Source organism: Phoca vitulina, unplaced genomic scaffold (assembly GCF_004348235.1).
Source record: "Phoca vitulina isolate PV1807 unplaced genomic scaffold, GSC_HSeal_1.0 scaffold2, whole genome shotgun sequence".
In the NCBI taxonomy this organism is placed as follows: domain Eukaryota; kingdom Metazoa; phylum Chordata; class Mammalia; order Carnivora; family Phocidae; genus Phoca; species Phoca vitulina.
The window spans coordinates 1,550,283-1,622,371 of record NW_022589705.1 but is presented as its reverse complement, the minus strand read 5'-3'; the positions used below and the strand labels follow the sequence as shown (position 1 = coordinate 1,622,371).

The 72,089-nt window shown below is 42.1% G+C and overlaps 1 protein-coding gene across 1 annotated transcript; it reads right to left on the bottom strand.

Moving 5' to 3' along the window:
• Positions 1-41,616: 41,616 nt before the first annotated feature.
• On the bottom strand, positions 41,617-63,094 carry SEC22B (SEC22 homolog B, vesicle trafficking protein). Its single transcript, XM_032420420.1, has 5 exons — positions 62,846-63,094; positions 54,174-54,283; positions 51,080-51,240; positions 49,096-49,242; positions 41,617-43,558 (listed from the first exon to the last, which is right to left on the bottom strand). The coding sequence occupies exons 1-5, from the start codon at positions 62,918-62,920 to the stop codon at positions 43,404-43,406; spliced, it is 648 nt and encodes a 215-aa protein (XP_032276311.1). The 5' UTR covers positions 62,921-63,094; the 3' UTR covers positions 41,617-43,403.
• Positions 63,095-72,089: the final 8,995 nt, after the last annotated feature.

The following is a 72,089-nucleotide window of genomic DNA, read 5'->3' as shown; positions in this document are numbered from 1 at the left end:
AATACATAAAATCTTTAAAAAAATAAACCGGGTGATGGGTAATAAGGAGGGCACGTGTTGTGATGAGCACTGGGTGTTATAAGCAACTAATGAATCGTTGAACACTACATCAAAAACTAATGATGTATCATATGATCTCACTGATATGAGGAATTCTTAATCTCAGGAAACAAACAGGGTTGCTGGAGTGGTGGGGGGTGGGAGGGATGGGGTGGCTGGGTGATGGACATTGGGAGGGTATGTGCTACGGTGAGCGCTGTGAATTGTGTAAAACTGTTGAATCACAGACCTGTACCTCTGAAACAAATAATACATTATATGTTAGAAAAAAAAAAAGAAGAAGAAGATAGCAGGAAGGGGAAAATGAAGGGGGGGAAATCGGAGGGGGAGACGAACAATGAGAGACTATGGACTCTGAGAAACAAACTGAGGGTTGTAGAAGGGACGGGGGTGGGGGGATGGGTTAGCCTGGTGATGGGTATTAAAGAGGGCACGTACTGAATGGAGCACTCGGTGTTATACGCAAACAATGAATCATGGAACACTACATTAAAAACTAATGATGTAATGTACGGTGATTAACATAACATAATAAAATTAAATTAAATTAAAAAAACTTTAAAAACTAATGATGAACTATATGTTGGCTAACTGAACATAATAATAAAATTTAAAAAATAAATTAACCTTCTCTCCTCTATTCTCAATTGTTGGCACTATTATTCATCAGTCACCCAAGCTGGAATCCTAGAAGTCATTTTTGACTACTATCTTTCCTTAAGATTTACCATCTACCTCTGATCCTCATCAAATCAGTCATTATAATCTGATATTTTGCCTCAGCTCTTTTGCTTTATATTCTTCCCCCACTTATTGAATAAAAACCTCTTGAAAAGGTAAGTGATTCAAGGCCAAGACCTTGAAGACCTCTGAAGAAGTTCATAACTTTGGTGGCAAAGACAGACTCCTGTGGTAGATGATATTATTGTTGAGAATATTCGCTGCCCCTGCCTATGGAGCCTTTGGGAGGAAAATACATTTCTGCCCCTTTGACATCTGGCTTGGCAGCTGACTTGCGCTGGCCAGTAGAATGTAAAAATATATGACATATGCCGGTTCTGAGTAGTTGTAAGCAATTGTGAGTGGAAGCTGTAAAAGTCATCATATAGTTCCACCATTACTTTTTCCCCCTGCTGTGACACCACCATGTCCCAAATAGGGCCTGCTCCTTTAGCCTAAATCATGAATGAAAAAGATGAAACAGGGCAGCAGTCAATTTATGATGTATAGGCAATATGAACAAGAAATAAATCTTTTTTGTTGTTAGGATATTGGGATCATTTGTTACTGCATCATAACCTAGCGTAAACTAACTGAAATAACCCCTTCCAGGATTATTCATTGAGTCTTTGAAGCTAATGTATGAAGATATGGAAAGGAGCGAGTCATAATGATGTGAGGCACGGTGTTCTCCAGCAAAGTAAGAGAGCTAGATGTGCTGCCAAGCATCACAGATACTTCATACATGCATAAGGTACCGAGAATCTTCTTTTGGTCAAAGTTCTGATTGGTAAAGTAAATTGTTACCATTTTGAAGATGTCAGTAGCTAAAGGAGTTTCCAAAAAAGTTTTCCAAAAGTTCCAAAGTTTTAAAAAAAAATCTTTCTGGTGCTTACATAATGGGGGCGGGGGGGACCAAGACAAGAGCTGACTGAACCAAGAGATAGCAAGAATTAATAGAGTTGCATGCCGAAAGGAAATGGTATTGTTGTGAGCTTATTCATGACCTACTTCAACATATTGGAAGAAATGTCAGCATTTGGGGGTTGGTGACATCGCTTGACAGAAAAAAAACTTCAATTTTCTAACTCTACCACAAGGCCCAAACCAGCCTATTTCTAGGGCACATCTGCTTTGCTTGGCAACAACAACAGTAACGATAACAAGCGGTAATAACACATGACTGCATATTCTGGACTCTGTTAATGTATTAATAGACGTTAAACAGAGCATTATTTTGCTATTCTATGTGACAAATGCGTGTATTAACAGGGTCCTTCAAGACTACTTTAGTCAATAATAAAGCAGTTTCTAAAGCTCAGCATATTGACATTTTGGAACAGACCATTCTTTGTTGTAGGGACCGTCCTGTGCATTGTAGGATGTTCAGCCGCATCCCTCGCCTTACCCATGAGATGCCAGCAGCAGTCCCACAGTTATGACAACCAAAAATGTCTCCCAACATCGCCAAAACGTCCCTGAGGTGTCTTCCTGCCATAAAGGGAGACTCTAGTGGTGGGACTAGACTGAAGACTGGTGGGACTTTAGTGGCAGACTAAACTGAAGATGTTTTTAAGTGGACAGGCCTTTTGATTTACCTAATTCGTTCAGGTAGTTAGCACTACGCTTTGCTTATAAATCAAGCCAATCCTGCCCTAATTCCTAGTAACAGCTATTGATTGTGTACCTACCGTAGATGGTAAATACAATTGGCATGGTCAGTGTAACATGGAGATTAAGCACTTTGCTCTGGCTCGGGACAGCCTGGGTTGGAATCCTGGCTCCGCTATTTGTTTGCTGTGTGACCCAGGGTAGGTTTCTTTACTTCTCTGCCATTGAGTCCTTATCCATAAAATGAAATAACATACCATATATGAAATAACATAGGGTCGTTTGAGAATTCAATAAGCCAATGCACATAAGGTGTTTAGAACGGAGCCTAGGGTATAGAAAACAGTCAGTTGGTGTTTACTGTTATTCTCAGCTCTACAACTTAGACGACTTCATCACCATTTTATGCGTGTGGAAGCGAGGATTCAGGGAAATCAAGTTCAAAAATCACACAGCTCCTAAGGCACGTGGCTGGCAAGGAAGAGGAATCAAGGTTCAGAACTCCCAAGACCAAAGCGTTTCTCACTGCACCCCAGCCTGAGCGGAAGACGGATTAAAGCCAGGTTAAACCTGGGAGGAAGAGCTCTCTTCCAGGGATGAAAATTGGAACTTGTCCGCCTGGCTGCTCGTGTTTGCGTGGAGTAACAAAGACGACTGAACAGGAGGTGGGAAAACGGCCTTTACCACGGACTAGCTGTGAGAACTTGGGCAAGTCTGTCGAACATCCTGAGGCTGTTTACTCATCTGCAAAATGGACACAAAAACACCTGCTCCGCGTTCTTCACGGGTGGTGGTCAGAGCGACGTGAGAAAACAGACGCAGCCGCAGAGCCCCGTAAAGCTAGGCAGCGCTCGACAAACGGCAGGGGGCCACGGCTCCGGGCAGCTCGGTGCAGTGTGGAGGCCCGTCCGAGCCCTCTGCTCTCCTCGGTCGTGTCTGGCGGGCGGGGGGCTGGGTGCTCCCCCGCAGCAGCAGGCCCCGCAGGCCCCGGGCGGGCGGCGCGCAGGGCTCTCCTCCCGCCTGGTTCCGGGGTGGGCGGCCGGGCGAGGTGACCCCAACACAGAGGCGGCAGCTGCTGCCTATCTGCAGTTCGTCAGCGACCCAGACAGATGAGGTGTCCGCAGCGACCTTCCTGCCTCCATGAGTGTGGGAACTCGGGGCTTCCCAGGGCTGCGGGGTGGGAACGTAAACAACATGGCCCTTGCTGAAGCTGGGCCCCGCGTCCTGCCTCCGGCGCTGCCCTCGCCCAGGAGGAGGCGCGGGAGCTCGTCCCAACGCGGCGGCTGAGAGCGCCCAGGCCCCTGGGCTGCCGGGCGGGCTCTACCTGCCGCCGGGATTCGGGCGCCCCCAGAGCGGGACACTTCCTGCCGAAAGTCCCGCCGCCGCCGCTTCTCGCTGTCAACACGACAGAGTCGGAAATGTATCCAGCCGGGGCGAGCCCTCCTTCCCTCCCTGTCGCCCGCGGCACGTTTATCTCCGCCCTCCCTAGCCTGCTCCCCGGGGAGGCGTCGGGGAAGAGCGGGGATTCCTGAGCTCTCTCTAGAGGCAGGATCGGAGGCGGTTTGGGAGAAGCGGCCCCTTGTCAGCCCCCTGTCCCCGGTCGCGGGAAGGCTCGGCCTAGCCATGGGCTCCACGGCATGAACACCTGCGTGGGTTACTCTTCACAGTCATCTGCGGCCTCACGCCTTGCTTGTGTGTTGGAGTCTGTCTTCTTCATTCCCTCCAGTTGGCTGCTCTACATTTCCTGGCTCCTCCCAAGAACACCCCTCGGCGTGATTCTGTGGCAAGGATGGAGAAGCATTTTAAGCTCATGTTCGTGTCTTCCCACTTTTTTCTTAGTCTTCTTCTGCATCTTCATGTTGGCCAGCATCTGGTCTGCATTTAACAAACGGGCCGGACACCATAAAGATGCTGAGGATACATCGGAACATAAAGTTGATGACTTCTCGTTGCTTACATTCTAGATATTAGACAAGTATTCCTAAAAGAAGTCGGGGGTGTTGGGGGGCTGTGGGGGCCTGTATCAGTAGGTACAAACCCAGACGAGGCTCAAGAAAGCCTCCTTGAAGAGATGTTTGGGTTGAGCTTGGACACCTGAGCATTGTTCAGGTGAAGGGTTGAGAAGAGGGGAAGGAGAACCACGCATGTGAGGGCCCTGAGAGAAGACAGCATTTGTGGAAGCAAAAATGAATCGTACAGCTGCTTGTGGTCTGTGACTTGGGCCTCCCCCTCCCCCTTAAGCAGTGTTTTGTCCCTAAACACTTCTGCCTACTCACCAACCATAAAACCTGTCATGTAAGCTCTTTGAGGCTCTGCTTTCTTCCCTCCATGATTGCAATCTCAACCGATAATTTCCTAAAATGGCCTTAGAGCTTGGAGATTTCGATTTTTAACTGAATTCTACCACTTAACTCTACACTTAACCTGAGCAAGTGACTTAGCTTTCCTGAGCTGTGGTTCCTCATCAGTAATGTGGGCCAGTAATACTTAACCGTGTCTGTAGGGATGCTAATAGTAACATTTAATAATGTTTACTCTGTGCCAGCCCCCGGTGCTAAGTGCTTTTTGCAGCCGGTTGCATTTAACCCTCACAAACATCATGAGGTAGGTAATATTTTTATCCCAAAGGATTCTTGGGAAGTCTGAGTGTGATCCAGATTGTGAATGTGCTCTGTAACCATGAAGGGTTAATGCAAAAATGAAATAGTATCACCACGGTGTTCAATAAGTGCATATGTAATAAATAAATAAATTCATTTGTACCTGTCTCCTGAGCAAACCAAACAAAAAGCAGTGGCCAGAATGAAGCCTTGTCATCATGAAATTGCTAAGTGCATGTAATGCCAAACCTCTGAAGGGAGAATTCCATAGAAGTGACCCTGAGCCTCCCAAGTTTATAGTCTGATGACCACCACTGCCTGGAGCACAATACACAGCTACCTGAGTGAAAGCTCACAATCAGTTCGTGTAAGAGACACTGACATTGTGTCAAACTTACCGCCCACCAAGAGTAAGGGTCTTCCGGGGGCCTGAATGCGCCGGGAGAAATTCATAAGCTTATTGCAGAATCCAGGGTTGGCACTGAAGCCAATGGGTCTGAGTCCCTGGAGGTTCTCCTTAGTACACGTGTCTCCACTTTCTATCACTTCATCCCGGCATTTTCTCACTCCAAACCTCAACTCCGGGAAATTATTTATTCCTGGTGTATGCACTGACATCGTAATGAAGGATTCTTAAACTGTCCGTTTCTGAAACCCAAGATAACACAAAAACATGTGGATAACACACTAACATGACTCTGTACGTGTGCGCGCCTGTGTGTTTATGTGTGTGGGTCTTTTTGTACATGCTTGTGAGTGCGTGAGGGTGGCTTCCGACACTTACACTCCCCCGCTTGGCAAGAAGGGGTGCTGGCTTCCCCCTCAGTGCAGCCAGTGTGGAAGGAGACCTGACACCAAAACAAATGAGGTGAAAGAGGATAAGTGTGGTTTGATGCTCTCAGATCAGATGAGAAGCAATGCATAAGAAAGTCAATGAGCTGAAAATGACTCGAATACAGGCACCGCCCCGGGGATTATGTCCCCTGTAATGATTGTAATAAGCATTTGTTTCAACTTCATGAAAGTGCCGTGAGCTTTTAGTATCCATTTCCTCTCCCCCATATGGGCAGTCTGTCTTGGAGGTTAATAGCACGTTCTGGGTTCAATATCCAACTCTATCGGATTCTGCCACTCACTAGCTGAATGATAACTGGGCAAATCGCAATACCTCTACGGCTCTCTTTGTTCACCTCTGATATGGAGAGAGTACTAGCTACCTCGCGGCATTCTTGTAAGGACAAAGGAAAATGAAATGTGGTCATTGTTTTGCTTTCAGTACTTGATGGCATTTTACAGGTGACAGTACGGATGCCCAGAGAAGTTAGCTTCCTCCTCTGGGTCCCCCTAGCTAGTTAGTGGTAGTGCCAGGGGACCCGGGCAACCCATCCCTGGCCCAAGGCTCTTTCTGTTCAAGCACGTGGAGCGCCAATCCCGCACTGACATAATTTGCAGGTTACAAATGATTTTTCATGCATAACTACTTTAATTTGCACTTTTTGCCAAATCCACACATTAGCAAGCTCAGAACTCTGAAGAAAAGGTTTACATAGGACCTTCTAAAAACTAGTCTAGATCTAAGGTGGCCTGAAGGAGACGCAAAGCGTTATGTGGGTGAGGGAAAAAAAGACACTCTCTCACACACACCCCTCCTTTGTGGACATGTGGATTATTTACTTTGTGGATTAATGTAACACAATCTTTAACCCCACGTGGGTTATGCTCTGCCACTTCCCTTCACCATGTGGGGTGTGTGCTCAAGCAATGTAAACTCAGCGAAGTAAATCTGCTTTTTACACCTCTCACCCTGCCTTCTTTTAAAAAATTTCATCCCCCTCCAGCTTTAGAAAACCAGAGATAAATGTGTTTTCAATTATCTTTGCTAAACTCCCACTATGAAAACAATCGAAAGACAGCTACACGAGAAGTCAGGAAGCCAGGGGCTTTCGTCCAGGTATGACACTTGTCAATCGTGGGCCCTCAGGCAACTTAGGTCAGCGCTTCAGCCTTTGGTTTTTAATCTGTAAAATGAAAAGAAGAAAGGAGCATTTACAGAGTGCCCACTCTGTGCCAAGGGCCTTCGATTATTCGATTATGTCACTTTGTTTAGTCCTTTAAAAAAAAAAACTCTACTCGATAGGAATTTTTATCTGTGTTATGAAAATGAGAAAATAAAGTGACAGGGAAGCTAAAAGCTATATAAATTGCCCTAGGCTCAGGTGGCAAAGAGGAACCTGAGCTGAAATTTGAACACCTAGGACCATCTGATTCCAAACTTTACACTTGTAATCCAATACAGTCTATCATGCTCCTTTTTATTCTAATATTATACTCTTCTGTAAGCACAGTTAATCAATAGTTGGCTGAGTTTGTTACAGTGAGTCATTTCTTGGGGTCTCATTCTGAGGAGTCAGAGGCCCTGAGGAGATTCACTACATCCCTTATTTGGTCACCATTACATTAGCTAGCCCTCCTAACATTCTAAGAAGTAGTTTTATTGCCATCAGGAGAAATCTGATACTTGCCTTCATCTTACACGCCTCTTCCAATAAGAAAAACATTTCCTTGGAGGCCCTCCACTTATCCTTCCTTGGAAACTTAATGTTTACATAATTGACTTTACCTTCAATTACTGAAGACTGTTCATCAACAAAGCAAAGATATTTCACTTTACATATTTGAAAGATTCTAACCCATATAGAGTCAGGAAGTAGTATGAGAGGTACTTGCTTGCTGAGAAGAGAGACAATGAGAATATTGGAGAGGAAGGAGCTGAGGGCGTGGGGTAACCAGCTACTCATTATTGTAGTGGAGATTGGTCCTTCTCCCTCCTTTTCCCCTGAGGTGCCCCTGGAGTCTGATTCAAATAAGAACCTAACATGCCTCAACTGTAAGTTCACTGTATAATGGCTGGGAGAGGGATTACGGTGGCGTGCACCCCAATCTATGGTAGGAGAGACAGGAACATGAAGTTTTACCTATTCCTTTTGTAGTCAGACACGTATATCATTGAGCCTCTGGTCCTTTTACATTGTAGTTATGCTCTCAAAGATGAGAGTGATGTTTGTTTTATTTATTGTTGCATCCTAAGACTAGCCCGGCGCCTAGGGCATAGTCGGTGCTCGATAAATATGTGTTAAATAAATGAACGCGGGGCGCCTGGGTGGCTCAGTCCGTTAAGCGTCTGCCTTCGGCTCAGGTCATGATCCCAGGGTCCTGGGATCGAACCCCGCATCAGGCTCCCTGCTCCGTGGGGAACCTGCTTCTCCCTCCCCCACTCGCCTTGCTTCTGTTCCCTCTCTTGCTGTGTCTCTCTCTGTCAAATAAATAAATAAAAATCTTAAAATAAATAAATAAATAAATAAATAAATAAATGAACGGGACAAGGCAGGCCAATATGGAAGATAATTAGGGGAACCCAGGCCATCACTGGATTAAATGTTAGTTAGCAAAGCCACCCAAATCATGTGATATCAGCTCCTTGAGAGCAGTAACCGTGTTTTACTCATCTTTGTGTTCCCTAGGATTTAGGCTTATGGAGAAGGGGCTCAAACATTTCTCTGGAATCGAATCAGCTTTAGGGACCCTTATGATCATGTAGTAAAAACATCCTAGAGAACGATATTGTGGAGGGATGAAAAAGAGGCTGATTTGAAGTTGCGAGTGATAAGAACAATAACAGGGATCACATAATCAAACTTGGTAGTGATGGGAGGCAAGGAGACTCATGGGAAGGAATGACACTAGAGCTGGTGACAAAGTTGTCCAGGGAGGGGCTGTGGTGGCTGGGTCCTCTCTCTGCTGCTCCATGCGGGCCAAAGTAGAGTCCATTCGCTTTGGCACTTTAGCAAAAGTGACTCCCCCACACAACACTCGGCTCGGCAGTGCCCCATCAGCTTCCAATGGCCCAAAATATCAGAACCCTCGCTAGTCAGGTTATTTGTTCTTTTTTCCATATGCAGCCACTTCCCGAGTACATGAGCACTAGGATGAATTCCAGTGTCTGCCTCTTGGACCCAGTACTATGTCCCTCCTCCTCTCCAGGGACAACTTCTCCCCAAAGGGACGGGGGGGGGGGGCGGGGGGTTTCACTATGCCCATGACTCCTGAAGACGGCCATGCTCAGTGATTCCAAGGTGATTCCCTGTTCTCCACTATGACTGCCATGGCTGACAACTTCATCTGCTTTTTAATCCAGCATGCTTTTTAATCTTTAGTGGGGCCCCTCCCCTGTTAAGAGAGCATCTGGTTATGTAAGAAGCCCAAGAGGGGGAGAACAGAGGACTTAGTGATGCTTCATAGGTTTCTGGCTGGGGGGTCAACTTAGAGATTGACTCAAAGTTGGCAGGAATAGGAATAAATTAATGGCGTTTGTGGGGGGTGAGTAAGGCTGGTTTAAAGCCCAGTGGGAGCAGTGAACTACGTAGATGAACAAGAGAGACAGGAAATATTCTTGAATGGAGCAACAACGTGGGAAACATTTGGATGAGAAAACTGAGACAAAATGAAGGAATGCAGAGAGCTTTTAGGTCCATACTGAAGGTTTGGGGCCATAATAAGAGCAAACATGAACCACCAGACCTAAAGAGCTATGGGTGAGGGAAAAAATGTATATCCTGTCACACCCCCTCCAATTATTTAGTCTGTGAATTGATGTGACACAATCTTTAATCCCGTGTTGTTGGTTTTTTTACACGTATCCTTCCCACAAAATATTTGTATCTACACACTCTAAGTGTGTATATGGTGTGGTATTTAGGTACTCCTATGTAATTTACCATCAGTCTTCAAGATCATGCCTCATTCTTACCTCTAGTTTTTAGCATGGTTTCCATTAGCTATTCCTGAGAGGAAATGAGCCACTCCTTCCAGTTTACAGACGGTGAAAGTGGTTTGGAGGAAGTCATTGGCTTGAGCAAGGTCACAGGTCAAGTTAGCGGCATTTGGCTTAAATCAGGATCAATAACCTCTGTCTCTCCAGCCTGATCCTTAGAGGGTCTGCCTGTCCTGGGACCTGGGCCACATTCCAAATTGGGTAATCCGGTGCATGCAGCCTGTCTGAAATTCCCCTTGTGGTTTTGCTCACATCTGGTGTTTTTCACTTCTCTTTCTAAACACGTGCTTTGATCCTGTTGCTGCTGCAGCAGAAAAATGTCCATGGTTCCAAGGAGCATAGTTAATCTAGTGAGAGGTGAAAGATACTCCTCTCAACAGGACTTCTAAAAATAAACAGTATCAGAGCCTCACTATGTCATGCTTGAAGCACTTCCCGGAAACCCCCACGTTTTGTAAAGTCTACAGTCTCCCTACAGCTCCCAAACCTCTAATGTGCCTGGACTCCTAGCCCCTCCCCCAGGTCTCCTCAAAGACCCAAAAGGTTTGAAGTCTCATGCTGTTCTTCCTTGCGGTCATTCTCGGAGTAGACAAGGGTGACGTGGCTAAATGTCTTCCATGAGCGTTCTGTGGTCATATTTCTCCATCAGTTAACAACACATGTTGGGCTAAGAGCTATGTATATTTACTTCCAGGAAATCTTATCTACAACTAGATTACTTGTTTTATTTATTTTATCAAACTTTGTTACTCATTCTGCCTCTTACCTTATTTTAGTAAGTCTCTTTCTTAATTATAAAAGTATTTTTCCATTTCATGAAAATGTTTAGGGAAATAAAGAATAAGAAAAAAATCCAAAATCCTGGTACTCGTAATATAACCATTATTAATTTATTAATTATTTGGGGTTTTTTTTCTTCCATGCTATTTTTTTTGTGTGTTTTGTGTATTTTCTGTTTATTTGTTTTTACATAGCTAGAATCATAATTTACATGTAATTCTTGTGTTCTCTTCTTTTCACTATCTAATATTATATTAAATGTTGCTACATAACTAGCAGGTATAAAATGAAAGGAAACATGTAGATTTTGGCAAGGGGAGAGAGCCAAAAGCCATCCGTGACCTCCCATAAAGGAATGGATTGTGAATATTGTTTGTGGGGACAGAATTCTTCCCCAAGTTGCTGAGGTTTAAAATGGGAATAGAGAACGCATAGCCAACCACAAAGAAGCAAAGCAGCCCAGAATTTTTGGAGATGGAGGATTAATTTGAAGTCACAAATGGCCAGATTCAAGATTCAAGACAACCTTCTGTTGAGATAAGTCAGAGGCAAGGCTAAATGTTTTGGGAACACCTGGCTAGACAGTCTCCAGAAAAGAACACCTCATCACAGATATGGCCAGAAAGAGGGATGTTTGGGGAACACCGCTCCTCGGGGAAGAACATTTTCCCACGGGCTGTGGAAGGTTATAGTAAGTAAGTTACATTATCCTCTCCATTCCCGGAGGGTTTTCAGAGGAGAAATGAGGAGGCAGGGCATTCTTTATTCCTACTGGAGGGAATTGTTTGGCTTCCTGGCTGTGTTTTCTACTTTCTCATGGTTCCTCTTTCCTTTTCAGTTGCCCCATCAGACCCTCCCCACCCCAAACTAAGAAATGTTACCCCAAACAGATTAAGCTGTCCTCATTTAACCAATCTTTCCCCAATCAACCTTCCAACCTCTCTTGCTTTCCTTTGCTGACCCTCCCAAACCCAAGGTGGCCAGCCAGCTCTCCTGTGCCAACTCACTCTCCACATCCACCCCTGCCACATACAGAGACCAGTGCCAAGCCGCGTCCACGTGCCCTGCTTAGCAGCCATGGTGAAGCCTTCTTGTAAGAACGGAGCCCTCCCCTAATGAGAGGTAGGAGAATACAGCTATTATGCCCCGCTTTACTTCTTTGGAGCTGCTCTCCCTCCTCTAGGGACACCAACTGACCAGCAGCCAGGCACGTCGGGCACCTTATGCCTCACGACAATGCTGGGTGACTGGTATGGCTATTCTCTCTCTCTCTCTCTCTTTTTAAAATTCTATTTATTTATTTGACAGAAAGAGAGATAGCGAGAGCAGGAACACAAGCAGGGGGAGCGGGAGAGGGAGAAGCAGGCTTCCCGCTGAGCAGGGAGCCCGATGTGGGGCTCGATCCCAGGATCCAGGGATCACGACCCGAGCCGAAGGCAGACGCTTAACGACTGAGCCACCCAGGCGCCCCTGGTATGGCTATTCTCAAATTACAGATAAGGAAACAAGCCCAAAGATGTGTCTATGTAATAATGTATAATATTGTAGGGATGTAAGGGAACTGAGGAAAAACCCAAAGGTGCAGAGAAAGGCACAAAGCAAAATTACCCATCACCCACCCTCCCCATAGAGCCACTGTTCACTTCTTTATATACTTCCTTTCACTGTGTGTGTGTGTGTGTGTGTGCACGCACGTGAGAGAGAGAGAGAGAATAATCCATGACATATGTGGGGTTTGTTTTGTTTTACAAAATTGGGATGAAACTACTTTTATTAGTTTGCTAGGGCTGCCACAACACAATAATGTACCACAAACTGAGGGCTTAAACAACGGAAATCGATTCTCTCCAGTTCTGGCGGCTCGAAGTCTTGAGATCAAGGTGTCTGCTGGATTGGTTCTCCTGAGGGCTGTGAGGGAGAATGTGTTCCAGGCCCCTCCCCTAGCTTCGGGTGGTTTTTCTGGCCATCGTTGCTATTCCTTGGCTTCTGCGGCATCGGGGCCATCTCTGCCTTCACCTCCACCTGCTCTTCTGTCTGCACGCATGCCTGGCTCTCCACATGACAGTATTTCTATAAGGATAACAGTTGTATTGGATTAGGGACCCACGCAACTCCACCATGACCTCATCTTCACTTGAATAATTACATTTACAGTGACCCGATTTCTAAATAAGGTTGCATTCTGGGGTCTGGGGGTTAGGACTCCAACACATCAGTTGAGGTGGGTTGAACACAGCTCAACCCATAACAACTATTCACACAATATTTCAACTCTATTTTTTTCCACTTACTGTTCTACTGTGATCATTTTCTGAGACAGGTACATTTTTTGTCAGAGAAATGGACTGAAAGTTGCCCAGGGCATATGTGGGCAGGGTGGAAGGCCTGAGTGGGGCATCACCCTGGGGAGCGACCCAAAGCCATGAGGGGGGAGGCAGGAAATGGAAAGAACATATAGAAAGGGCAGGAGAGTTACGAGAGCATTGATTGTCATCATGGTTTGCCTACCTCACGGGTTTTCTGAGTACTTCCCAGAAACAGGTGCTAGAAAAGGAGAGCGGCCAAGAACCTCCCAGCCCTTCCAGGGCCAGCTCCCCGCCTGTACCCTCATCCTGCCTGGGAAAGCTGCAGAGACGCAGACAAGAGGGAAGTCTGGGAAGGTGAGTGTAGACGATCTGTCAGCCAGGAAGCACTACACTATGGTCCTCAGGAAGTCCCACACAGACTCAGAGAAACGTATTTTCAAATTCCAGCTCTGACTCCCCTTGTTTCTGTAAGATCTCGGGCATTATTACTCGGTCTCTCTAAGTTGCAGTTTCCTTGGCCCAAGATGGACCCGGTTAGAGTACCCACTCACAGGGCTGCCATGAGAATAAAAGGGAGGTGGTACGTGTGAAGGGCTTGCTGTGGTGCCGGGCATGACGAAAGCACTTCACTCCCGCTCGCCACAGACACCCCCCATCTGCTGTCCCCGGGGCTGCGTTGACCCTAAGGACACAGTGGGAAACAGAGCTGACGTGGCTCCCGTCCTCACGCGGCTTCCATCCTGGATTGAAAGGTAGATATTTAAGGAAAGAAACACACTCCTGAAGCCTCTCATTAGAAACTAAATAAATGATTTAGTTTAGAAGAAAAAAAATTCCTGAGAGAGAAGACTGGAGAAATGGATTTAGTTTGGTGGGGATGGGAAGGGAGGCGCTGCATTCTGAGGAAACGACAGTGGGTTGAGACCTGAAAGTCAAGTTGGAAACAGCCGGATGGAGGGTGGGGGTGTGGGGCGGGGAAGAGGGCCCCAGGTAGAGGGATGGGCCTGAAGGCCACAAGAGCTGGGTGCCTTGGAGGAACCCAATGGATCCTGAGTGTCATGGGAGTGGAGGGAGCAAGCCGGACAGGCCACAGGTGAGGCTGGGGACCTGGGCAGATGCCGGAGCTTGTAGGGAGACAGGGGATCTCTGGGGATGCCTGTCCTGCTGAGGGGGTCCCAGGGGAGAGGCCGGGGTAGGAGGGGTAGAAACACCAGGAAAGAAGAGTGACAGGGCCAAGATGGGGAGGGGGAATTCAGAGAGAAGGATGAGGTCTAAACAGGACCGAAGGATTTGACAGCGAGAAGTCCTCTGGGGCCTCTGTGCCGGTCAGAGGGAAAGCTAGCTCGCACGGGGTCAAGAAGCAGCGTGTGGGGAGGAAGTAAAGGAAGAGGAGGAAGTTAGCGTGTATTCTTTTCAGAAGCATTATGATGAAGGAGAAGAGAAAATGGGGGTGATAGCTAAAAGGAGAATGGCTTTGTTTATTTTTCTTTTAGATGGGGGCATTTTTGAGCATTTTTCTCGGCCTAGGAGAGGGATCCAGTGGACAGACCTCCAAGACAGGAAGAGAAAGGAGGACTAAGTCAGTTTTCAGGAGGCCTCATTCCCGCGGCTGTCTTGCCTGCGATCAGAAAGTGGTAGACTCTGGTGTCTTGATAGGGCCACAGACCTAAGACAGTGCAATTTTCAATCAGAGATAGGATTAGCCAAAAACTCTGTACAAAGCATTTCCATGGTTTTTTTTTTTTAATTAAAACTATATATTAAAATAGTCATATTTTTAAAATCTAGATTTTAAGGCAATAGGCATTTAAAGTAAAATATCAAGAAATTCATATCCAGACACAATTAAGAATTTATTCCAATAACACTTTAGTGCAATTCATGGTCCCCTTAATGTAACCCTGGTTTTGGTTTTTAATTTGACAGAATCCTTTCTTTGCATTTACCTTGGATCGCTTCCTTGGGTCAGAACCCTCCTAGGGCAGCCCCAGATTTTAGGTCAGTTTGGCACCAACAGCTCTTTTCAATATTTTAAGTCTTAATTTCCCAGTTGCTCAGTATTTCTCTTCCTGCCTAAACGGGAGATGGAAAGAGAATGGCCCTGCTGGATTGACGGGCCCAAGGAACAAAAGAGTTTCACTTTACCTTCCCAGGTTCTTAGCAGCTAGGAAGGATCCACATTCTCTGTCTCACCTCCTCCCTTTCTCAGGCAGCAGAAGAAAAAAGACAAATTACTGATTTTAATTTATATCGAAAATAAACATGCACATAGTTGAAAGAATCGAACAGTTCTATATTAATAACTGGCAGTTCCCCACTCCACCCTTTCACCACATCCTGGGGATTCCCTTCATCTCTTATGTCTAATATTCCGGTTCCTAAATTCCACCTCTTCCTCTTTCTTGATTCACTCCATTGTTTTGGTGGAGTGCATCCTCCAGTCGTTTCCTAAGAAAGAAAGCAGGGAAGATAGAACACGCCATGAGTGTCCCGCCCATATTCTCCTGGCCCCTGCCCCATCCGCGCAGTCCAAATTACCAGTACAGGGACGCCTGGGTGGCTCAATCCGTTGAGCATCTTCCTTCGGCTCAGGTCATGATCCCAGGGCCCTGGGATCGAGCCCTGCGTCCGGGCTCCTGCTCAGCAGGGACCCTGCTTCTCCCTCTCCCTCTGCCTGCCGCTCCCCCACTTGTACTCTCTCTCTCTGTCAAATAAATAAATAAACAAACAAACAAAATCTTTTTAAAAAATTACCAGTACAAATGTCTCTTTGCCTGAGGGCTTCTTCTGGATACCAAAGGTTTGCTCATGAAGAGTTGGGGGTAATTAACCCCCTCCTCCTAGGGAGCAGCTCTTAACCAATGAGCAATGAGAGTTAGCAGAATAAATACCTCAGCTCGCTCAGCCCTGAGTGGGGATAACTTTGAGCCATGATTTCCACACTGGTCTCGCAGAGTCTCCCCAACGAATCAAGCTCCAGTTATTCATAGTAACTTGCTGGATACAGTAGCTTCCTTGTTTCACTTCCCCACATGCTATAGGTGTTTCCTGGATCATCTCCCAAATAAACTGCTTTTGCTCTTATATCTTCTATTTTCCATGTCTTATCTTTTTGCTGTACTTTCTAGTTTCCACCTCTTCTAGTGAGTTTTTTTTTTTTTTTTCTGGGATCATATTTAAATTTCTGAGATCTTTTTTTGTTCTCTAACTGTTCCTTTTAAAAAATAGCATTTAATCCATTCATCTGTCAATGGACATCTGGGCTCTTTCCATATTTTGGCTATTGTGGACGTTGCTGCTATAAACATTGGGGTGCATGTGCCCCTTTGAATCACTATTCTTGTATCCTTTGGATAAAGAAGATGTGATATATATATAAGATGTGAGATACACACACACACACACACACACACACACACACACACACACACAATGGAATATTACTCAGCCATCAAAAAGAAGAAAATCTTGCCATTTCCAATGACGTGGATGGAAATAGAAGGTATCACGCTAAGTGAAATAGGTCAGTCAGAGAAAGACAAATACCATATGTTTACTCATATGTGGAATTTAAGAAACAAAACAGAGGAACAGAGGGAAAGGAAGGAAAAATAAAATGATAAAAACAGAGGGAAACAAACCATAAGAAACTCTTTTTCTTTTTTAAGATTTTATTTATTTATCTGAGAGAGAGAGAGAGAGCACATGAGAGGGGGTGGGGTCAGACGGAGAAGCAGACTCCCTGCTGAGCAGGGAGCCCGATGCGGGACTCGATCCAGGGACTCCAGGATCATGACCTGAGCCGAAGGCAGTCGCTTAACCAACTGAGCCACCCAGGCGACCAAACCATAAGAAACTCTTAACTCTAGGAAACAAACTGAGGGTTGCTGGAGGGGAGGTGCGTGGGGAGATGTGGTAACCGGGTGATGGACATTAAGGAGGGCACTTGATGGAATGAGCCCTGGGTGTTATATGCAACTGATGAATCACTAAGTTCTAGCCCTGAAACTAATAATATACTATATGTTAACTAACTTGAATTTAAATAAAAAATTTTTCAAAATAAAAAAATAAAATTTAAGCAAATAAAATTAAATTTAAAATGGCATATAAAAATACACATAAATATAAAAAACATTTTAAAAAATAGACTATCCTGTCTTATCTCTCTGAGGATATTGATAATTTTTTGCTTTCTTTTTCTGTCAGAGATGCTGCCACTTCCAAATGATCTTTAGGGAATTTGTCTCCAGGGTGTCGTGTTCTCAGAACTCCAGGCTGGATGTCAGGGTTACAATCTATGTAAAGGAAGAAGGCAGGGGGTCTGTAAGTAATTTCCTTTTTTCTTCAGTATATTATCCTTCTCCCAACTGTGCCTGGTCCTCGCTCTGTCTTACTGTCCCAAAGAATGGAAAAAGCTCCATTTTTTGGCCACTGTGGGGAAGGGGCAGTCCACTTGACAGATGCGAGTGGAAAGGAGGGGGCGGGGCTGGGGACCTCTTTGCTTCTTGAATTGACTTTCAACTCATCTTACTCCCCTTAGCCACAGCTTTATTCACAAAATATCAAAGTACCTGGTGCCACAAACTGCTGAGCACGTGGAGGATTCTGAAGTGTAAAGCAAGTGACATTAACTTTCTCATCCACTGGCTTAGAATTCACCTTACTTGGGTCTCTTGGTTCAGTTACCACACATTCATCTACATTCCATCTTTTAAAATTAGCCTGCTTCTATCCTTTTCATATTCTCTTTGTCCTTGTAGGTTTAGACTTAAAAAAAAAAAATTTATTTAAATTTTTGTTTGCTTACTTATGCATAAAGAAATTCTGGAAAGGGGCGCCTGGGTGGCTCAGTCGGTTAGGCGTCTGCCTTCTGCTCAGGTCATGATTCCAGGTTCTGGGATCGAGCACCACATTGGGCTCCCTGCTCAGCGGGAAGCCTGCTTCTCCTTCTCCCTCTGCCGCTCCCCCTGCTTGTGTTCTCTCTGCCAAATAAGTAAATAAAATCTAAAAAAAAAAAGAAAAGAAATTCTGGAGACTGGGGCACCTGGGTGGCTCAGTCGGTTAAGCGTCTGCCTTCAGCTCAGCTCATGATCCCAGGGTCCCAGGACAAGTCCTGGGTGTTAACATCGAGCCCCGCGTTGGGCTCCTTGCTCAGCAGCGGGAAGCCTGCTTCTCCCTCTCCCACTCCCCCTGCTTGTGCCCTCTCTTGCTCTCTGTCAAATAAATAAAATCTTTCTTTTTTTTTAAGATTTCATTTATTTATTTGACAGAGAGAGAGAGAGACACAGTGAGAGAGAGAACACAAGCAGGGGGAGTGGGAGAGGGAGAAGTAGGCTTCCCGCAGAGCAGGGAGCCCGATGTGGGACTTGAGCCCAGGACCCCGAGATCATGACCTGAGCCGAAGGCAGATGCTTAACGACTAAGCCACCCAGGCATCCCATAAATAAAATCTTTGAAAAGAAATTCTGGAGACACACACATAACAAATTAGTAACAAAGCTTATAATGGACAGGAAGACAGTGGGACCCAGGCCAATGGGAGACATGGATGAGGGAAACTTTTTTGCTCTGTGCCTTTTTACACTTTTTTGGTTTTAGAACCATGTGAATATATTACTTCATCAAACCTTAACTTTGGGTTAAGTTCTAGGAGGGAATGGAGCACAATGTGTGTCTAATCTGTTCTCTTTAACCAGAAGTCTCAAATGTTGTTTTTCTAAATTAGCATCTTCAGGGTTGAGACCATGCAAAGGTTCCCACCAAAAGCCATTCTAAGCAAATTCAGAAGCTATACACAAAAATATGGACAAATTTGACTCTGTGAAAATTAAAGATTTCTGCAAGGCCCAAAACAAAGTCAAATGAAATAATGTCAGAAGACCAAAAACAAATCAGGAAAAAAATCTTTTCAACAAATATGAAAAAGGTACAGTTTTCTTAAAATCTGGAGTTCTTACAAAAGAATTAAAAACAGATCAAAATCCAATTGAGAACAATAGACAAAGTAAATATATAGAATACACAGGTATTGACAAATAGCTTTTAAGTATATGAAAAAGGCTCCACCCCACTCATGGTTTAATGAATTAATATTAAAACGAGAAACCAGGGGGCGCCTGGGTGGCTCAGTTGGTTAAGCATCTGCTTTCTGCTCAGGTCATGATCCCGGGGTCCTGGGATCCAGTCCCACATGGGGCTCCCTGCTCAGCAGAGATCCTGCTTCTCCCTCCCCCTCTGCTACTACCCCTGCTGTGTTCTCTCATGTTCTCTCTGTTAAATAAAATCTTAAAACGAGAAACCATTTTTCACCTACCAGAATGGTAACATTATAAAAATCTCATAATACACATTGATGAAGTGAGGATATGGAAAACAGGGAGACTAAGACATTTTAGTAGGATTAAAAGTTGGTGCAGCCTCTTTGTAGTACAGTTGGGTACAATATGTCCAAAGTTTAAAAGTTATACCCTCTGGGCCAGCAACTTCACTACCAGAAATTTGCCCTATGAATATGCTTGCACTGGGCATTAAGACATATCGAAGGCATATTTACAAGGATATTCATTACAGTCTTATTCGTAGTCGTAAAGACCATAAGCAATCCAAATGTTCACAGTAGAAGACTGGCTACATAGATTATAGAATCTTCATTCAGTGGAATACTAAGCAGCCATTCAAAAGAATGAGGCACCTTTATATTTATGGAAACGTCTCCAACATACACTGAGTTTAAAAGCAGAATAAGGAATCAGGTGCATAGAATGACCCCACTGGTCTGCGTGGTGGTTTTTAGAAAGTTTTTTTTTTTAAGATTTTATTTATTTATTTGAGAGAGAGAGAGAGAGACAGCATGAGCAGGGAGGAGAGGGAGAAGCAGGCTCCCTGACGAGCAGGGAGCCTGTCACGGGACTCAATCCCAGGACCCTGGGATCATGACCTGAGCTGAAGGCAGATGCTTAACTGACTGAGCCACCCAGGCACCCCATAAAGTATTTTTTCTTAGAGACATGGATAGGTTTACATACACAGGGAATATCTCTGGAGGAATATGTAAGAAACTAGCAACTGTGGCTAGCTCTCGAGAAGGAAAGTGGTACAGTAAGAGGCCGAGAAAGGGAAGGAGATGTTGTTGTTTCTGTCTTAAATATTTTCAACTTTTCAACTTTTTCAGAGGCTGAGAAAGAGAAGGAGATGTTGTTGTTGTTTCTGTCTTAAATGTTTTCAACTTTCAAACTTTTTCAACCAAGTGCATGTTTTAGAAAGATAATGGATGCATTGGTCAGGGGTTTGGGTTGCAAGCAACAGAAACAAACTCTGATTAATTTATTTTTTTTATTTTTATTTTTTTAAAGATTTTATTTATTTTTTTGACAGAGAGAGACATAGCGAGAGCAGGAACACAAGCAGGGGGAGTGGGAGAGGGCAGAGCAGGGAGCCCGATGCGGGACTCGATCCCAGGACCCTGGGATCATGACCTGAGCCGAAGGCAGACGCTTAACGACTGAGCCACCCAGGCGCCCCAAACTCTGATTAATCTAAGCAGAAGATGAATTTAGGAAGGGATATTGGGTGGTTCACAGGCGCTGCCGGAGGGCTGGAGACCCGGGTGCAGAGGCGAGCCAGAAACGACTTCTGGAGTTAATGCTGCAGAACAACGGCGTGAAGACACCGCATGGGTGATGCTGCTGGGACAGGGGACACCCCGAGTCCGGATGCCCATCCCTGCTGCTAGAACCTCCAGCACTGAAAACTACCAACTTCATCTATATTCAGGGCTGCTTCAAAGCATGAAGGGACCTCCAAAATCATCTAGTCCAACCTCATTTGTAAGTCAAGAATGATTTCCCTGGGGGGGGGGGCGGCGGGGAAGCAGGTGGTTAGAGGCTTCACCCAAGATCACCAAGCCAGGAGAGTAATAGAGCTGGTACTTCTCTCTCTAAGACCTGTGCTCATTGCATCGTGTTGCTTTCTGCAACTTTAAGAGGAAGAGGGAGGACAGTGCTCATTTTGTAAACACTCAGATATTCAGATCATACTTGATTTCTCAGCCAGCAGTGCTGGTGCTCCATGCCTGACGTGCTGCGTATGAGTTCTGCCATGAGGTTTTACTCTTGCCTGCTGCATGCCTTTCTATCCTCCTTTAACATTTTTTTTTAAATTTTAATTCCAGTGTAGTTAACAGTGTTATATTAGTTTCAGGCGTACAATATAGTGATTCAACAGTTCAATATATTAGTGCTCATCATGATAAGTGTGCTCTTAATCCCCTTCACCTATTTCACCCATCCCCCCCACCTCCCCACTGGTAACTATCTGATTATTCTCTATAGTTAAGAGTCTGTTTTTGTTTTGTTTTGTTTTGTTTTAGAGAGAGTGGGGAAGGGCAGAGGGAGATGGAGAGAGAGACAATCAAAGCAGGCTCCACGCCCAGCTCAGAGCCTAACGCGGAGCTGGATCTCACGACCCTGAAATCATGACCTGAGCTGAAAAGAGTCAGAGACATAACCAGCTGAGCCACCCAGGTCCCCCAAGAGACTGTTTTATGGTTGTCCTCTCTCTTTTTTTTTTTCTTTGTTCATTTGTTTTGTTTCTTAAATTCCACGTATGAGTGAAATCATATGGTATTTGTCTTTCTCTGACTGACTTATTTCACTTAGCATTATACTCTCTAGCTTCATCCATGTTGTTGCAAATGGCAAGATTGCATTCTTTTTATGGCTGAGTAATATTCCATTAACTCTTTTTGGGGACTATCAGTCTCGCACTTCCCAATCTTCTCATGGCAATTTGTACTCTTCTCAAACATGGCTTTATTACTTGCTCATGTCTTGGCAAAGTATCAAACAAGACATAGTATTAGATGGATGACAAAAGGAGCAGAAGAAACAAAGAAAGACAAGTTCATATAGATGCCAAATTCATTTATTTGGGGAATGGTCATTTAATGCTAAATAATGAGGACAAGGGCGAGATACAAATCAGATCAGAACTAGGTATATTTCTTGCTCTCTAGAAGCTTACTTTCTAGAACAGTTGCTCTAAACTCTTTTCATCATGCCACTCAATCAAAAAAAAAAAAATCAAACACACATTCCCCACAACTGCACATTTATTATAAATTATATAAGCTCTACTGTACTGATTTTTAAATATAGGTAAACCTTAATTTTCTTAGTATCTTAGATTAAAGAATAATAAAAACAAATGTTCACGTATTTTCTTCCCACACCTCGGTATATCATTTTTGGCACCCCCTTGGGCATGGTTCCAACTGATATCCATCTGATAGCCCTGTTGGAACCATGGGGTATCCATCTGATACCCCAAAATACTATACCACGAAAGAGTGTGAAGAGGGCTGTCATATCAGAGTGAGCAGAGTATTCTTAGAGCATCGTGGAAGCACTGCAAAAAGAAAGGAAAGCTGAGAATATTCAAGGGCTTCTGACCTAGCTCCTGAGCCCAGCTTGGGCCAGGGATTAATCCGGGCTTCAGTTCCTTGGCTAGTGTTTGTGCAAAGATTGCTTGATAATGAGGCTGCACATGAGAGCCTCCATCACCTCTGAAGCATCCATTTCCCAGCACCTCAGGCATGTGAGGGCTTAATGAAAACATGTCATCCCACGATGGAGGGACAGACATGTCTGACACTTGGCCCAGAACCACCTTCGACTGTCTACACTATCAAGAGTGGAGCGGCAAGTGCCCTGGATGTGGAGCCAGGACACCGAGCTGGATCCTGGCTCTCTTACTAACCAGTGGTATGACTACAGTCCCTCAGCTTCTCTGAGCCTCAATTTTCTCATCTGTAAAATGGAATAATAAATGCCTTCTAGGATAGGATCACCTGGGTGGCTCAGTTGGTTAAGCGTCTGCTTTCGGCTCAGGTCACGGTCCCGGGTCCTGGGATCGAGCCCCACATCGGGCTCCCTGCTCGGTGGGGAGCCTGCTTCTCCCTCTGCCACTCCCCTCTGCTCGTGCTAGATCTCTCTTGCTCTCTCTCAAATAAATAAAATCTTTTAAAAAATGCCTTCTAGGATATTAACAATTTCTAACATGTGTTGGGTTTTTCATTGTGCATTACATGTATCATCTCATGAAATCCTCATGACAACATGATGAAGCAGATGCTATGATCATTCCCATTTTGCAGGCATGGAAACTAAGCCCGTACCCTACGCCCTCCGCTCACTGCTGATCTCACAGGTAACACGAACTCGGGTACACACAAGGTACTGTTACACATCGTGCAAGATGTAGTCATTGTCCTCAAGTCTAAATTCAAAATATGCTTTTCTCCATAGCCCTGAAATTCAACAAAGTAGGATTTGGTTGGAAAGAAAAGGAGGAGAAAGAAAACTTTAAAGTTAGCCTCGCTATTTTGGGTGCATGAATCTGGAGAGAGCCCCAGGTGAAGAATAAGGAGACCAGCTCTGCCCCGCACTTACACTCGGAATCTGGACACATCATTTGAGCTGAGGTTCCCTGTCTCTTAGGGATCCTAATAAATGAGCTCCATGGGGTCTTCTTGTTGACTCTTCCCAAAACCCGCTGCAGCCTGGACTCTCCCTGCTGTCCGGGGCAAGTGGCGGAGCAGGGCAGCAGCCCCGGGAGGCGCCGCCCAGGTCGGCTGGGGGCTCCTCGGTCAAGGCCGCGTGGGGGCCGCAGCGATGGTGGATGGGGACTCGGGCCAGAGCTCTGGCAGGCCGGGCCGGCAATTACAAGGAAACATTGCAGAGAAATTTCTGTTGTGGTTGTTCCCTCTGTTGACTTTGGGCAGTTCTGTCATTTTTAAACTGACCCTTCCCAGATGAGATCGTCCATTTTCAGCTGGGTAAAGCCAGAGCCTTGCAGCTGATGGGGTATTTGAATCCGCTGTGGCTCGGCTGTTGGAGGAAGGCCAGGGCAGCTGACCCCCCCACCCCCCAGCTTCAGGGAAGTGAGGCCAGGGCTGCAAACCCAAACATCCTCCTCTCCTCCGCCTCAGGGGGGCAACCCGAAGAAAAGCAAACCGCTCGCCTTCCAGAGCAGGGAGCCGCCAGCCATGCCCCCTCCCTGGGCTCACAGCCACACAGGGACAAGGTTACAGTTACAAGTTGAGAACTGCTGACGTCTCCGTTTTGGTTGTTGCTTAAAAAAAAAAGAAAGAAAGAAAAACCCAAAAAACAGAAACCACCCGAGCACTCCTTCATGGCTTAAAGATTCACATAGTTGATTCAAACCCAAAGGTGTGTATTTGCTCTGCTTTGTTTTTCTTTTTTTTTTTTTTAAGTTTGAACAGTATAAATGCAGCCGTTTAGAAGTCAGAGAGAAGGAAATCTCATCTGCTTAGAACTTTTCCTAAACTTTCCATTTTCTTTTGGCCTCTGAAAGCCGAAGAATGGAGTCTTTTATGCCTAAGATTAGAAACATCTGGCCATCACATTGGAGCAAGGCTGGGCCGAAGTAGGGCAGAGCCAGGTGGAACGGGCTGCCTAGTTGAACTATGGAATATTCAGCATCGAGAGCATTAAAAGTTACTAAATTCAACCGCTTCGTCTTATAGATAAGGAATCAGGCCCAGAGAGGTTAGGACTTGCCTAATGTCACATATGTTGTGTCAGAGGTGAAGCCAGAACCCGGGAGATAAATGGAGGAAACACTCCCACCCACCACTCTTGACATTTACCCATGCATAGGGAAGAAATGAAAACAAAGAAAATGCTTATAAAATATTCTTTTTTTAACATTTTTATTTATTTGTCAGAGAGAGAGAGAGAGAGCACAAGCAGGGGGAGCAGCAGAGACAGAGGGAGAAGCAGGCTTCCCTCTGAGCAAGGAGCCCCATGCAGGACTGGATCCCAGGACCCTGGGATCATGACCTGAGCCGAAGGCAGACACTTAACTGACTGAGCCACCCAGGCATCCCATGTTTATAAATATTCTTAAGCACTCTATTTAACTATTTCCACTTGTGCACACTTCCACTCAGGTCTCATTCACTGGATATATATGCTTCCTCAGGAGAAGAGCGGGATTTAATGTTCCCAGAACACCTACTATGTGGCAGGTGTTCGCTACATTTTTGTTGTTGAATTTTCACAATACTACGAGGGAGGCATCATTATACCTGTTTCACAGAGGATGAAAGGTTAAGCACACTTGACCAAGGTCACACGACTCAGAAGTGGTGCAGTCACGATTCGAATCCAGATCTCTCCAATTCTGCAGCCTCCAGACACCATGCTCATGGCGCACGTCACAGTTTATACCTTTATACTTTCCCACTTTCGAAATTACAACCTCATTTTCATAAGTATTACCTTTGTGGACATATTCATTCATGCAACAAGTATTTATTAAACAGCTTCTCCACGCCAGGCACAATCCAGACGTCAAGGCTACAGCCGCGATCAACATATATGGGTCCCCGCTCTCGGAGAGCACAGCTTCTACAGGGGGACGCAGACAATAACCCAAATCAATAATTCAGGTTCTGGTGACAAGTGCAAGGGCGGCAGGGTGGGGCTGGGGGAGACTCAAGGCAGGGGAATAGGAAACGCTGGGAGCTGGGGGTTGGGAGAGAGAGCAGTTTTAAATGGGATGGTCAGAGAAGGAAAGTATCCATTTGAGCAGATCTGAAGGTGCTGAGGGAACAAGCCAAATGGGTATCTGGGAGACGAGTGAAGGGCGAGTTCAAAGTCACTGAGGCAGGAGAAGGCCTGGTGCGTTCAAAAACAGTTAGGAAACCTTAGGGCCAGAGTGGAATATGCATGAGGTCAAGTAGTATCAGATGAAGTCAGAGAGTAATGGGGGCCAAGTGAGCCAGGGCCTGGGACCAACAAAAACATCAGCTTTGCTCCTGAATCAGAAGGCAGCTGTGGAAGCTTTTGAGTAGAGGATCGACACGTTTCCCTTTCCAAAAGGGTCCCTCTGACTACGGCGTTGAGAGTAGACCAGGGGATGGGGAGCAAGGCGAAAGCAGAAAGACAGGCTGAGCGGCCGTTGCAATAACTCAGGTGAGAGACGATGTGACAGGGCCCCAGGGGAAGTAGAGGAAGCAGTGAGGAGGGAGGCGACTCAGGGTGCATGTTGACGGCGGGGCCAGTGTGATAACCTACTGTCTGACGTGCCATGGTGTCGTACAGCATTTATTGTGGAGATCTAGGTTGTCCCAACGTGCACTATTACAGATAATCTCATGAACATTGCCACTCACACTCTTTGCATGTCTTCTTTCCTTAGGATGAACGACCGGAGTTGGATCACTGAGTCAAAGAAGGGGATCATCCTTATTCCTCTTGCTCCGTATCATCTCTTCCTTAGTAGATTCCACCAGCAGGACCTGAAAGATCCTTCATTTTAAAAGCTCCAGAATTCCGGGGTGCCTGGGTGGCTCAGTCGATCAAGCGTATGCCTTCGGCTCAGGTCATGATCCCAGGGTCCTGGGATCGAGCCCCACATCGGGCTCCCTGCTCAGCAGGAAGCCTGCTTCTCCCTCTCCCACTCCCCCTGCTTGTGTTCCCTCTCTTGCTGTCTCCCTCTCTCTCTCTCTCTCTGTGTCAAATAAATAAATAAAAAATATTTGAAAGCTCTGGAATTCCTCTCCTATCCCCAGCATCTCTCACCCTCTCTCCCACTAGGGTTTTCTTCTTTTTCTCCCTCTCCTTTTGGGGAACTTATAAAGGGGAAGGGTAACAAAGACAAAGTTTAGTGCTGGCCACAGACAGAGGTAAGAAAAGACCAGGAGGGATTTCTTCATTTTTTTTCTTCATTTTTTTCCTCAGGGTCTTACAGCCCTGAGAAAGGGCCAGCGGCTTCCCTTAGTTAGATGAGAATCTTCTTCTGTAAGAATCAACAAACTAACAATACTGCTGACTTAGAGACCCCCCTTTTTTTTTCTTCTGGGGAGATCAATGGACTTAACAATTTCAATTATCTTTCACAAAGTCCCCTGGTGCTAGATCAAACTGCCTCCCACCCCAACAAACATTCCTCTCACCGGGGTGGGAAGTTCACAAACTCTGTGACTCTTTATTCCCCTCCCGCCATCCGTTTGGTTCCCCTGTCAAAGGATCCCCTTGCTTTCTACCACTCCGAAGCGTCCTTGCTCTGTCCTCCTTACCCAATTTCATTCTAAGTATGGAAGAAATTGTTTTCATTATTTATTAAGGGCAGAGGCATTCTTACGGATTTCAGGACCAGTTTGTCAATTTCTGCTGAACCTAAATTTCATACGGAAGTGCAAGAAACTCAGAATAGCCAGACAATCTTGGAAATGGACACAGATGGTAGACTCATGCTGAAAGACTACAGTAATCAAGACAGTGCTGTACTGACAAGGGTAAACATTGGGATCGATGGAAAGATTTAAGAATCCACAAGTAAACCCTAACAATTACAGTCAGTTGATTTTTGACAAAGAGGCCGAGAAAATTCAATAGGAAAAGAACAGCCTTTTCAACAAATGGTGCTGGGACAACTGAATATCCACATGCAAACAAACTAATCTGGACCTCTAACAAATATCATACACAAAAATTAACTCAAAATGGATCATAGACCTCAATGTAGAGGATAAAACTATAAGACTTTTATTTTTTTTAAGATTATTTATTTGAGAGAGAGAGCACACGCATGAGCAGGGGTGAGGGGTAGAGGCAGAGGGAGAAGCAGACTCCCCGCTGAGCAAGGAGCCCTGCACGGGACTCGATCCCAGGACCCTGGGATTATGACCTGAGCCAAAGGCAGACACTTAAACTGACTGAGCCAGCCAGGCACCCCAAAACTATAAGATTTTTAAAAGAAATCTTTAGAGTAAGTCTTTGTGACCTTGGATTGGGCAATGATTTCTTAGATAAAACACCGATAGAAAAGATTAATGTGTTGAACTTCATCAAAATTACAAGTTATTGTGTTCAGAGGAAGCCATGAGGAAAGCTGAAAGGACAGCCCAGAGAATGAGAGAAAATATTTGCAAATCATAAATCTGATAAGGGACTTGTATCTAGAATATTTAAAACTCTTACAATTCAATAATAAGAAGACAACCCGATTTAAAAATGGGCAGTAACAAGAGACATTTTTCCAAAGATAATATACAAATGGCTAATAAGCACACAAAAAGTCATTAGGGAAATGCAATTTCACCCACTAGCATGGTTAAATAAAAAAAGGCAGACAATAACAATTTTTGGTGAGGATGTGGAGAAATTGAAATCCTCATACACTGCTGATGGGAAAGTAAAATGGTGTAGCCACTTTGGAAAATGGTTTGGCAGTCCCTCTAAATGCTAAAAATAGAGTTACCATATGACCTAGCAATTCCAATCCTCGATATCTACCGAAGAGAAATGAAACCATATGTCCACACAAAAACTTGTACGTGAATGTTCATAGCAGCTTTATTCGCATAATGAAAAAAAAAAGGAAACAACCCAAATGTACACCAGCCAATGAATGGATAAACAAAATGTGATATAGCCATACGGTGGAATACTCTTTGGTAATAAAAAGCAATGAAGTACAGAAACATGCTACAATATGGTGGAACCTCAAAAACATTTTGCTAGGTGAAAGCAGCCAGTCACAAAAGACCACCTATTGTGTGATCTCATCTATATAAAATGTTTAGTGTAGGCAAATCCATAGAAACAGAAAGTAGATTAGTGGTTGCCTAGAATTAGGGAGAGCAAAAGGGGGAGGGGTGGGGGAGTGGAAATGGTGAGTGAGTGCTAACTGGTACAGGTTTCTTTTTGGGAGAATGAGAAGGTTCTAACATTAATTAAGGTGATGGATGCACAACACGACATACTAAAACCCATTGAATGGTATACTTTAAAGGTGTGAGCTTTACAGTATATACATTTTATCTCAGTACAGCTATTTCTAAAAAGTGGCTGCTTGCTCTTGGAAAATGACACCACACTGTTCTGTTCAGTGCCCTCAAAAAAATGAGTTCGTGTAATGCATGAAGGAACATGCTGTGGGATTGGCCTACAGGGTTGCTAGTAATAAAAGCTGGAGCCAGAGAGGGGCCAGGGGAAGAGGAGGACAGAATAAGGGATGGGGGAGGGATGATAAGGAATAGGCAAGAGATACAGCCAGAAATGAAGACATAAATCGTCTGAAGGTTGGAAAGCCAGGTGGGAAAGGGAGAGGAAATGTGAGGAAATGTGGGAGTGGAATTTGCAGGGTATCTTTACACTATCGGAATGGATGTAGGATGGTTCAAAGCGAAAACTGCAAAGCAAATAATTAAGAGAATAAAGACTTCACTGATTCGCTGTGTGTATCATGCTGTGTAGAGCTCCCGTGCACCATGGGAATCCAGCTTACTCATCTGTACAGATAAAGTGCGGACCCTTCTTAACAAAGCTGTGGGTTAACATGAGGTAACTTTTAGGAAACTGCTTCTTTGTCTAAGCAGAAATCCACGTTGAGAATCCTATTTGTACATCTCTTGCATCTCAAGAAGGGCATTTTTAATTTCTAAAAATGTTTTCCCTAAAGTAAAGCTTTTTTGACAGAATCCGGGGCAAGGTAGAGAATACAATGGCAACTCATTGTATCTAGTAAGACACACACAGGGTAGCAGACACACACCATCTCCCCAAAGTTCAAAGCATGGCGAGATCCGGGTCACACCACGATTAGCCTGTCCCTGGTAGGTCTTGGCCCTGCCTAGTCAAGAGCCCATGTCCTCCTCACAGCCCGTCATATGGGGTAGAAGAGCCTGAGACAGAGCAGCTGTGACCAGGGCTTACTCATCTGTGCAGATGCTAGATGATGATACTTATGATAATTAGCATGTGTAAAGGGCTTTGCGGTGTAAATGCCACCACCGTGCATTTGATTTTCATTTAATTTTAAACTTCATAGAAACCTCTCCTTTTTTTCCCCCCAGAGGAGAGAATCAAAACTTAGGAATGAAGTGAGATCTCTCCTTAAGTATGTAAACATACCCAAACCTCTCCCGGTCTAAAAAAATGAAATCCATTCTTTACTTCATGTGCCCTCGAGCCAACTTCTGTCTCTTCTTCCTAAGTAAGCGTTTTCAAAAGCAGCTCACTCTCACCGTCTCCCCCTTCTTTGCACTCATTTTGTTCATTTTCCCTGTTTCAGCAATGTAATGTAGCAGGGCAGGTCACCAGCTGACAGATGGCACCTGGGGAGTCAGCCCGCTCTTTACAGCTTGGATCATGCCTGGTTATTAAACACAACTCGAGGGTTTAACAAGAGGAATGTCCTTGGGCGCCTGGGTGGCTCAGTTGGTTAAGCGACTGCCTTCGGCTCAGGTCATGATCCTGGAGTCCCGGGATCGAGTCCCGCATCGGGCTTCCTGCTCAGCAGGGAGTCTGCTTCTCCCTCTGACCCTCCTCCCTCTCATATGCTCTCTCTCTCTCTCATTCTCGCTCTCTCAAATAAATAAATAAAAAATCTTTAAAAAAAAAAAAAAAAAAAAACAAGAGGAATGTCCTTGACCACTCAAGACAGCGGGCACACTCTGGGCAGGCAGCCTGGCTTGGGAAGCTTGTAGCATCCCTCTGAGCTTCGAGGACCTTCCCATTCTCTGGCTACTTCCCCCTCCTTCCTCTCTGAAAGGGAGGAAGAAAGGAAAGGAGGGAAGGAGGGAGGGAGGCAAGGGTAGTTTCAAAACAAAACCATCTGACTACAAACTCCATTCCTTTTTTACTTTATTAGGATCCGTTCTGACTCACTGCTGTTGGGGCTGCTAAAACAGAGGCCACATTTTTGCCACGTGTAGATCTGGCCTTGTAAGAGAAGAGCTGTTTCCCTCACCTCCTATCAAAGTACCTATCATTCCTCCACTGGAACTTCATTAATGATCTAGATCTTGGAAGATTTTCTGGGGTGAAAGAGAACCCAAAAGTGGAGGATCTTCGGAGAGGTGAGCCGGCAGGAGGGAAGGGGGTTGGCCCGAAGGCGTGCTTCACCTGCTCCCCAGCGCTCCCAGGACTCAGTCCTGGTCACTTACAGGAGAGGAAAATGCGGTGAAAGGTGGCCACGAGTGAGTTCATGGCCTTGGTACACAGTGAGTTCTCTCTCCCCTCCCAGCTGCACTAACCGTATTTCCTGTCTGTTATGTGAAGTGTGAGTCTGGCCCTTTATGAAGACACAGTGCCCACTTTCAGCCGAGCAAAGCGGCCTTTCCTCCGACTGAGATGGCTGCGCCTCTTCTCGGTGCCCTGCTTCTCCAGCTGCAAAAGTGGGGCCCGGCTCCCACCTCCCCAGATCCAGAGGTAATGAGCCCCTGCGAGACTCCAGCATCCCACGCAGTTCCCCACCTTACCAGCGTTTCAAATCTAAACACAGCTACTACCCATTTCCCCACACTTTCCACCCGTTTCCCCATAATTCAGGCCACTGAAGAATTCGTATCTCCTTTGACAACAAAGGGGACAAGTGTGAAAAGGCAGGGGAGGCCAGGGGCAAAATCAGAAAGTAGGTGGAACACATCTTTGGTTTGCCATCTCGTTCCTTTCTCCTGCTCCCACTACTGAAGTCAGGAAAGAATCTGAAAATGCTCATGTGTACATTAATGTGAATTTCAAGTTCTCGAATTGTATCGCGTAGGGACTTGATCTTTGCTTATAAAATAAAAAAAGTTTCAGCCACCACGAGAAACAGCTTGTCAGGCAGGTAGCCAAAGGACTTTTAGGGAACACAGGGCCCTTCATCTGGGGATCATGCCACACAGAGAGCTGCTTACAACCACGCACAGAGCTGGACCAGGGGGAGTGTCCGAGACCGATGGTCCCCAGTCATTCATTTCAGGGACTTTCCCCCAGCCTCTGAGTCTCTGGTGGCTTTGCTGTCATCACCCACCTTCTTAGGCCAGACCTGGGGACACTCGTGGGTGACCCAGGAAGGCTGGCTCAGGGGAAGTGGAAGACAGGCTGTGCTGATGATTTATTAAACTCTGTGGCTTCTTACTCCTCCACAAGGCTCCTCATCAGAGGGTGCGGCTTGGGTCACGCTGGGCACTCAGCAGCTTTGTGGTGGGTATCGGTTTGTGCTTCCTCCCCTTTGCTTTCGATTCAGTGCTTTCCTGTTGCAGTCTGAGCAGTTCTATTTAACCACAGCTTCACGGCAACTGTATCACTGCGTGCAAACTGGGTCCATCGAGGGGCGAGCGCAGGGCAACCCAAGGCGAAGGAAGGGCTGAGAGGTGAGAAAGGAGAGTGGTAGAAGCCAGCGGGAAATGAAGAAAAAAATTCCAAAGATAGAATGTCATGATGAATAACAATCCAGAAAACATTCCAGTAATTTAAAAAATATGTTCCAGCTCATATTTGGCTATGGTAAAAGTCAATCCTGATCTAGATTAATTAGCTCAAATATATTTTCATTTGAACATACCCTCGGAGGTATTTTTCAAAGAACTAAGAAATCTGTAGGTGAGAGAAGGTGCACTGGGTTCTAATTCAAGAATTAATTAAAAATTAAGTGTCCAAATTCAGTTCTGACTCAGGAATAAGATAAATGACAATTTGGGGGTAGAATTTAGATTAGACATGTTTGAGGTCCAGGCAGAGGAACAAGCATTCGTGAAGGCCTAGAAGCAAGAGAAGGCCGGGTGTGTGTTTGCACCACGGGAATCCAGCATGAGTGGAGTGCAGGCTGATGGCAGGTAGGCAGGTTGCTGATGGTGGGGCGCTTATGAGCCATGCTAAGACATTTGGACTCTAGCCTAAGGATAGTGGGAAGCAACTAAATGACTGTAAATGGAGGAGGTGAATTTACCAGAAGTGCATTTATTAAAAAAAAAAACAAAAAACTTTCTGGTAGCTGGAGGAAAATGATCCAAGGGGAGAAAAACTAGAGGTGGGAAACTAGCAAAGACTTGCAAAAGTCCAGAGGTGATTGCTTAGGCCGGGTAAGGATGAGAATAAGTGGGTAGATTCAAAGAAGTAGATTTTACTAGACTTGGTTATTGATTGAATAGAGAGAGTGAGCAAAAGAGAAATCAAAGATGAATCTCAGGGTTTCTGACTAGAGCAACTGGGTGGATGTTGTGGCATATATTAGGAAAAGGAACATCAGAAGAGGAATAGCCTGAGGAAGTGAGTTGATTAATACGGCTTCAGGAACATCCAATCAGAGAGGTTCTAGAAGGTAGTTGTTATATTAGTCTGGTGGAGTTCAGGGGAGGTGGGGATTTGGGGGTCACTGGCATATAAATCTCATAAAGCCATGGAAGAGAGGAGATTTCTCAGAGAATGTGTAGAGGGAAGACAGGCTGACATAGGACAGGGTCCTGAGGAAAACCAACACCTAAGGAGTTGGTAGAGAAAGAAGAGCTTGCAAAGGATGCCTAAGATCCACGAGGAAGTAGGAAAAAAAAATAATAGTGTGTGGAAACCACAGGAAGACAGTGAGTCTATCAAGGAGATTAACGGTGTCAGTTTCTGCTCAGTGTCAGGTAAGATAAAGACTGATATATCCACCAGATTTAGTAATGGGGGGCATTCCTGTCCTTAATGAAAGCCCCTTCCATACAGTGGAAGTCAATGCCGGATTAGTCTGTGTTGAAGAGAGGGAGGAGGGAAGAATTAGAAACAGCAAGGTGTGCAGACTATTCTCTCTCCCTCAAATGCCCTTCCACACTTTACCTACTTGGTAAGATCTTCCTCAGTCCAGGGCATTTATAAGCAAGCAAACAAAAATCCAAGGAGTATTTTCTTTTGCAGAGGCAAATTCATCCAGAGTGGGAAGTCAGGAAGTGGGTGACTTACTCCATGCTCACCAGACAAGAACTTTCAACCAATAAAGAAGGTCTGTCCACTCCCTGGTGCCAGTGTGGGGTTGTTGGCCTGCATTAAGCCAAGAATGTGGTGCAATTCTTAAGAACAGGAAGAGGTTTAGCTGGGATGGGACGAGGACTCTGACTCGAGGGTGGTGGTAGAGGGAGTGGAGTGGGAAACAGAGCAGCTTTTTTTTTTTTTTTTTTCAAAAAAGCAGAGCTAGAAATGAGCTGACAAAAGCAGAAGGGATTGAAAAACTATACCTGAAAGCCTTTCTACCCCATCTCTAATTCTAGTAAAGCACACAGAAAAAGGATCAGATTCAGAATTGGCCCTCGCACTACCTATTAGGGGAGAGAAAATACCCACCTCAGGACACTCTTGCCACAAGGGGCCTCCACCTGCACTTTTCTCTTCAAGCAAAGAACAGCTGTTCTAATCACAGATGAGAAAATTTATCGGTAAGATGGGGATAGTGGCGATCAACATACATGAAAACATGTGAAAGCCCCGTACATGCTATTTAAGAACAGTTCGTGGGCGCCTAGGTGGCTCAGTCCATTAAGCATCTGACTCTTGATTTTGGCTCCAGTCATGATCTCAGGGTCCTGGGGTGGAGCCCCACGTCGGGCTCTGCGCTGAGCATGGAGCCTGCTTGAGATTCTCTCTCTCCCTCTCCCTCTGTCCCTCCCCTCGCTCACATTCTCTCTCTAAAAAATTTTTTTAAAAGAACAGTTCAAATGTTAGCTGCTGATGTTCTTACAAACTATAAAAGCACAAGGATATTTTTAAACAAATTTGAAAAATAAAAGAATGAGAGATATTAGATACAGATGACGTTTGCTTCTTTTTTTTTTTTTTTTAAAGATTTTATTTATTTATTTGAGACAGAGAGAATGAGAGAGAGAGAGCACATGAGATGGGGGAGGGTCAGAGGGAGAAGCAGGCTCCCCGCTGAGCAGGGAGCCCGATGCGGGACTCGATCCAGGGACTCCAGGATCATGACCTGAGCCGAAGGCAGTCGCTTAACCAACTGAGCCACCCAGGCGCCCCAGATGACGTTTGCTTCTAATGACACAGATGCACGTTATGACAGACATATTTAGACACTGTTGGGAGTCATTCTTTGGACTCAGCCAGGCATCTTAAACGGAAAAAAATCAGGCCTGAACAACTTTCTTCTTGTTTAAAAAAAAAATTATTTAAGAACTGGTGCTATTATGTGAGATCTAAAAATCTGGGGTTAAATGGAAAAACACGGCTAAAGGTTTTTGGTTGTACACGTCAAATCATTAAACTGAGATTAAAGAAATAGCCCAAATTATTTTCCTCAGAGGACAGAGAAAAGGCAAAAAATTATTTAAAATGAGTCAATTTTTGTTATGGCATTTATTTATAGCAATGAGATTTGCCTTGTCTGTCACGTAAAGACCATCTTTTTTTTTGTTTTTTTGTTTTTTTTAAAGATTTTATTTATTTGACAGAGAGAGACACAGTGAGAGAGGGAACACAAGCAGGGGGAGTGGGAGAGGGAGAAGCAGGCTTCCCGCTGAGCAGGGAGCCTGATGCGGGGCTCCATCCCAGGACCCCGGGACCATGACCCGAGCCGAAGGCAGACGCTTAACGACTGAGCCACCCAGGCGCCCCTAGACCATCGTTTTTTAAAGGCTCTTCTCTTTACAGTATAGTTGTTTTCCTCTCAAGGAAATTCTAGGGTAGACACTTGGAGGAAGTCTTCAGATTGGAGTTTTGCTGCCCTCTTCTGGGAACATGAAATCATGACCCGAGAAATGGACCCTAATAAGGGTTCCTAAATACTGCAACACAACCAGACCAGGCAGGAAACTGCCCCGTCAGTACTAAAATTATTACAGAACACGGTCGTTAGTTTCCAGAGGAACACCAGTGCTTCCCTTGAACAGTTAGAATAGTAATGATAATAGTGATACAGTGCGGTACTTATAGGTCATTTCATGGTTCATAAAATCTTCACGACAATTACTGCGTTTTTGCCTCCTTTTATCCTCAAATAGTCCACGTGAAGTAGGTGAAGCAGGTATCATTCCCATTTTCCAACCATGGCAAACTGAGGCACAGGGTGCCTAAGTAACCTGAAGTCTCACAGCTACAGACTGGCAAGCTGGGTTTGGAAACCAAGTCTCGGGGCTCTCGGTTCAGTATTTTCTAACCTTCTCCCCCCTCCACTGCTGTATGTGATGGCAGCAGTTTGTCTCTGTTGCAGTTTCATATAAATCTCTATCCTTCTTCAGTAATGTCTGTTTTACACTACATTGTTTACCTAACTGATGAAAATAAATATAATGTTCTGTATATAATTCTATACTGTTATTGTAGCCACAACAACAAACGTATCTACATAAATCCCACAAGCAAGCGGATGGGCTATAGCAGAACGTCTTAAACTTTTGCTCAAAAGTCCCTAGCATTTTTTTGGGTTTTTTTTTTGTTTTTTTTTTTTTTTAAGAATCTTTAGCAAGCAGACTTTTTAAAAAAATTTTTTTATAGGGGCGCTTGGGTGGCTCAGTTGGTTAAGTGACTGCCTTCAGCTCAGGTCATGATCCAGAGTCCTGGGATCGAGCCCCACATCAGGCTCCCTGCTCGGTGGGGAATCTACTTCTCCTTCTCACCCTACCCCCTCTTGTGCTCTCTCTCTCTCTCTCTTTGTCTCAAATAAAATAAAATCTTTAAAAAATAAATACATAAATATTTTTATAATGTTAAGTCCCAACTCTGCTATAGGGGAAAACTGAGTTTTGAGCAAGATGAAAGAAAATGTAAAGATGAAAAGAAAAGATGAAAACAATCAAGAAAAACCAGCTTCAGAGTCAAAGTACTTTTATTCTAAAGTTCTAAGTGTGCAAATAACACGCTTTCCATATTAATGTAAATGGCCAAACAAAAGGCATACAAATAAATATGCTCTTCAGTCCTTACTTTTATAGGTCTTACTATCTGCCTCTGCATGCCCAGCCCAAAAAACCTCACTGCCTACCCACACTACTTGCAAGGGAATCACTGGGAGAAGTTCGCAAACTGCCATCAGTTGGTCACAACTAAGCCTTAAACCAGTTTCTTTTTTTAAGGTTATTTTTAAGATTTTATTTATTTATTTATTTATTTATTTATTTATTTATTTAGAGAGCAAACGCAAGCGGGGGGAGGGGCAGAGGGAGAGAATCGCAGGCTTCGCACTGAGCGCAGAGGCCCACACGGGGCTCAGTCTCACGACCAAGATCATAACCTGAGCTGAAATCAAGAGTTGGACACTTAACTGACCGAGCGACCCAGGCGCCCCAAACCAGTTTCTTAACTCTAGCGTGGTAAAATACGTCTTACTTTATATGGCATGGTGGTCAAGGCATTTACCTGGAGTCACTTTTTCAGATGACAATTTGGCAAGGGGTTAAGTGACATGAAAAAGCTCGCTTAATAATATCCACACAACATACAAGCACGATGCCTGTGGCCAACTGAAAGCACTTCCAGACTGAGATCTGCCCGTCTATTTGACTTTTGTACTTTCTCTTCAAGTCAAATTTGTCTCCACATCTTTATTTCTTCTCCCTCTTCACCTTACCTTCCAATTGTTTCTGCCCTAAAGAATCAATTTCATTTGCTGAATTCTCTCTCCTCCTTTTCTCAAATGTGTTCACCATATATTGCTAGAATCTTCCTGTTGTTCCTTTATTTTGTTCTTTTTCATTTGCCTTTTCCCCTTCCCATCCCTTATTTGGGGGGGCGGGGCAGACGGAGAGGGAGAGAATCTCAAGCGGGCTCCACACCTATCGCCGAGTAAGATGCGGGGCTCGTTGAGGGGCTTGACATCACAACACTGAGATCGTGACCTGAGCCGAAACGGAGTCAGATGCCTAACTGACTGAGCCACCCAGGAGCTCCTCTTTCCATCCCTTATTAAGCCGATACCACTTTATCCTACTTTGGCTTTCTCCTTTCATTCAAAATACGTGTACAGGACTTAACAGAGCAGCCCATTTCCAGAAAACTTGTGCATAAATTTTTTAGGTCAGTTTAGTCATTCTGCAAATATTTGCCTAGTACCTCCATGTCTGCCATTGCATCAAGTGCCAAGGATTTAAATACACATGAATAACAACTGATATCTACCTCAGGGACCTCACAAAGTATACAGTGGAGACAAGAGCACACTGTATTTTAAGTTTGTAAGTTCTACACTAGAAATATGAACAAGTTGCTATGAGAGGATGAATCCATAGCTTCTCCCAGGTTGGTGGGAGGGAGGATGTGAAAATGTTAGGAAGGATCTACAAAGGAGACTATAGAGCTGGGTCTTTCAAAGATGAGAACTTTAGTAGACTGAAAGTGAAAAGGATAGGGGTAAGGTACATACACACACACAAAAAAAAAGTCTGGGGAGAAGGCATGAATGAGCCAAGGCAAAGATAAAGTGCTTGACTGTTTAGAGAAGGCTAGATAAATTCACTGGGACTGAAACAAGAGGTGATGGGGAATGGCAAGAGAGTCTGGAATGACACAGTGGGGCCAGACTATGAAAGCAAACTGGTGATCTTACCAAAGGAAATAAGGGTACGATGAGCTCTTTAAGAAAATTTCTGGTATTAACATGGTAGTACTGAGTTAAAGAGGGACGTGTATTAAGTAGTAAGGAGTCCACTGCAAGAGCCCAATTAAAGCTAATGAGAGTTTGAATCTAAGGCCAAAAGGAAAGAAAGTCATAGATGAGAAATATTTTGGCGGTTATGAGAACTAGATTTTGGTTAACAGTGGAGAGGTGAAAGGAGAAAACAGAAGAGACAAATGCAATTCATGACTTGTAGGGGTGGCAGGTGAGGTCTAAAAATTAGAACTACAGTAGGAAGCAGAGGTCAGGTTTTACTTTGAGAGTACCGGGATGGAAGTAATGTTTTAGATGCACTGAAGAATTTATGGGCTTTTCAAATACAGATACCCAATAAGCAGCAAAAAAGTTGGGGCCTGGACCTCAAGTTTGAGGACAGACAGGTATATTTTGGAGTTACCAGTAATACAATGATAGTTGAAGCCCTAAATACAGGAGACAAACTAGAGGAGCTTGTTCTTGAATTCTTGAAATGTTTGAGGTTTTTTATAAAGGGGTATCTCAAAGCAGAGGCATAGCTGTATTAACTGATAAGAGAATACTGTGTATTATAAAATCACTAGAAGGTAAAATAAACTAAGATCTAAAAATAGAGTGAATATAAGTTGGTTCTGAAGTTCTCAATTACAGAAGCAAAGTCGTAGCCTTACATTAACTCCTGATCAAAAACTGCACCTAGGGAAATGAAGTAAAATGGAAAAGGATAAAGAAGTGAGGGGAAACAATGGGGAGGCAGAGAAAAGGCAAAAGGACATAGAAAAAAAGGGGGTTTGTTTTTTGAAAATCATTTTGCTGAACTTTAAGTGAATCAGATGTAGAAAAATGTTGAATTAACATTGAGATCAAGTGAAAAAGTAAAGGACCAAATAAAATAAGATGTATAAAAAACAAGGATGAAAAAGAGCAAACAAGAACTCAAGAGCCAAAAATATTAAAAAGGTACAAAGGGAGAAATGACAGAGAAGTAAATTTTTTAAGGAGAATAATAAAATCTAATCTAAAATATGGATTCAGGTTCAGCACTTGAAATAAACTTAACTAGAACTGAGTGATTAAATTGCTTGAGATAGTTTTATACTGTTGGGTCAATCGTGTCTGTAGTAAGAATAGGATGTAGGGGCGCCTGGCCGGCTCAGCTGGTAGAGCATGGGACTCAATCTCAGGGTCCTGAGTTCACGCCCCACGATGGGTGTGGAGCCTACTAAAAAATAAAAAGAATAGGATGTCAGACTCAATTTGCCCATTCTATTTCAAACTAGGTCACACATCCTATAAATCGTTCTTTGGGGACCTTTACAGTACAAGCTATTGGGTCCAATCAGTTAATGCACAATTATAGTAGTAACACCTATACAACCATTGCTCTTCGCCTTCTTGCTGAGCTGTCTGAAGACAACCTGGTGGGGCTGTCAGTTCCGTCAATTACACCAACCAAAAGCCTTACCTGTGTGGTCACCAACATTCAAGCCCTTAGTTATGAAAACTCCCAAGAAGATGGGAATTTAAATGATAAAATGTTTTCTTATACATGTATTATTTAATACTGCGCATGCAGGAATGATTATCCATTTGTTTTCGTTTGCTTTTGCAAGACCTCCTAGTGATAAAAGTAGAAAACGTAAAATATAAGATCCTTAAATGTGATTTTGAGGAACTGGGACCAAATTTTTAAAAATTTTTCTATGGAACCAGATCCCTGAATGCATTACAGGAAAATATTTGATAGAATTTGGGGGTAGGGTACACACTTTCTCAAGAATACATCTCATCCACAAAGTTAGTTCAAACTGTAGAATTCTTCCAAGTAACCATAGCTGGACAGTTTTCAAGGCTTCTAGAGACTTACCTTTGAGTTCCACTCTTATGTATCTGGGGAGCTCCTAACTGGGGATCATGGAGCACTACCATCATGAGGAGGCTTTGTGGAGTTCCTGAATACCCACAGTATGCATGCATGAATGCATCCATGTATGTACACTGAACATTTTTCTGGGGGTAAAGGCACATACCTTTCATCAAATTTTCAAGGTTTTCCAAAAAGCTTAATAACCACTAGATATTTAAATGAACAGATGTACGTACAATGTGCCAAATATTATTACACTTTAACATTTGTGAGATTTCTTAATAAAGGCATGTTAGGAAGTTCAGTGTCATGACAACCAGAAAAGCTACTTTGTAAAATTAGTTCCGCGCCTTTAGTTCCTAGTGGTTCACACAATCCTCAACCCACTGCAACCTGACTTCTGCCCTACTCCCCTGAATGATCTCTGCCCGCACGATGAAGTTCCTTAACTATAAAATTCAAAATACATTTTTGGTACTTATTTTGATCTCTCAGTGGTATAGTGTAGTGGAGAAAAGCACAAATTCTGGAGTCAAACTGCTTAGGTTCAAATCTCAGCTCCATCATTTTCTAGCTCTGCAACTTGGGGCAAATCACTAACTCTTCTATGCCTCAAGAGAAGTATCCTTTGTGAAGTTTCTTCATTCATACGGTGTAAACAGTAACTTACTTCAACAGGTGAATGTGAGATATAAGCTCCAAAGACAACATTATGTCAAAACTAAATTTATTTGGTACCTGGGATAATAACTCTTTTCTTGAAAATCGCTGGAAACCTGCCTCCTATGCCTCAGTCTACCTTTGATGGCTCCTCAGTTTTATTTCCCTACTTTCAGGCTTATCCCTAATATATCTTTTATACTTTGGCCAGAATGATCATTTGAAACCGTAAATCTGATGCCATCTCTTGCTGATATTAGTGTGGTCTAAACTCCTTAGCGTGTAGACAAGTCTTTTTATTACAATTTACCAGTCGGGTTCTTCTTCAAGTCTCAACTGCCCAAACTTACCCAGTGAGTTAAGCTGAACCAAGCTAATTACCATCCCCAACAAAGGTCTCACTCTTTTACTCATGATATTGCACAAAGAACTGACTCTGTCCGGAATACCTCATTCTCCTTCTCTTACCACATTCCTTCCCAAAGTAAATTAGGTGTCCTTTCTTAATGTGCCCCCAATAACACTAGACAGTATTTACCACATTCTATTTTAGATGCCTGGTTGGTTGCGGATACTTTTCATCTGGTCGGATCCTCCCACTACCTCCAATAAAGAACGGAAGTGGGAGCCACATCACAACAGTCTTGTTCTCTCATTTTTCTACCATCGTAACATTAAACCACTTTCTCATTCCTTTCTTCATCATTCTGCCCCCGTTCTCATTTTTTAATTAACCCAATGAGTTTGGTAGAAATGTACCCAGAAAACTATGTGCACATAAAATAACTAGATAATAAAACTTCACACTGAAGGGAACATTCTAGAAGTATTTATTTCATTGCTGGCCACTTGGTTGCTGCATGCAACTCTCAACAACGAGCTGCCACTCTCCACTCCTATAGAAGAACCAAATGTTATGGTACCACTAAGGTTTTCAGACTTCCAGGCTTTTATTACCAACATCATTACTCTAGGGACAAGCCTTTTAGGGACTTAAAAGCACTTATTCTCTATAAAAAGTAACTTCATATTTCATGCACATACTCCAATTGGCAGACTTAGGTCCAAAATGGAAAGAAAAAAAATTTATTCTAGTTCTCTAATTTATCAGGAACAAAATAAGCCACTTCTCCTTGCTTTGTTATTAGGAAATAGGATTTTTTTTCCTCTATCAGGAATCAGGACAGTAGCTTTGATGATCCCTTAGTTATAAAATTGTTTACTAGTTAAAGTTCTCTCCAAAGATGTTAAGAAGTAAGAAGCTGGCTCATTTTCCTATAGGACTTAAAGAAATATTTGCAGTATGTGTAAATTCTAGTTTATATTGTAGACCCTTGTGATAATATTTAAGAGGTCTATTCTCCCCATTTAAAAAAGTCTACCTCAGAAGGTAAAAGGAAATCCCCATCATCCCTGAGCAAAAAAGGGAAAAATCACAGGTACTTTTATTTGTTAATAGAAGCCACTTAAATGAGTTATCTAACTCTAGAACATTCTCAGAGAATTTACATAAACTGAAGCAGGTACGAGGTGTTCTCAGAGACTTATTCAGATAAATGTATTTAGTAGTTTGAGTAGTTGCTCTGTAAAAATTTAAATCTAACTACACAGCTAAACATTTTCCATTTTGAAATTTGAGAATATCCTGAGAGGATGCTTATGGACATGAAACTACTGGGTGCAGAGAAGTTTTAAAATTTCAGCAGGAGGAAAAGAGAGTGGGGAAAACTACAGTGGAGAAAGTAAGAAGGGGCAGGACAAAGCTGTAGTGATGGGCTGGGCCTTTCTTCCCATTAAGTCAGGGGACTCTGGCTATCTGTATGCTATACTTACTCTTCTATTAATACAAACTGGATGCTGAAAGATAAAATTAAGAATGTCCCAAACTAAATTTGTCTTTTAAGGAGAAAATGACAGAAAACACTTTAGCTTCTTAATCAAGGAGTGCTATAATATAATTTCAAGGCATCTTAATATAATTCATTTAACCCTAAAGCAGTTGTGCAATAAGCAAAATATCATAAAATGAAAACAACAAAGGTTAACTTCCTACAGGGGCCAACAGACAACATCTTTGCAGCACAGCAATTAACCTTCACATAGTGGAGTCTTGTTTACAAGGCCATCAAAAACTGAAAATCACAAATGTCACCAACAAAAGGAATGTTGATTAGAGTCAAAAAACTTCCCAACGGGCTGCCTTCTCTGAAGCAATTTCAGACTATTGCTAGCACAGGTTGGCTAAGCCAGATCTCACTGATGGCTCCATTAGAGAAAGAAAATGCCCCACTCAGTGCTGTTTTAAAAATGTAAAAACACTGGGAGGGAAAAAACAAAATAAAACAATCTACTGTTCCCTAACGTATACAGCTCAGCACCCAGAGAAAGCCTCTGCCCCCAAAAGAGACTTTCTACAAAGGGGTAAGCTTCATCAAATGAGGTGTAACATTTCATTTTCAGGACATGTCTTTCCTTGCAAGGTCTTTAGAAGCAGAAGTTCCACTTGGAATTCTAATACACATCTCTGTGAGCTCAGTTTCCTGAAAACATACACCTGCCGAGCTCTAGGTTCACCCTTGCCAGTGACTGGATTCACTACTTCACAGCCACCAGAATCGCACATACACTATTAACATGATGAAAAATACAGCAACCGCTGCAAGTTTGGCGTAAGTGGAACGCATGTTCAAGTACTTCGCGTCCTGGCGGTACTTCTTGGACAGACTGGACAGATTGTTAGCCTTTGAATCCAATGCTGTCAAAGAGGAAAAAAGGAAAACAGTAATTAGTCCCTGAAGTATTCTGTCTAATGTATTAAGCATAAAAATAACGCAAATGAGTGGGACCATACCAAACAACCATGAAGCTTAAATTATCATTTTTATTTTAAGGGTTAGGGTGCATACACTGATTAACCCATGATCCTGATGCACTATAAAATCTACACTGCATTTTAAAGTTACCAGACTAAATTATGTTCAAATTCTTGAGGCTGTACCGTGAGGTGGTTAAGAGTGCTGGCTCTGGTCTCAGAGTCTTTATAAATTTCAATCTCAGCTGCACCAGCCATGTGACATTGGTCAATTCACTTAGTCCCTCTACTAAGACCCAGTTTCATCATCTATAAAATGAGGATAATAACACTAACTGTATCACAGGATTATAGGTACATGAGAATGCCTGTAAAGTGAACACAATTCTTGCATATGATAAGCCTCTGAGAAATGCTAGGTGATAATAATCGTCATCATCTTTTAATGGTCTAAATCATATTCTCTCATATCTTGAAAAATGATTATCCATGCAAGATAAGACTCAGGTAACCAGAAAATTCAATGAGTCAGAAACTGAGTATTGAGCTATATCTTAATGGTGACTGCTACCGAATTCCCAAGATTCTCCACATGGTAAAAACCATTATGATGCTACCAGAAATTATATTTCAACAGACACAGGAAAGTTGTCTTGTAACTAAAATATAATCACAGGTGCTGGAAAACCACCAATACCTACTAAATTAACCTTTTTAGAACCTTTTGCAAAGTTTTGTTTTTCTAAAAGGACATTTGTAATGTCGCTGCCGTCTATAACTGTTAACTGAGCACTTAGAGAAGCAACCAGAGAGACACAAGCTAGACCGGACTAAAATACATGACATAATTTAATAATAATAACAAATTCTCAGTGTGACATAAATGAATTTTGATCACTTTACTTCTTTAAATTTTTGAAAAACACTGTTTTGCAATATGAATTTGTTCTTCCTTAGGGAATACTTCTGGAATATTTGGAGTTGCTTAATAGAGACTGAGTTGATTGAGAAATGTGGTATTACTTAATGACAAAAGAATGACAGCCGCTTCTAAATTAGCAATTTGTCCTGTAAGAAAAACACTTAGTCACATAAGAAAAGTTAGGAGATGAGAAATAACCATGACAATGCTGTGACGAATCTTTCCAGCCAGTCTACTAAAATGGACACTCCACTGGATAGAACTTTTTAACCAATGTCTATTGCTATATTCCCAGTGCCCAGAACAGAGTCTGGTAATAGTCAGTGATAAAAAAAAAAAAAAAAATTGCTAAATGAAATCTAAATCTGCTGAGAATAACTGGGCAGCAGAACAAATATTAGGTCATACGAAATAAGCAATAGTTAAGAGAATTCCTTTACACAGAAACATTTGGAAACACATGATATCATAAAGACAAAGCCACTACTGGGAGAAGTCACTGAGCAAATATTTATGTTATAAGCATCATGCAAAGTGCCAAAAGATACAATGATGATCACAACATACATGACCCCTCTATTTGGGGAACTTATAGTCTTGTAGGGTGACACCTCTGAATGAAACAACAAAACCCATGGCTTAAAAGAAACAGCTATTTTAGGCAGTAAAAACGGGCGCAATTTCATATTGCTGAAAGAACCCATGGGAACTACTCTTAGGTCTTAAATGCAAGGCAGACTAGCTCTAAAACTAAAAATTAGAGAGGGGTGCCTGGGTGGTACAGGTGGTTAGGGGTCCAACTCTTGGTTCAACTCAGGTCGTGAGATCAAGCCCCATGTTGGGCTTCATGCTCAGCGGGGGGGTCTGCTTAAGACTCTCTCTCCCCAGGCGCCTGGGTGGCTCAGTCATTAAGCATCTGCCTTCAGCTCAGGTCATGATCCCCGGGTCCTGGGATCGAGCCCCACATCGGGCCCCCTGCTCCGCAGGAAGCCTGCTTCTCCCTCTCCCACTCCCCCTGCTTGTGTTCCCTCTCTCGCTGTGTCTCTGTCAAATAAATAAAATCTTTAAAAAAAAAGTCTCTCCCTCTCTCTCTGCCCATCCTCCCTGCTCACTCTCTCTCTCTAAAATAAATAAATCTTAAAAAAAAAAAATTAGAGGGGGAGGCTGGGTGGCTCAGTCGTTAAGCGTCTGCCTTCGGCTCAAGTCATGATCCCAGGGTCCTGGGATCGAGTCCCGCATCGGGCTCCCTGCTCAGCAGGAAGCCTGCTTCTCCCTCTCCCACACCCACTGCTTGTGTTCCCTCTCTTGCTGTGTCTCTCTCTGTCAAATAAATAAATAAAATCTTAAAAAAAAAAAAAATTAGAGGGGCACCTGGGTGGCACAGCTGGTTGGGTGACCAACTCTTGGTCTCAGCTCAGGTCGTGATCTCAGGGTCCTGGGATCAAGCCCCGCAGCAGGCTCTGCACTCAGTGCAGAGTCCACTGGAGACTCCCTTTCCCTCTCTCCCTCTGCCCCTCCCCATCACGTGCCCTCTCTCTCCCTCTTTCAAATAAACAAATAAATCTTTAAAAAAATTAGAAAGAGGGGGCACCTGGGTGGCTCAGTCGTTAAGCGTCTGCCTTCGGCTCAGGTCATGATCCCAGGGTACTGGGATCGAGTCCCACGTCGGGCTCCCTGCTCGGCAGGAGGCCTGCTTCTCCCTCTCCCACTCCCCCTGCTTGTGTTCCTGCTCTCGCTATATCTCTCTCTGTCAAATAAATAAATAAAATCTTTAAAAAAAAATAAAATAAAATAAAAAAATTAGAAAGAGGGCGCCTGGGTGGCTCAGATGGTTAAGCGTCTGCCTTCGGCTCAGGTCATGATCCCAGGGTCCTGGGATCGAGTCCCGCATCAGGCTCCCTGCTAGGCGGGGAGTCTGCTTCTCCCTCTGCCTCTGCCCCTCTCTCTCTCTCTCTCTCTCTCTGACTCTCATGAATAAATAAATAAAACATTTAAAAAAAAATTAGAAAGAGAAAGAAGGCATAAAAGATGGCTTCTTATTATGAAGAAGCTTAAAGAGGAAGAAAACATTTTTTGAGGTAAGCTGATCTTTTCACTATCCTTCAGATTATGCTCTGTTCAGATACGCTTTTTCTTCCTCCCTCTTAAAATACCACTCTTCACTTCTTCCTGATCTATCAAAATTCAAGAAATCTTCCCTGTTCACTTCACATTATCTATTTCCTGCTACATTTTACAGCTCTTATTGTTTATATATCTATTTAAAACTATCACACACTGAAGATGGACAAGGACCTGCAGAGACCAATGAATTCTGCCAGGCACTAGCAGTGTGACTAAAAGCAAGCTACCTAACTTTTCTGAGTCTGCTTCTTTATCTGTAAAACTGGTTTGATACCACCCAATTCACAAGGGATTACTCTAAAGCATAAATAAGATATATATAAAGTCCCCCTGGGGTGCTGGGGTGGCTCAGTGGGTTAAGCATCTGACTCTTGATTTTGGCTCAGGTCATGATCTCAGGGTCGTGGGATGGAGCCTCACGTCAGGCTCTGTGCTCAGCGTGGAGTCTGCTTGAGATTCTCTCTCTCCCTCTCCAGCTGCCCCTCCCCCAGCTCATGCTCTCTTTCTCTTTCTCTCTCAAATAAATAAATAAAATCTTAAAAAAAATTAAGTCCCATGGAATGCCTGGGTGGCTCAGTCGGTTAAGCGTCTGCCTCCAGCTCAGGTCATGACCCCAGGGTCCTGGGATGGAGTCCTGCACTGGGCTCCCTGCTCAGCAGGGAACCTGCTTCTCCCTCTGCCTGCTCTCCCTGCCGCTCCCCCCACTTGTGCTCTCTCTCTGTCTCTGACAAATAAATAAACTCTTTTAAGAAAATAAAAAAATAAAGTTCCCCTACCATATTGCCTAACACAAAGTGTTCAATTGATGTCTGTTCCCTTATACTATCTATAAAGTACTCTGTGACAATGACCTTGTTTCTTATCTTCCCAATTAGATGAAGTTATTATGATTAGAAAAGTACAGGTGACTCTTAAACAACATGGGTTTGAACTGTGCGCATTCTGCTTATACACAGATTTTTTTTTTTACAGAATACCGTAGATTTATTTTTTCTTCCTTATGATTTTAAAAACATTTTCTTTTCTCTAAATTACTTTACTGTAAGAATACAGTATATAATATGTGTAACATACAAAATAGCATGTTAATTGACTGTTTACGTTAAGGGTAGGGCTTCCAATCAACAGTTGGCTATTAGTAGTTAAGTTTTTGGGAAGTCAAAAGTTACATGTGGAGCCCCTGACCCCCACGCTGTTCAAAGGTCAACTGTCTTCTTTTCCAATCAGCACAGCACTAGAAAAGAATCCTTTAACACTTTTGATAAACTGACCAGATATACATTTTAGATTTAAGAAAAATTCCTGTTCTGGTCTATTTTATCCCAGGTAGAAACAGTAAGGCTGTTATGATGAAAATTTATAGACTCACTCATCCAAAATTTGATGTTTAAAGAGTGTGAAGCTATTTGCTGGAACAACTGCTGACTACTAACATAAAGGTTACAATCTGCAGTTCATAATAAAGGAAAACCCATTTACTCATGAATAATGTCACAAGGTTGAGTTCACGAAATACTCATTAAGGCATCTATTTGTAATCATTACTGTGAGAGAAATAAAGCAAGTATATGAAATAGATATGAAATACATAAATACTACATTTAAAGAGTACGTTAAACACTTAGGTAACATTTAAACATTAGGTAAATATATATACTTTAAGGCAAATTAGGTAAGTACACATACACACACATGCACACACACCCATTATGTGCTTAAAAAACCATTACATAGCAAAGTGTCTTAACAGTTTAAAAGACAAAACAGATTAATGTGATGTGGGCTATTAGAATCAGGGAAGGCTTCTTGGGAGAGGTAGTTCTTATCTGGATCTTAAAGAACAGGTCCGAGATGGTGAGGAAGCTGACCTGGCTGAGGCAGAACATTTGTGAACTAGAGAGCATGAAAGAAGTTTGCAATCTCCTTATCTTCCATACAGAGAACACAATGCCTTACACATTACAAACATGCAGTAAGAATGAAAAGTTGAGACCAGACTAGATCTTATCTTGTAGTCACAGATTTTGAGTTTTTCAGCAGAGGAATGCCTTGATAAAAATGGCGTTTTATGACATTTGATCTGGCAGCAATAAAGTCTCCCAAAGTGGCTAGTCAGGAAACCACTGCAATAAATCTTTGACAGTTTCCTCTCATTCTTCTTTTCATTTCCCTTATGTGTTTCTGTAAATATTTACTTAACATTGTAAATATCTTGGAAGCAGTAATTGCTTCTGATATGGAATGAGACCTTCACACCGTTCCAACTCAACAAAAACTAATCATGCTAGGAAGAAAAACATGTTGGAAGTTTTGTAATGTAATCTATCTCTAAGAGGTGAATTCTTAACAGTGCTAGACAGAATCTGACAGCAAAAAAAAAGTATCCCAAAATAAGCTATCCTTGCCTATATAGGACTCTTAATTCTTTACATACCTGAGAGTGCTTCTCCCCGTTGTAACACTTCTTCAATATTGGCCACCATGATCCTCTGCACATCTTGCAATTCAGTGTTGATGGAGCCTAGGTTTCTCCGAGCACGGCTGTCAATGTAGAGCTTCTTGGTTTTCTGAATGTAGGTGTCTAGAATAATGAAGAAAAATGACCATGAACAACTTTGTCCATCAAAGTACTGTAGGGAATAGGAAGTTCTGAGTTTAGTCCTGGATCGGCAATTGTCCATGGCTAAGCAAGCTCTTGAGTGAGCATCAAAATTTGAGTTTTGATTTCTTCATTTGTAAAATGTAGATAGATGACCATTCAAGAGAAATGTCCTCCGCATACCTTCAAATGAGAAGTCTCTGCTCTCAGGGTCCTTAGAGAAATTAAGACCCACTGTAGTAAGCCTTTCCTGAAAGCAGAGATTTTCAAAACATGTTCCGAGGATCCTTAGGGTTTCACTACTTAATTCTTTACGCTCCCTGAAAAGAATCCTGGCAACAATCTAGCATCACTACAGGTTAACACGGCAAGAGTTATTCTAGCATCAAAAGGGGTAAAAACATTGTCTTAAAATATTTTAACATACATTCCTAATTTCACTCTGTTCTTAAACTTCAGGTAAAGCAAAATCCCACTATAAAACTGCAGTCTTATTCATGGTTAGCCCATGTCTGTATTTCTCAAAACTGTAAAAAGAATGACTTATTATTAAAAATTATATTTTCAACTTTTGGCAAAAATCTTAAGTTATATGTGGTGGAGACCTCTCATTTGCCTTTTTAGACCTCCTCTCTACCTTTCTGCACCACGCTTTTTGCCTCAGGAAGCTGACCCGCATGGACTACATCGTGAGCTCCTTGCCCTGGAGCTTCCAGTTAGGTTCAGCCAATGAGGGAACCCCAAGGGTAAGGCGTGAAAGCAGATAGTGACTTTAGGGTATTTATTCCCAACCTCTCCCTGAGAAGTCACCCTGGCCTGGCAGTATCCCTCCAACTAGAAGTTACTGCTCCTCTCAAGTTGGCTTTCTCTATAAATTTTCTCCTTTGCAGTTCCAGAAACTGCTCCTTTCTCTTATCCCTTCAGGCCTAGGGATGAAAATAATTACTGTGTTACTGATCTCAGGTTACTGTACTTTCTGGTTCACCTATACCCCATTCATCTTTGTATATAATCCTTTAAGCTAATCTGAGTGTACCAAATATTTCCTGTGTGATCTTGATACAGTATTCTTTTTTTCTTGGGTTTACTGGACCTTTATTATCTTCAAAAACAAAATTTAAAAACCAGACATTATAAAAATTAGCACTTAGAGAGTTTGTAGTTATGAAACACTGGAGTGTTTTGCTAAATTTTCTTTAGTTTTAAGAGTAAGATGACCATTTAGCAAACTGGAAACACTTCAGAAATTCGGAAAAGTAAAACCAATTTCTTTTTTAACTAAAAATATCAGTAATGTAATCTAATCATACTTATTCTCACTTCCTCTAATTAGGGTACTCAAGACATTTCCTTTGATTTACTGCCATCAGATACTTTACTGGTGATGAAGCTTTCTGTAATTATTGTACATGGACACCCATACTATTTCTGCATGTAATAAATGTTATCTCTCCCCAATATCATACCTCTTCCAGTATTTTTTTTTTTTAAACTAGAGGATCTGAAAGAAACAAAATACCTTCTTTCTGATTTCCAAATTCTGATCTACAGAAAATGAACCTTACTGGGTTCAAACCAAATCACAAAAAAGGGCAAAAGGCAACAAGTTCTAAGAAAAAGATCAAAAGACCAGGGAAATTACTTATGAGAAGAAGTCTCATTCACTCAGAAGGACAAAGAGATGGAATGGAAAAGACAGAATTCAAAACTTCAGTAAGTAAACATCAAATAAAAATGTGTCAAAATTATTATCAATGTAACAAACAGCTTCTCCATATTGTTTGCTCTCTTGATATAGAGATGAAGAGCAAAAACTTACCAAACTCAATAAAGGAATAGGGCCTAGACACAGTGGGCACCTTCTTCCCATGCTGTTCATCAAACTCTGAGTGCAAATCTTCTAGGTAGGCAAAAGCCAGTTTCTTAGGGAAGGCAGCTTCACACAAAACCAAATAACAAACTCCCTGCTCAATAATGTAGCTGGAGAGACAAAAAAACAACAACAAAAAAACAACAAGAAAAAGTTGTCTGTAGAATAACAATACACCCAACAACCTGAAACAGACTCTCAGTGCCTTACAAACTTTTGAAAATATTCTAGCCTAAGTCCTTTGAGGCTAGCTAAATCAGAAAATCAATTTCAAACCATAAATCCTTAGAATCAGAAAGCAAACACCATCCCATTATTAGAATTATATTCCAAAAGGAATATTTAAACATGTTTATTATAATTGTTTATTATATAATTCAGCTAAAATATCTTAATACCGAGGACTTTTTCTTGAAAACTCAGAGTTGTGACTCCATCCACCTTTTGATTATGTATGGAAACGAGTATACACATATTTAAACTCCTTCCAGTTATAAGAAGCACAGTGGAATGGAAATTTTTGTGGATACTTAGAAGTTGGAAGTTAATGCCACAATGTTTACTGGATACAGATAATGACCTTAGGACAAATAATATCCCCTAATTCCCAGGATAGAACTCTATATTAACTATCCAGTATCCGAAACTATCCAATAACAGAACTAACTTCCTCTTAGCTCCCTGGCACTCTGGAAGGAGCTATATGACTACATGTCTGAGATGTCTTGGAAAGAGGTTAGGTTACTCAGTGATTTCTTTTTAGCCACAGTACTCTTTATTTCAGCAATAATTATATTCAGAAGACCAATATGTACATCAAACAAATTCAGAAGGCCATTAGTTTAAGTAGGAGTATAAGGGCACAAAGTATTATATATACCCCTATCCCTACCCTTACTATGTGGCTCCTAATGCATCCTAGGACTTCACAGAGCAGTTTACAATATATCATATGATCTCTCAGGCCCCTTAAAATGATGATAATAATGATGATGATGATGATACTGTTGTCCTATCTCTTGCTTGGGCATCTGAATCAACTGCTCTCCTTGCCTTCAATCTAGACCATCTTCTAAACTACCAGTTTTATTCCTAAAGAGTAAATATGATCATATTACCCTGCTTAAAAACTCTCAGGGTTCCCGAATACTTATAAAATAAAATCATACTCTTTGATATAATACTTATGGCTCCAAAACAGGTGTAGGCCGTATTCCATCATGCTATTCTCCAAACAGGTTCTTTTACGGCCTCCCGGATTTCTGCTTATATATATATATATTTATTTCTAATTGTAATACTCTTTTATGTACCTGGAGAAACCTTGTTCATTTTCCTATGCTTGATTCTACTATAATTTTTTCCATGAAATTTCTCTGTATTCTTCCTCTCTATCCCCTTTCCTCAAACTTACTCCCTACAAATGGGAATTTATTGCTTCCTTTTCTCTAGTCCCAAAGCATTTCATTTATAACCGAATTACAGCACTTCTTGCCCTAAGGTATCATAGTTTAGTTGTCTGCATATATGTTTCTCTCTGCTAATAAAATAAGCTCATAAAAGCTATGGACATTGGGCGCCTGGGTGGCTCAGTTGATTAAGCGACTGCCTTCGGCTCAGGTCATGATCCTGGAGTCCCTGGATCGAGTCCCGCATCGGGCTCCCTGCTCTGCAGGGAGTCTGCTTCTCCCTCTGACCCTCCCCCCTCTCATGTGCTCTCTCTCATTCTCTCTCTCTCAAATAAATAAATAAAATCTTTAAAAAAAAAAAAGCTATGGACATTAAAGGCAGAACTTAACATACGGTCTGGCAAAGAATAATCTTTAATAAATAGCTCTTAGATGAAAATAATGGATGAGAAGAGATTATAAAGTTCTTAAAGGAACCATACAGAAGAAAAAAATTTCTTTTCAATTCCATTAGAACTTGCCTAGGTTTTTTGTTCCTAATCCATGGTAGAGATAAAGGTACTATATATAATTAGGTGCTGATATTTATTTTTTTATGTTGAAAATTGGATTTATAGAAGATATTTCATATACTACACAAATTAATACCTATAAAACTTAATATCCAGGCAAACCTTTGGGGTCCCCTCCTTCTTTGGGAGCTTCATACTCTATCATTCAATGAACTTTACTATCACTCAATAAACCTTGCTTTGCTGCCCACCAAAAAATAAATAAATAAATAAATAAATAAATAAATAAATAAAATTTAAAAATTAAAAAAAATTTTAAAAAAATAAAACTTAATATCCACTACTTTCTTAACCAATAAACCAGGGTTTTGTTTTGATTTTGTTTTGTATAATTGTTTGTTTCTGATGGGTGGTGATCTTTTTTTCCCCCTTTCAAGTTAAACACAGCAGGTCCCTCCCAGGTCTATATTATCTTAGCCTTTGAGTTCCTAAAATAGCAAGGATTATTTAGCTAATCCTATTTTATTTTCCTTTGATCTTCTTGTCCTCTTTTTTTTAATCCTTCCTGTTTTTATCACCCTCAAACTTGACATGTATTAAACATTTAATACCAATTATTTGTAGAAAATTTGAAATCCAATAAAGTCCTTTTGATCCCTCTCTCGGCTATATGCATTGCCTATAACCACTGATTGAGATGCTCTTAAATTACCCTCACAAAACTATGACCATTTTCCCTATTTTATAGAGGTAACGGAGGCCTAGAGAAGTATGTGAGTTGTTCACGGTTGTGTTGTTGTCAGTAAATGTTTGAGCAAGAGTACTAATCTACATATATCTGGCTCTAAGAAGCTCCTAAAGCAAAAATTTATCTATTATTGCATGATAGGTACAGCAGTTATTAGACACGGGATAACAAGTTAATTTATTGTATGCAAATTGAATAAACAAACCAAGATTTCTGTTTTGCAGAACTGGAGCCAGGAAGTTGCTTCCATGAAAAGACTATATTTTTAAAATTTTCTTTACTTTTTAAAAAACTGTTACCATTCTTATCAGGTGTTACTTATATCTACTATATCTCATACTTAAATGACCACAAAGAAATAGGATTATACTCACTGGAAAGTCATGGCACCAGCTTCCAAAGTACATCTAGTAGGGGACTGTTCATTCAACTTGCGAAAGAGTTGCTTAGCCTGACTCTGGTACTGTTGAAGATCCCGGCCAGACTGAAAGAAGACACCTTCATTTAAGAATTTTCTACACACAAAAAACGCCGTAACAATTAATGAGCAGCATCATACTATGAGGACGCTATGTAAATATGGTCTTTCATTAAAGATTAGTAAGATTCATTTTAACAAAAGAAAAATGGTCTACTTTTTAGAGCAAAAAGGAAGACCAAATCCCTAGTTGTTCAAGAAAATCACATTATTTGCTAAGAAGCAAATCGTACTTCTTAACTGCCTTTAAGGCACTCTTAACTTTTAATCCGGTGTTCTTTCCACCATTCGGTCAGTGGTCTCCTCCTGACTCATTTCACTTGCACACTTACTGGCACATAACTGCACATGTTCTATACTCAGGGGAAAACCCTGGGAACAACAGACTGATGAATCTCATTTTTATCCTGGAATATCAAGCAAAATCTTCCACAAAGTGTTACAATATTGAACATTTAAGCAAAACTAAATGTATGCACCCATAACTGCAAATTACCAGGAACACTATAATGCAAATGGGTAAAAATGAGCAAGAGTAAGGACCGAGATTAAAAAGTCAAATATTCTTTACTGAATAAATCTATTTGGTTTCTGAGTTTGGATAGCAAGGGACATATGCATACAAAATGAAAATAACAATATTCAGATGGTAGAATTACAGGCAATATTTTCTTGAACAATTTCTAAATAGTTTAATGATTAAAAAAAAAAAAGAAGGAAAAGAGCCTACTGAGGAAAATAGCAGTGTCATCTCAAAAGGAGAACATCAATCACCAATTAGATCCAAATGGGAAAGAATGGAATGGAAAGCAAATATACATTATTTATGCATCCACATACGGCATACGGGGGGGGGGGGGGGGGCGCGCAGCGGCATTTTTGCCATTTGATAGAAAGGAATTATTTTATTTTGGATTATTTATTATTTTTTTAAAGATTTTTATTTATTTATTTGACAGACAGCGAGAGTGGGACCACAAGCAGGGGGAGTGGGAGAGGAAGAAGCAGGCTTCCTGCTGAGCAGGGAGCCCGATGTGGGGCTCGATCCCAGGACCCTGGGACCATGACTTGAGCCAAAGGCAGATGCTTAACTGACTGAGCCACCCAGGCACCCATGGATTATTTATTTTGAATTCAACACTAGAACACAGCATCTCCTTGACAGATGTTTAATAACTAAATGTTTACCTTAAAAACTCATTTATTTGAGGTTCTCCCTCAAAAGATCTGTGGACTGGAGCTGAGGTCTAACTTTTAGAAAATACAAAGCGAGGGGCGCCTGGGTGGCTCAGATGGTTGGGCGTCTGCCTTCGGCTCGGGTCGTGATCCCAGGGTCCTGGGATCGAGTCCCGCATCGGGCTCCCTGCTAGGCGGGGAGCCTGCTTCTTCCTCTGCCTCTGCCTCTCTCTCTCTCTCTCTCTGACTCTCATGAATAAATAAATAAAACATTAAAAAAAAAAAAAAGAAAATACAAAGCAAAACCTAAAAATTCTAGATGGTGAACCACTCAGCTAAGAGTAAAAACAAGGAGCAATGATAAAATTATGAAAGCAGCAGATAAATGTACAAGTACTGGATTCTAAGCTATATTTAAAATGATGAACTAGGGACACCTAGGTGGCTCAGTGGGTTAAGCGTCTGCCTTCAGCTCAGGTCATGATCTCAGGGTCCTGGGATCAAGCCCCACATCCAGCTCCCTGCTCAGCCGGGAGTCTGCCTCTCCCCCCCACTCATGCTCTCCCCCCGCCTGTGCTCTCTCATACATGCTCCCTCTCTCAAATAAATAAATAAAATCTAAAATAAAATAAAATAAAATGATGAACTGGAAATTTCAGTATGAATAAGAAGGTAAATAAGCATGAAGTGAAGCAGGAGAGTTAGAGAGACACCACTAGAAGTATCAATTTGTAGATTTATCTTGTTTAGTACTGCCCCTATGGCAATGATGTGTTATAATATTCTTCACTTGAGAAATAGTTCTATATTAACATATACATGTATATATGTATGTGTATGTTTATATATTAACAATACTTTACAATAATTAACATTATAATATATATTAGCATTATTATATTAACCTGTACTGCATGTATTTTTTTTTTTCTCATGACTGGTCAGCTAGTAAAGGAGAGTGAATACTATCACATGCTTTGAACTAGTGCACAATATCCTACATTCCTAAATTTGAACAGTACTTGCCAATTTGTTTGCTTCACCAATGCCATTATATATGTGGCATTTGGAAGAGATCTGACCCCACAACATTAGACACAAAGGGATGCAAATAAAGCTGGAAATATTACTAACGTGCCAAGAAATAATACCAACATTGATCAATGATTTTTCAACCTTGGCTTTACACTAAAATCACCTGGGTGCTGTACAAAAACTAATCAAGCCCTATCTCCTCCTACCCCAAACCAGTTAAATCAGTATCTCAGAGCTGGAACTCAGAAATTGGTATTTTAAAAATAACTACAACCGGGGGCACCTGGGTGGCTCAGCCAGTTAAGTGTCTGCCTTTGGTTCAGGTCATGATCCCGGAGTCCTGGGATCAAGCCCAACGTCGGGCTCCCTGCTCAGTTGGGAGCCTGCTTCTCCCTCTCCCACTCTCCCTGCTTGTACACTCTCTCTCTGTCAAATAAATAATAATAATAATAACCACAAACACAGATGTTAAGTAAAACTGTCTTTGACAGCTAAAGGCAGGTGAGCACCTTAAAGGAACTAGTTGAAGAAATAAATAGCAAAAAAAAATTGTCAAATAAAGACTGGTACAAATCCTTTGACTTTATAAGAAGCACTGTAAACATTACTGCAACTTAAGAGGAAGAGACTAATAACTGTATCGACTACAAGAAACTATGTCCAAAAGCATGCTACAGTTTCAGGGATTTATAACGAACAAAGCAGTGACTGTCAATGCACCACACGGAGATCAGAGATTATGACACGCCAACCAACATTTCACAGTGCTGGTTCCATTAGCATCACCATCGCTGAGAATGCAACGCTGGCACAATCTTTCTGATAGTCATTTTTGTAATATGTACTGGAAATTATAAAAATCTTACATTATTGTTTTATCCAACAATTCTGTATCTTTGAAAATATACATACACAGCATATGTTAAAAAAATAACTACAGGGGCGCCTGGGTGGCTCAGTCGTTAAGCGTCTGCCTTCGGCTCAAGTCATGATCCCCAGGTCCTGGGATCGAGCCCCACATTAGGCTCCCTGCTCAGCGGGAAGCCTGCTTCTCCCTCTCCCACTCCCCCTGCTTGTGTTCCCTCTCTCGTGTGTCTCTCTCTGTCAAATAAATAAATAAATAAACTCTTTAAAAAAAATAAAATAAAATAACTACAAATGCATATAAAAATAAACAAATGTTCAGTAATAGGATAGAAAATTGGTTAAATAACATATGGTATATTTATATACTGGAATACTACACAGCCATTAAAATGTTGTATAATATTTAACGATATGAGAACAAACTCACTACACACTAAGTGAAAAAAATAGGTAAACAGTCTTATAGTATTACCCATTATTTAATTTTATACACACACACACACACACACACAAAGATTAAGGTTATACGTTAAAATGGATATAATTTAAGTAGGGATTTTGGTAATAATCACCATTAACATTTTGGTTCTTTTGTTTATACATATTTACTGAATTTTCTACAATAAGCACAGACTAGTTTTGTAATGGGGAAATTATTCATTTACCCATTCCTGTTTATTGCATATTTGTACCCACAAATATGTACGGTTCTAATGTGAACTTTCAGAAAGGCAAAATGAAACCAGAAAAGATTTTTCAGAAATAGGCAAATTAATAAAATTAAATGAAAGCACTCACTTTCTGCCAACCACTGTTCTAAACACTTTACATAATTTAAATAATCTTTACAACTACCCTATGAAGTGATTAGAACTATTATGCCCATTTTCTGCATGAGAAGTAAAATGTGCCCAAGGACTAGGGGCCAATAAGGAGAGGGACAAGAATTTGACCCCAAGCAACCTAGTTCTGGGGTCCCTGTTCCTAAGCATGCTATACCACCTCTACAATTAAAATTGCTTTGGTGATAGCAGATCCACCTTCTGGGTGATCTTACTATTTGATATTAAATCTAATTCACAGGAAACGATCAAGAAACTGTGTGGCAGCTCTGATCTAGATCTCACAAAACAATATATTCACTGCTGTACAGACAGAACTTCAGTGTGCTTTTAAGATTAAAGTCACAAAGGGCCCACAGTCACTAGACTACCTAAAACAGATTAGATGTCCTCATTCTGTTTTCCACTTCATCCAGAACAAACTTGATGAACCTTGTATACAGTATAATGGAAAGATGTGTTAGCAATCCAGTAACGAATTGGATGTGAATGTCCAGACAAATCCTGAAACTAATTTGAGGTCATCCAATATCATATTTAGGATTTGGTTCCATATATATTATGAAAGGTACAGGGTAGATATTTACTGCACAACTATAATACTTTTTATTGCTATCACCTAGGACTGCTGAACAATTAATTATATCAAATGCCACCTTTTGCCTTTACAAGAATGTTTAGCTAAGCTCTTATCATTTTTAAATTCCTGTTGAACTCAGCTGGTCAAAGGCCAGAAGCACCAAGAACCAACCATTTTCTTCTAAAAACAATTACAGTAAGATGACTAATGAACCCTCAATCGTCGGGAGAGTGTGGCAGTTTAAATGTACAAGAGACCATCCACTTTTTTGATGCTCACTGCTGAATACTTCGTTAGATCAAACACCTTCTTCAAGTCCACAGAGCTGGGGGCAAATGGAAGAAAAGAGAACACTCTTCATTTTGAGGTAGAACAGAAAGGTAGATGAAGAAATTGCTAACATCCAAAAAGGAGAAACATACCAGAAAGGTACAAGAAAGGAAATAGAATATCAGAATCTAGGTTTGAAGAGAAAAGTTCATCTCTCTACCACCACTTCTAGTTGAGCACAGAGGAAACAGTGCATGAGATACTCTGCCTACATCATTTTTTAAATTTTAATCTGTACTGTATTATCTGAATAATTGTTCATCTCCAGTAATAAAGCAGTTTGCACAGGTTTAGCACCTAGTAACCACCTAACGTATGATATCTATGATCAGTGTAAATAATTGAAAAAGTACATTGAATTATTTGGACTGAACAATTAAGGTACTTAACTGTAAAACCTATTTGGTTGAAATATCCATTTCTTAAAAAGTTATTTCTGGATTCCTAAGAAGTAAATACATTATTAAAAATGTATTTTATTTTATTTTTTTTAAGAACAAGGCAATAAAGTGTACCAGTTAGGCACTAAGGCTCTGGTCTAGAGTCAGACAGATACGGATTAAAAATAAGTGGTTCTTAAGCAGGGGTGATTCTGCCAATCACACCCGGCAATGTCCAGGAGTATTACACTCCTGGAGGGGGGTGGTGATAGCAGTGCTACTACCATCGAAGATGCAGAGGCCAGGGATATTAGTAGACATCCTACAACGTGCAGGCCTGTTTCCCACAACAAAGAATTATCTGACCTGAAATATCAACAGTGCAGATGTTAAGAAACTGATGAAAAATTCCATTATGCTACTTATTAGCTACATGACTCATACAAAAAACCTATCGTCTCTAAGCTGGGAGATTCCTATCTATAAATGGGAATAATAATACTAACTATCCTAATATGATTGGTATGAAGATTGAATGAAATCATATACCTGACAGGCATTAGCATAATGCTTGGCATGTAGTAGGTATTCTATAAATATTCTGTATACTATTATAAAAATGAATCTAGGATTCATATTTTTACAGATTTTAAAAGTTTAGGAAAAACTCTACTATTCAAAGTCCAAATATCTTTTTTTTTTAAGATTTTATTTATTCATGAGAGACAGAGAGAGAGAGAGGCAGAGGCAGAGGAAGAAGCAGGCTCCCCACGGAGCAGGGAGCCCGATGCAGGGCTCGATCCCAGGACCCCAGGACCACAACCTGAGCCAAAGGCAGACGCTTAACTGACTGAGCCACCCAGGTGCCCTGAAAGTCCAAATTCCTAAAGGAAATAACTATGGTTCCAATTTTAGTATATGTGCTGCCGAAGTGAGCACCCTAAAGGAAATAACTATGGAATTGCCATCACAAAAATATTTTTGTGGAAAATTTTTTTCCTTGTCAATTAAACAAAGTAACCTATCTTGGTAGACCAACACCTAATTCGGAATCAAATTAAGAAACACACAATAGGGGTGCCTGGGTGGCTCAGTCATTTGAGCGACCGACTCCTGATTTTGGCTGGGGTGGTGATCTCGGGGTTGTGGGATGGAGTCCCGAGCCCCATGCGGAGTTGGCTTGGGATTCTCTCCTTCTACCCCTCCCCCCACTTGCGAGTGCACCCACATGCACTCTCTAATAAATAAAATCTTTAAAAAGATAAAATAAATAAAAGAGGACGCCTGGGTGGCTCAGTCGGTTGAGCGTCTGCCTTCGGCTCAAGTCATGATCCCACGGTCCTGGGATCAAGTCCCACATTGGGCTCCCTGCTCAGTGGGGAGCCTGCTTCTCCCTCTGCCTGCCGCTCCCCCTGCTTGTGCACTCTCTCTCTCTCTGACAAATAAATAAATAAATAAAATCTTTTTTAAAAATTAAAAATTTAAAAAATTAAAAAAAAAGAAATACCCAATAATATCTCAATTATTTTTTCAGTAAAGGATCAAGACAGAGAGTAAGAACTACTAATATTAAATAGACTTTCAAATTCACTTTGTATTCTTTACCCACATTGAAATCCAATGCAATAAACCGACCAGACTTCTCCCTGGGGAAAACCATTTCCCAAACTACATTTATATCCTTCAAGGAGAATTTTCCCACTCTATCTCCCTTGTCAAGTCATGTTCTTGCATTTATTTTAATAATTTCACTCCTTCTGTAGAGTGGTCCTAGAAAATTCTTAAACTGGGAGAAAAGTATTTCACAATTGAAAATTAAGGGCACACTATATTTTTCACAGTTTATATCAATGATTAGACTTTGTTTTGTGCAATGAATAGAAAATATTTCACTGAGCATGACCTGCAACTTCATGATCTGTATCACTATTCTCCTAAGTGTGAAAATAAACATATTTCCAAGTCAAACCTAAAAAGGCATATAACCAAATAGAAGCTTTCCTTATTACTAGATAATACTGTCAGCTTAGATGTCATTTCTTCTGAGAAGGACTTTTCCTGGTCTCCCAAAACTAACTTAGATACCTTTTCTGTAAGGTAAAAGAGTAAAGTAAAGGGCCTTTTATCTTTATCTTTCCATAAGTAAAGCAGCCACAGAGCCGTCTTCTTCTTCCATAGTACTTGTGCTATATTATAACTGCTCATTAGTTTTCTGGCTTTCCCACTAAACTGTAAGCTCCATGAAAGTAGGGACTGTGTCCTCTAACCTCCTGTATTATCACCATGCTTGACACAATTGATGGGAGTTTAATAAGGGTTTTTTTTTTTTTCAAGAATATATGAATGAAAAGCCTAAGAAGAGATATGTGCAAAAGAATTTTTTCTAGAGCTCATCTTTTTTTTAGGCCTTGAGTTTTGTTGTTGTTGTTGTTGTTTTTAACTACTTAGGGTGTATGAGAAAGTAAAAGAAAATTGTTCACTTTAAACAAGTTACATAATTTTCATTCTCAGCCTCCCTTCTTCAGAGACCGCCCAACCTTGCTCCAGAAACCTGTCTCACACCAGAAATTTCCCTTGTGATTCTAAGGCACAAAGCAGCTTCTTTTCAAGATATTTGGGGCTGTTGTTGTTTTTTCATCAATTCAATACACTTTTGAGCACCTATGCTAGCATAAAACTGCTGTTGTAAAAGCTATAAGAAACACAAAGATGATTAAGATCTGCCTACTGCCTCCTAGGAAATTCAAATTATTGAAAGACAAAGAAAAATAGTAAAATAAAAGTACAAGGCATTACAGGAATATAACACAGCAGTTATAATTTCAACAGTAGAAATTTAGTAAGGTTTATTGGAGGAGGTGGGAACTGAGCATAACCTTGGAAGAAAGTACTGCAGTGAACTTCAAACAGGTGTTGTGGCAATATTATCTCACCCACTTTCAAAAGATGTCATCAAGATAGGTCAAGGATCAAGTGCCACAGTAGAAGAGGCTGAAGAACTTGGGAGCTGATTTTTCCCAGGACCTGTTAGTCAGCCTTAATAGCAGCAGAAAATTAGAAATCCCGAATTTTAACAAAGTCTCTAAGAGTGACACAACACTGGGTGATCACAATCGGCCGAAACTACCCCTACGCCGGAGCGTCTTCCCGTAGAGAAACAGGTAAGACAAAAATATACCTCCTCCGTCAGGATCTCTTTTCACAAGTCATCCCTCCACTGCCGAAGGATGAAAAAGCAATTCAGAGGGGTCGAGAGTGCATGGGAGGTCGCAAGGGTCCCCTGGGTTCTAAGAAGAAATCCGGTACGGACAGCAGAGCTCAGACAGGGACTTGGGGTCGCGGGGATCTAGGAGCTCACCTGTTCGTCCTCCTGCATCGAGGCGGCCAGCGGGAGCCCGTCCGCCACACGGGCGATCATCGTAAGCAACACCATCTTCACAGGCTACAGGAACCCAACACTGGCCGGGATGGCCGGAGACGTCCTCCTGACTTCCTCTGCCGCGACAACAGTTACACCTCTATCTTAGTTCCCGAAGAGCCAGCTGCTCGCGTCTGCGCTTCCCGCTGAGGTGGCCGGAAACTAGCTTTGGAGCCTTCCACTACCGGTCCTCAGAATTGGCTTCCCACCGAGAACCACAACTACCAGAACAATAGTTCCGCGGTCTCTCCTTCCACCTTCGGAAACTTCCAAGGTCCCGCCCACTTTTCTGGATTGGGAGCTTCGAATAAACCTTCAGCCTTGAGGGGTGTGGCATTCAAACTGAAAACAGAATTTTCTAGTTCCCAATACTGTAAATGTGAGGAGAGGGCTGGGAGGGGTGGTGGGAATTAATGGATACATAGATGGAAAGTATGTGAAAAAACTGAAAATCAAGCTATATATTTTCATATTTTTCTATTTTATATAGTATATATTTTATACATAATACTTTCTATATTCGTATATTTCTAGGCAGGGATTTTTGTCTGCTTGAGGTTTTTTGGTTTGGTTGGTTTTTGCTTGTTTGTTTATGCTGTATCCCCAGATCCTTGAACAGTTTCCAGTAAAAAACAAGTATCTATTGTATGTGTGAAAAAATGACCAAGTACAGACCTCAGAAATCACCAAATCAGGTACCCTTCCAAAAGCTGGGATCTCTGCTACATCCCTTATCATAGGTAGCAGGATAGCTTTGTTAGAACTTCCAGTAACTGGGCATTCACTCCCTATTGGAAAGACCTCGACGTAATCCTACTTGAGGAAGTGTTACCATCTCTCTTTACTTTGATGTCCCTATTTCTAAAATGGGGATATTATCCACCTCTCAGGATTTTTGTGAATATTAGGTGAGAAAATGTAGGTGAACATGTTTTGTAAACCAAAAAAAAAAAAAAAAAAGAAGTTATACAAGTGTTGTATTTATTATTACTTATATTAGTAACTACTCTTTATTAAGCATTTATGATTGGCATTTGCATTAATAGAAATAGAAAATGCTTTATGGATACTAGTTATTTAACCAAACAACCCAGTAAGGTTGCTTAATATTAGGTTCCCCTTTGCAGTTGGAGAAAAAGCCTCAAAGAGTAATTTTTCCAAGGTGACAGAGCTAATAAAGTTGGGAACAAGATTTGAGCTGAGGTTGAACTCCAAAGCCTCTGCTTTTAATTGTGATGCAACTCTATCTTAATATTTATCTGTAGGTTAAAGAGCTCATGCTTTCATTACCTTTTCTACAGCTCCACAACTATTAGGAGAAAACTAGTATTATTTCTTGAGAGGCTTTTGGGAGGTATATCCAATAAGACCTACTGATTGACTTCACACAAAAGGTGAAGGACTGGGATATAGATAAGACAAAGAAATCAATGTTACTATAAACAGAGACAGTGAGAAAGTGAAATGCAAGGCAATCCTTGTGTATATGGGAGCCTAAACTGGTAAAATCATAGTATCTTACATTTAGAATAGCCCATATATATAACTTAATCTAACTTCCCTTCCACTCAACAAGGACATGCCTTCTGCCATAATCTCAAAAGAAAGTAATTCAGCCTCTGCTGGAATAATTCCAGTAATGAGGAATTCATAAATCAAATATTTTAACAAAGGGTACGATGTGGAGAAGAGAAGCAGAAAGTGAAGAATATAGCAGGCATGCAGAGGGAAGCAGATTTGGGGCAAGAGTCCCAGCTTCTTCCTTGTTCCCGGCTTTAGGCTTTTCCCAAGGCCCATAACCATTCGTGCTCATGGAGTCTATAAGTCACCATTGTTTCTTTATACTAAATTCCCCGTCCTTTTTTATTGCTTAGTTTCTATTACTTATAACAAAAAAAAAAACAAAAACAAAAACAAAAAAATAATTAACTAATAGAGGAACACAGAATCATCCCAGGGCAACCTGTTCTTGAAACAACATTCATACTCACACCTTTTACTTTTTTCTTCTTAGACACACTAAAATTATAATTCCAGAGAGAGGACAGTGGTCTTCTTAGCTCACTGATGAACTATCAGAAGGCCAGAGTTTGTATGAAACTGCCCAACACTTAGACCTCAGGAACTCTGGAATATGAGTGACTTTTGCTTCTAACTTGATCAGCATCATGTTATTTACACACAGGCATTACCTTTGAGCTCCTGCCCTTTGGTCCTTTGAGCAATACAGGACTGTGTAATAATGGTGAACACTGTGATCAGTACATGGAAGGTAGTCAACTCTTTCACAACGAATGGAAAAGGGGTATCAAGAAACATTGGTTTAGAACTTTAAAATTTATAAAGCTTATTCTTTGTCTGCCTGAAACCTGATGACACTGTGAAATGGTAAAAGTACAAGAATCTTGGAGCCTGTAAACATTGTACTAAAAGGAAAAAAGTAAACAGAAGCCTTGAATATCATAAGAGTTGCCAGCAAATTCTTAAAACTTATTGAAGAAACCAAGTAATGCAATATCTAAACTTAAATCAAGCTGCAGATACAGGATGAGATTTTCCCCTAAAGGGTCAGAAGGTTGCAGAGATTTTACAAACGACATAAGAGGAAGCAATAGCTAGGGGCTTGAATCCATTTATTCTTAAACAATTATTGAGTGCCTAATTAGATGCCAGATACAAGTTAGGTAAAGAAGATGAGTAAAAAAAAAAACAGTCTTAGCAACCTTTGCCCCGCGTCTACCCACAGACTATGGTGCTTAGAAGAGGTCTGCCAGTAAATACCAGCTCCTGTTTGAATTGAATGATTGCATAAATTAAAAAAGCATTTCTCAGGAGGTGAGGCTCTTGGCAGACAAAAGAATAGAAATCCACTGTATCTGGCCTGATATCCAGTCATATGCACTAGTACAGCCGAACTGGTGATTTTAAAAATTGAAATCCTGGGCGCCTAGGTGGCTCAGTCGTTAACCGTTAAGTCTGCCTTCCGCTCAGGTCATGATCCCAGGGTGCTGGGATCGAGCCGGGCATCGGGCTCCCTGCTCCGCGGGAAGCCTGCTTCTCCCTCTCCCACTCCCCCTGCTTGTGTTCCTGCTCTCTCTGTGTCTGTCTCTGTCAAATAAATAAATAAAATCTTTAAAAAATAATAAAAATAAAAAATAAAAATTGAAATGCCTTCCTACATATTAGTAAACAGCTGCTGCCCTGGGCTCCCGCCCTCATCTCCTACTTCGCAGCACCAGAACTCTTATAGAGCTCCCTCGGCAGGTCATCCAGATTGGTTCCTGATTGGTCAGTTTCCATGCCAGTCAGTTCGAAAGCTCCGCCTCCCAGGTGACCATTGGCTACCTCCAGGGAATCCAGAACGGTCCCGCCTTCCACCCTGGCCCGCACCCTGGCGCCCGCCCTTTGGCTACGGCTCCCGGTGAGATCTCTGGCCGGCCTGGAAAGCGTTCCTGCCTGCGTCTGTGCGGGTGGTTATTTTGAGTTATCATCCCTGACTAAACCTTACAGTGCGAGCTCTGTGGAGGCAGGAATTTGTCTTTTTATCCTTGAATTCGTTCACAGACCTTATCTGTGTCATTCACGCAGACGGTCCAGACGTTGAAAGTACAGATCTGGGGGGAGGAAGGTGGAGAAAAGAACAAAGTGTGCATTGTAAGTAATGTGAAGGCTTCTATTTAAATAAGATTACTTTAGATAGCCTGCTTCAAATATGAAAGCCCCTGCCTTCTAGAAGCTACCTGATGAAATGACTTCTTTCTTCACGTCTCTGTGGTTTCCCCACTTTGTCAGGAAAGCCAGGCCGACAGCAGGCCAAGGTGGTCCATCCCTTGGAGTTTGATTGGTGAGGTTGGGATGGGGGAGAGGGGGTGAGAGGGGAGGAGCGGAATGAGGATAGGGTAGTTTTGATAGCATCTAAAATATGTTATCCAATTTAAAAAAATTTTAACAGATTTCTTCCTTCCCCTACCAGCCTCTAAATCAAATCCTTTCAGGTCAGAAAAAGTAGTCATGTGTTATTCCCCAGAGTCTAGTATCCCATACCTGGAACCTAGCAAATGCTCGATTAATATTTATTGAATATTTATTCAATATGACCAAATGAATGGCATGCTCATAGATTGGGACAACACTGCATTGGTTATATATAGCACAATTCAGGGTTGGTACTCTTAAAGTGAAGACATAATCTGTCAACCATTCCCTTCATTTATCCAATTAGTTATTTAAAAATATTTATTGTTGGGGCACCTGGGTGGCTCAGTTGGTTAAGTGTCTGCCTTCGGCTCAGATCATGATCCCAGGGTCCTGGGATTGAGTCCCCCATTGGGCCCCCTGCTCAGTGAGGAGCCTGCTTCTCCCTCTCCCTCTGCCCCTCTGCCTGCTTGTACTCTTTTCTCTCAAATAAATAAATAAATAAATAAATAAATAAAAATCATTTAAAAAATATTTATTGTTCAATCACTATGGGCTAGGAATAGCAGGTGCTGGTTTATACAAAAGCAAACAAAAGAAACATGAAGTTTGTTGGTAGAGGTTACATTCTACCTGGCTCAGTCTCTCTCCCATTACCCCCAACCCAGCTCTACCCCAATTTCTTCTCACCCCAGTCTAGAATGATAAAAGCCTTCGGTGGTGATTTTTTTTTTTTTAACCCTGAGTGTCCACCTAGATTGTCCCTCAGAACTGCAGCCCTACTCCCCTTCTGTGGAGTCCAAGTGGATTGAGTTTTCCTAGCAGCCATTACAAGTTCCTGATTTTAGCTGCTGTTGTCTCAACCACTGCCACTGTTGCTTGGCTCCCCCCTCATATTCCTCCGGCTCCTTCTTTTCTGGACCCTACCTTTTCTACTCACACTGGTGTTCCAGAAATTAGTGAATAACTTTCTCACTGAGTGATTTTTCTTTATAATCATAAGGGTCAGATATTTCAGTTATTACTTGTCTTTCTTATCCTTCCTTGTTTAAAAAAAAAGAAAGAAAGAAAGAAATTATTAGCCTGACTCATTCAGCCCTACCTCGTTTCAGTGCCTCATTTCAGTGCCTGAAAACTGAATCCAATGTGACATTCAATGTAATGAAATGGGGCACAACTTGCTGTTAATCCTTTCTTGTGATGAATTCCCTGTCATCCAAAGACACAATTTTTGTTAATCAGTCCCTTGTGATTGTCCTTTCCCTGCTCCTTTCCCTGCTCAACCCTCTCATTCCGTTACTATCTGATGTGGGACCTTTTCCTCCCCACTTTGGGAGTATGATCCTCTGGTTCTGGAAATCTGACAGTCAAACCCAAATTTCAATGTGCCTACCTCAGAGCCCTTAGGTGAATGAGAACCAAATCCCAGAAGCATTGTCCCTTTTTTATTCACTATTTATGCAGCACTATTATGGCAGCTTTGAACTGGGGCTTCAGGAGATCACAACAACAATCCTTTCTTCCTCTTCTAAACTGAGATCAAACTAGGAAGTAGAGAAGTGATACTACTACTTTTATTACTGGTCAAACTAAATGGGGAACACAGATTTAGATCTTTAATGACCCAAAGGTCTTGCTAACATTCTACCCTAGAATTAGGCAGACTTACCCAACAAGCTAGGAAACAGCAGACCTTCCCCAAGGAAGCAGCAGGCACATGGCAGAGAACAAACCAGGATGTACCTGCACTGAGACCAGAATTTTCTCAAAAATACTCACCTATCTTTGGATACGACCCTACACCAAGAGGGACCTTGGCCCTACAAGACCCTACGATGATCTTAGCACCTTTGTTTCCTTCCAGTTAAGTGGCCGTGATGATCTCATAGACTTCTACCTGTTGGCTTTCTACCAGACTTTAGCTGGGGAGAGGTTGTATCACAATATGCTTTTGTGGAGGATGTGACTTTTGTAAATTATGTATGATACACTGCCTTTCTTATTAGTCTCCTCATTGTGACTGTGTTGTACTTCTGTTTATGGCAAAGTATTGCTGCAAAAGTAAAATTTTTAGATTTTTATATTACTCTGGGAATAGGATGTGTATTTATGTTGGCATCCATCATTTTTGTTGCCACAGATGGCAAAACCTCAGCTTAAATTACTGAATGTGTTTGGGTTTTGAACAAGTTTTACATTACTACTTGCTTTTCTTCAATATGCTCTATGAAAAAAGATAGAAAATGCTGCTGAGAAAACCTGAAAATACCAATAATATAAAAAGCCCTAAATGAACCTCTAAAATGCTTTAAGACTCTGGTAAACAGACATTATGTATTAGGTGCTATCAGATGCTTTTATAAAATTTGTATAACTTTATTTTTTTAAAGATTTTATTTGTCAGAGAAAGAGAGAGAGAGAGAGCATAAGCAGGGGGAGCAGCAGGCAGAGGGAGAAGCAGGCTCCCCGCTGAGCAACAAGCCCGCACAGACTGACCCCAGGACCCTGGGATCATGACCTGAGCCGAAGGCAGACAGCAGATGCTTAACGACTGAGCCACCCAGGTGTCCCTAAAATCTGTATAATTTTTTTTAAATATTTTATTTATCTATTTATTTGACAAAGAGAGAGAGCATGCACAAGCAGGGGGAGCAGCAGGCAGAGGGAGAGGGAGAAGCAGGCTCCCTGCTGAGCAAGGAGCCCGATGTGGGGCTCAGTCCCAGGACCCTGGGATCATGACCTGAGCTGAAGGCAGCCGTTTAACCAACTGAGCCACCCAGGTGCCCCAAATTTGTATAATTTTAAACCACTTTTTGGAAGAGTAAGGAAAAAGGTCAAGAAGATAGTTTACATCCAAGGGATCAAACCATTCTGAACACCTACGAACTCAACAGGAGATCGAAGAAAAGAATAGCAACAACTCTGTGAACAGAAAAGCAACCACTGGGCGCCTGGGTGGCTCAGTTGGTTAAGCGACTGCCTTCGGCTCAGGTCATGATCCTGGAGTCCCGGGATCAAGTCCCGCATCGGGCTCCCTGCTCGGCAGGGAGTCTGCTTCTCCCTCTCCCACTCCCCCTCTTGTGCTCTCTCTCTCTCTCACTCTCTCTCTCAAATAAATAAAAAAAAAAAAAAGAAAGAAAAGCAACCACTTTCTGGAAGGTAGGACGTGCAGAGAAGTGAATCCGAGGTGATATTCTGGAGGATAGACGGCGGGGGAAGGGGCCTCGGTCCGCCGCTTCTGGAAAGTGATAGAGCCGCAGAGCACAAAATCGGAACTTTTAGAAGTCGGCTCCGCTGAGGGACGTCAATCCAGTGGCTAAGTGGGGGGTGGAACCCTCGCGGGACAGTGTGGTCTCAGGACTCTCGGGGTCACAGAAAGCCCGGGGGTGCCTGAGTGTGGCAGAGCTCCCAGGGATCGGAGCAGGGGAAGCCAGCTGCAGAGACAGAGCCGAGGCCCGGGCTCTCAGCTCGGGGTTGCCATAGACCGTGATCCGCGGCACAGTCGGGCCACTGCTCCTCCAGCAGGGACCCAACAAGCGGCAGATCCGGGGAGACTCCCCTTCCTCCCCTGGGAGGAGTGGCACGGGAACGCACCGCAGGGATCTGCTGGGTTTGGAGACTCCACACGGGTCATGTGCCAGAGATAGAAATGCTCGGTCACAGGCCGGGTGAGCACGGAGTGCGGCCAGAGACCAGGGAGACGGGAGTGACTCACGGCTTTTCTCTGGGGGCGCACTGAGGAGCGGGGCCCCGAGTTCTCAGCTCCTCCGGGGCAGATATTGGGAGGCCGCCATTTTCACTCTCGTCCTCCAAAGCTGTACGGAAAGCTTGCAGGGAACAAAAGCTCCCGAGAGCAAACCTGAGCAGATTACTTAGCCCGGACCGGGCAAGGGCGGGGCAATTCCGCCTCCGGCAAAGACATTTGGGAACCACGGCAACAGGCCCCTCCCCCAGAAGATCAGCCAGAACAGCCAGCCAAGACCAAGTTTACCGATCAATGAGAACGGCAGAACTCCAGCGCTAGGGGGATACTGCACATAGAATTCATGGCTTTTTCCCCATGATTCTTTAGTCTTTCCAAGTTAATTTTTTTTTAAACTGTCTTTTTTTTTTAATTTTTCTTTTCCCTTTTTCAACCAACTTTTTAAAAAAGTCTTATCAACCACTTTTTAAAAAAATATTTTTATTTTTCATTTTTAGAGTCATATTCTATTCCTTCATAGTAGTTATCCTTATTTTTGGCATATATATATATAAGTTGTTCTCTCTTTAAAATTCTGAGATACAGTTTCTTCTAACAGATCAAAATATACCCTAAATCTCTAGTGTATGGCCTTGTTCTAGTCTCCTGCCTGATCACATTCTCTCCCTTTTTTTTTTAAATCCTCTTCTTTCTTTTTTCAAGCAACTTCTTATCTTATCAATTCCTTTTATAAAATCTATTATAATTTTCATCTTTACAGTCATAATCCATCCCTTCATCATATTAACCCTTATTTTTGTACATATATAAGTTTTTCTTTCTTTAAAATTTTGGGAGGCACTTTCTTCTAACAGACCAAAATACGCCCAAAATCTAGTGTGTGGCACTGATCTATGTACCAGCCTGATCATATTTGATCATATTCTGTTTTTTTTGTTTTCTTTTGTTTTTGTTTATTTTTATCTTTATCTTTTTCTTTTTTTCCCCCTTTTTCTTTTTTCTTTCTTTCCCTTTCTTTTCCCCCCATTTCAGGTCACTTCTGATTGTTTAGTGTATATTTTCTGGGGACGTTGTTACCCTGTTAGCATTTTTTTCTCTCATTCATCTATTCTCCTCTGGACAAAATGACAAGATGGAAAAAATCACCTCAACAAAAAGAACAAGAGGCAGTACCGACTGCCAGGGACCTAATCAATACAGACATTAGTAAGATGTCGGAACTAGAGTTCAGAATGATGATTTTAAAGATACTAGCTGGGCTTGAAAAAAGCATGGAAGTTATTAGAGAAACGCTTTCTGGAGAAATAAAAGAACTAAAATCTAACCAAGTCGAAATCAAAAAGGCTATTAATGAGGTGCAGTCCAAAATGGAGGCTCTAACTGCTAGGATAAGTGAGGCAGAAGAGAGAATTGGTGATATAGAAGACCAAATGATGGAAAATAAAGAAGCTGAGAAAAAGAGAGATAAACAACTACTGGATCACGAGGGCAGAATTCGAGAGATGAGTGACACCTATGAAACAAATGAAAATGAAAACACAACTGTTCAAAATCTTTGGGATACAG

Coding starts and splice junctions, on each gene's coding strand:
- SEC22B (XM_032420420.1), bottom strand. CDS start 62,920: ATGGTGTTGCTTACGATGATCGCCCGTGTGGCGGACGGGCTCCCGCTG. Junction 51,241..54,173: donor GCTGGTGCCATGACTTTCCA/GTGAGTATAATC, acceptor TTGTCTCTCCAG/CTACATTATTGAGCAGGGAG. Junction 43,559..49,095: donor ACGGGGAGAAGCACTCTCAG/GTATGTAAAGAA, acceptor CCTCTTTGACAG/CATTGGATTCAAAGGCTAAC.